We start from the raw sequence: 71,631 nt of genomic DNA, 5'->3' as shown, positions 1-71,631 counted from the left end.
GTCGCCGCCTCTTCGGAAGCGAAGGCCGCCGCGTCCCGGAACGTGGCGAGACCACGGGCCGCGGCGTCCGCCTCCTCGTTGCGGTTCGGTGCGTCTGGTGTCAGGTCTCGGCCCGTGTGGGCCGGGAACCACTTGAGCGTGACCGGCGTCGTCCCCCGGTCCTCTCTCGGGATCCTCGCTGCAGCCTCGCACACCGCTCCTCTGGCGAAGTTGCGGATTGCAGTCTTGCTGTCGCTCAGGATAGTGTGCACACCCGGGGCGCTCAGGGCCAGGGCGATTGCCACCTCTTCCGCCTGGCTCGCTCCCCGGACGCACACGCTGCACGCGGTCTTCTGCTCCCCCGTGGCGGCGGTCACCGCCACCGCCGCGAAGGTGTTCGGACGGCTCCTGCTCCTGGCGGCGTCCACGTACACCGCCCCGTCCTCGTCGCGATACTTGCGTAGCAGCGCCTTTGCCCGCGCCGCTCGCCTCTCCGCGTTGTTGGTGGGGTCCACGTTCTTGGGTAGCGGATACACCATCAGGCGTCTGGTCGTCTCGTCCCGCAGCGGCGTTGACTCGGGGTCCGGCGCTTCTGGGGCGCCCATGCCCACTCGGTCCAGGATGCGGCGCCCGACCGCGGAGCGGCCCAGGCGCGCCAGTTGGGCTGTTCTCTGGGCCTCGCTGATCTCCGGGAGTGTGTTGTGCACCCCCAGAGACAGCAAGGCCGACGTCCTGGTCCCGTTCAGCAGGCCCAGGGCTCCCGAGTACACCTTGCGGATGGCCGCGTCGATCTGCTGCCGCTCCTCTTCCGTCCAGCGGTGGAACGCTCCCGCGTACGCTGCGTGACTGACCACGAAGGCCTGCAGCATACGCAGGAGGCTCGCCTCTCGGATTCCCCTCGAACGGGACGCCACGCGCTTTATCAGGCGCGTCGCAATCCCCATCTTCGTCGTTATGTGTCGGGCAGCCGTGCCGTTGGTGCGGTGGGCGTCCACGTACATCCCCAGGATCCGCACACCCTGGACGTGCGGGACGGGTGTCCCGTCCCCGGCTCGAACTACGATGTTGCGTTCCGCCTCCTCCGTGGCCCGCTTCCTCCAGCGCCCCGGCGGGGGCAGTATCAGTAGCTGGGACTTCTGCGGCGAACACCGGAGGCCCGTGCCCTCGAGCGCGGCCTCGACGGCGTCCACCGCTGCCTGCAGTCCGGTCTCGATTTCGTTGTCGCTGCCGCCCGTCGCCCAAATGGTGACGTCGTCCGCGTACAGGCAGTACTTGATCTTCGGTCCCAGCGCTTCGAGGCGGTTCGCCACCTCGATCATGACCAGGTTGAAGAGGAGCGGAGATATGACCGAGCCTTGCGGGGTGCCCACGCTGCCCAGTTCTCTCTCCTCCAGTCGGTCTCCGCCCACTTCCTGCCTGGCCGTGCGATGGGTCAGGAAGGAGCGAATGTAGTCATAGGTTCGCTGTCCCATGTTCAGCTTCATCACCTGGGCCAGGATCGCCGAGTGCTTCACCTTGTCGAAGGCACTCTGAAGGTCCAGGCCCAGGACGGCTCGGTTGTCCTTCTTCGGTACCCTTCCGGGGGGCTCCAGAACTTCTCTTTGCAGCAGCAACATCGCGTCTTGGGTCCCCAGGCGCGACCGGAAGCCCAGCATGGCGTCCCTGTAGTGGTTACCATCCTCCAAGTAACGCTGCCACCGGGTGTTGAGGACGTGTTCCAGCACCTTGCCCACGCAAGACGTGAGCGAGATGGGACGCAGGCCCTCTATCCCCGGCGGCTTGTTTGGTTTCGGGAGCAGGATCGTCTTGGCCGTCTTCCACTGCGAAGGGAGCCGGCCACTGTTCCAGCACTTGTTGTAATATCTCGTTAGCGACGAGACGGCCGCGTCGCTGATGTTGCGCAGCGCCTTATTCGTGACTTTATCGGGTCCAGCGGCAGACCGGCAGTTCAGTGCCTGCGTCGCCTGCCTCACCTCCCGCTCTTCGATGTCGCGATCGAGGGTCGGGTTGGGAGCGCCCGCGTACTCCGGGTGTTCCTCGTGCGGGGTCAACGGAAGGTACTTGTCATTTAGTCTCCGGTGCATCTCCTCTTCGCCCAGCTGGCCGGCCGCGGCGTGGTGGATCTGCGCCATCCGATGTCTCTGGTGTTCCTTGCTTTGGGTCTCGTCCATGAGGTGACGTAGGAGTTTCCACGTCCCACCCCGATGAGGTTGGCCGTCCGCCTCGCTGCACAGCGCGAACCACTGCTGCGCGCACAGCTGGCGACTGTAGCGTTCGATCTCGCGACCGAGAGCCGCCACCCGCTTGCGCAGCGTGCGGTTGTGACGCTGGCACTTCCACCTGCGTTGTAACGATCGTCGCGCTTCTATGAGATGTGCAAGGCGCGGGTCCACCCTGTCCGCCGCCTCCGGAACCTCGACTTCGGTCGTCGCATCCTTGGCGGCGGCGACCAGGTTGGCCGCCCACCGGTCGACGTCCTCGATCTCTCCCAGATCTGTCTCTCGGAACTTGTGCCAGTCCGTGAGGTTCTGCCTGGTTTTCTTGTTGACTTCGCCGTCCGCCCGCGCGTGGCCGAGCGGGATCGTCCCCTCAATAATGTAGTGATCGCTGCCCAGGTTGCAACCCGTGTTCCGCCACCGCGCCGTCCCGCCGCGAGGCAGGAGCGCAAAGGCGAGATCGGGGTTGGTGTCCCGGGCAGTCGACGTTCCGATGCGCGTTGGTTGCGTCGGGTTGGTGAGTAGCTCGAAGTCCGCCTCGCCGGCGTCCAGGAGACAGCGCCTGCAGCCGTCACACCAATCAAGTGTACCGCCACAGCTCCTTGCCGCCAAGTATTGCCAGACGTGAGCGGGAACTCTTCTGAGTTAAGAACATTGTCTTGTCGGACGTCTAGTCATTTGATTATATTAATTTGTGTATTTTTCTAATCTCTCCCGTGAATAGAGTCTCTCCTTGTCTGACGTCACGTGCCTCGCTTCTTCTCCGCCAGTTAAACTTGACCTCCTCATCCACACAACAACCCGCATCACAACATGAAGGCCCATGTTCGCAGCAAGCGCGCCCAGCACCTCCGAGTACCCGCGGCGTCCTCCAACAAGTAACGTCCCTTCACCGTGGTGCGTGTATATCCCAGTTCTTCGTGCTGTGCATTGAAGTCCCCGCACAACACCGCCGCCGCGTTCGCCCCGTGGGCCGCGTCGCGGATCTTGTGCAGTAACGTTTTGAAGCGCTGTTTTCCGTGCTGTGGGTTACTATATACATTTGCCACAAACACCGTGGTCGAGTATTTCTTCTTATTCCGTCCCTTCTTGCCCGCGATCACCAGTTCCGTGACGCAGAGTTCGATGGCGGAGTCTCTGTTGCCCAGGAACTTTTCGTGGTTGACGCTCGTGATTCCCTTGCGGACGAACGTGCACACGCCCTGCGCCGCGCCCTTCCCACAGGTCCGGGCGCTGGGCGGACAGGCGTATGCACGGTAGCCGGGCAAAGTCGTCACTTTGGGGTCCTTGGCGTGTGTTTCCTGGACCGCTATCACGTCGGGAAGCTCCCTTGGGTCAAGCGATCGCAGGTGTTGTTGCAGCACTGCCTTGCGGCACCGGTACCCGTTTGCGTGTCAGTGCCACATCACCAATTGATCTCCTTGGGGCCCTCTATCCATGACGCGCTCGACACTGTCATAAGCTTTAGCTGCATTTAAGGTCACTAGTGCCGACACCAGTTTCCCTTTTTGTGCTAAGCGGATCCTCGCCTCTAAGTCCACATGAGCGTTCCAAATAGAACATCCCCGCCTAAAACCAATCTGAGCAGGACTGAGTACTTGCCTGTCCTGCATGAAAGAAGTCATCCGTTTAAAAAGTATTCGCTCTATTAATTTTATCATGTTGGAGGTCAGAGCAATCGGCCTTAAAGGGGCACTGACACAAAATTTTGAAGGCGAGATAACTTCGGAGATAGATTTGTGGGAACACATATACATCATCTGCAAAATATCAGCGGCGAATACAGCCTAGAACATATTTAAAATCAATTTTAAAGTGTGCGAAACGCAACCGAGCAACCAGCAGAGGACCACGCGCAATCGACATCCCGAGGATATTGTGTAGATAAACAACATACAAACACGTCACGAGTTTGTGTTTGCCGCTTCCGCACTGCCGGCGTTTTTCGCCGGCTCGCCCGGCTCGCCGCTCCAATCGGAGGGCCGGAGGGCGGAGCTTGTGCTCTCGAGAATGAACGACCCGATCGTTGGCGGCGGAGCCGCCGTGATTTCGTCAGCTAATCGGGCAGCTGGCCGCGACCAAAGTTCTACAGCGATTCCAGGCACTCTGTTTCTATTACTGTTTATTACCATTGGATGCGAAAACGCGCCAGAGGCACGAAAAGCCCGCTGAGCTAGCCGCACGGTCGCTGTGCAGGCGGCGGCCACGGCCGCGAAGTGGCCCAGGCCGGCGCAGGTAGCTCGAGTGATAGCTTGTTACCGCTGTACGAAATTGCCCCCAAGTCCCGACCATGGTGGCTTACAAGAGGAAGGAGTTAATGATGCGATGGCGGGTTGCATTGAAAATTGTCATCTGCACCGCTTACGAGAGCGGCACTCGAATATCCGCCGCAGTGCTAAGCCGAACACATCTGTAGGCGGACCTGTAGGCAGACCGGCCGTCTGCTCCCAGCGCGCGTCTTGCCACCCACCGGCTCGAGCGTCGCGCGTCGTTCTTGCACTCGCAGCGCCTGCGTCACATCCACGGTCGCTTTTAAGTGCGAATGCACTTTATAAGCGACCCCAAACCATCCACCGCCGGCGGCGGCGGCGGCGGCGTCGGCGGCGTCCGCAGTGCTCCTCTATATTTAAAAAAGAAACAGCATCCGGCGCCAGGTTTCGATCCGAGGACTTTGCGGCCGCAGCGCGACGCGCTACCGACTAAGCCACGGAAGCCCCGCTGATATCAGTGTGAGTAACGCGCCTCATATCTTTAACGCATTCAAACTACGTCGTCAGCGGCGTGCGTTGGCGACTCAGCGGCGTTATAGCGGCTTGATAACTGCGTGGTGTACACGTGATACTACAAACCCGATGGAAGAGATGGAAGAGAAGGCGGCGAGGCGGTGGGCTGCGGGGGCCGAGCGCAAGCGCCGCAAGCGGGCCGACAACCGTGCATTCGCACTTTCACATTCTCCCCCTCGGGGAAATGCGGGGGAATTTTTTTTAATTAAGCGCCTCACGAGATCAGTAGGTGGGGGCATTCGCAGAAACTGCCGTCAATGCGGATTCGACAGTGCTACGGCGGCTCTGCTCTGTGATATCCCTCCGACGGTCACGTGGTCAGCTTTGTTCACACAAAATCCACAAAATCCATCGTTTCGCGGCACTCGCTGAAACCGAAACTGCGACTGGCCGCATTGAAAATGCCTCTAATTAAACAACCGTCGCACGCTGAAGCAAATGAGGTTTCTACAGGTTATAAGTAGGTCACTAGCTACTTATCGCAACAAAAAAAACAAGATGCAAAATTTTTGTGTCAGTGCCCCTTTAAGTTGTCTAAATCGAAACCCTGACCTGGCTTTTTTGGAGCAAAATTATCTTGGACACAATTTCCAGTTGGGTGGAATCTGACAAAACCTGAGGGATGAATTTATCACATTCAATAGAACCGGTTGGAATTCCTCAGCCAAAAATTTAATAGCACCAACAGTCACGCCATCAGGCCCCGGCGCCGCAGAACGTGTGATGGACAAGGCCTCCGTCAGATCACAAGATGAGACTGGCATAAAATCATCCGTTTCTGGAGGACCGATAAGACGGAAGTTATTACAACGAGAAGAAAAGCGAACCGCAAGACCTCTAGCAGAGCGCTCAAGAATCCGGGCCTCTTCAGCAGAAGTCAAGACCTCTGATGACTGTAACTCCTTGATAGAAACCGCCCGATTGCTTGCCATGAACTTATAGAGCGCCGCTTTATTTTTTGAATTCGAAAGAAAGTCATTAAGATTTATAATGTAATCCATTTTAGCTTTAGCAACTGTATGTTTGAACACTGCTGCCATGTACTTATAGTTTATCCAATTTACAGGACAGTGATTGTGCAGAAGAGTCCTGAGAGCTGCTTTTCTACGGCGATAATCTCGGCTGCAATCAGAGTTCCACCAGTTAAAGACCTTTTGCTGTGCGCTACAATTGACTGTGAACTCAGCGTTTTTTGCTGCTGCCTGCAAAGACTCCATCGTTCGCTGAGCATCTACAATGGACTCAGTGGTCTGCATTGATGTAAAGCAATCCCGCAGTGCCCCCTGATAAATTCGAGCGTTAATAAATTTTTGTTTTCTGACCTCAATTCTAGTTAGAGGGACACCTACCGTAAACTCAATAGGAAAATGATCACTGCTTGAACCGCAGGGTAATGTACCCCAGGACGCGACTTGTACATTGCCTGAGGACAAGGTCAAGTCCAAGGCCGATCGAGATCCGCCACGCAAAAATGTAATCGCCCGGGAATTATGACAGGAAAGGTCATTCTCCTGAAGCCAGTGCCAGAGCTCTAAACCACGAGAGTCCGTTCTGAAGCCCCAAGAAACGTGGTGAGCATTGAAGTCACCGGCAACAATAACTCTCGATTTACTGGCTATAAAATTGTCCACTTTATCTACTCTACGGAAGCCTACCGGAAAATAAACATTGACGATGGAGATCGGAGGACTCCCAGGAAGAAGCAAGTCTACCGCGAGAACTTCGCCACTGGGTGACATCAGTTCCAAAGACGAAAATGCTCTGTGACAAAGTTTTGAAGAAACCAAAGTTAGTAACCCACCCCCTCTATTATTGCGGTCTAATCTAAAGGCCCGATAATTTCCCAAAGCGAAAAAATTGTCCTTAGACAGCCATGATTCTTGAAGGAGGACAACATCGGGAGAGTAATTTGCAACTAGACACTTGAGATCAACAAAAGAAGAATTAACGGAGCGGCAGTTCCACTGAACAACCTTCAGAGATGCTATACTGATTCGTGTACTGTGGACGCAACAATGGCCCCTAGTATATCAGTGCCATTAGTTGAAGTCGTAGGGGACACCTTTTTGCTTGCTGGTTTTCCACGTGCAGCCTAAGCTTCATCTATAGGGGAGATACGCCTCTTCTGTTTTGTGGGGAGAATTTTATTTGTGGAAACGTCATTCACTTCCATGACGTAGGAGTCGTCGATATCTACAGCCGGGGCGGCTTTTCCAACCTCGTCATTACTAACAACCTGAACTCCCTTCGGACCGACTGTCTCATCGCTACCCCAGTCTGGAACTGATTCTGCTGTATTCCGTGAGGAGCAGCCTGCAATAGCCTGGGCATCATGTGTTTCAGAGTGCGTTACATGCTGAGGTTCAGAAGTAGAACATTTGGCCTGGTGGTTAATAGGAACATCCGGTAGTGAGCATCCTAACTTTGCCGCCAAAAGGTTTGTGACATGCGTCAGCGTGACAAGAGTCTCAGTAAGCGGAGCGACCACTTGCTGCATTACCTGCGTGATGGACTTTTCAATTAGTGGAGTAATAGTCGCTGGAAACGCGGCATCAGCAGCGGAACTTGTTTTGTGAATTGCTGCCTCATAACCCTGGGTACGACTTTTCAACAGAGCCGAAGCCTCAAACCTAGAGCAGCGGTTTTTTGCCATTATCTCTAAGAGGGAACATTCATGAGACCTGGCCGGGCAGTTGGAATACGTCGCTTCGTGGGCTCCCTTACAGAGACAGCAGAGTTCGATGTCTGATCGACAGGATTGCGCATCATGACTGTCTCCACACTTTTTGCACCTGAGACTGGACTTGCATCCTCGAAATGTGTGGCCAAGTCTCCAACACTTCCGGCACTGCAGTGGCCTAGGCTCCAAAGGGTCTACCCTATGCACCAGCGGCCATGCCATCACCTCAGAGGGATATTTTAGTCCTGCAAAAGTCACGATAACAGACGCGGTTGGGATCCGCCGTCCATTCTCCACTCTGCTACAGCGGTAGACTGCCGTCACACCTGCCATTTTGAACTCATCTAGTACTTCTTGGGGAGACTGGGTGGGATCAACGTCCCAAACAATGCCCCTCACACAAGCGAGGTGCGCCGGAATGAAGGCGTTCACGGGAACCGAGGCAAACGATGTGCACCACAGCAGGTCCGCGACACAATCTAGGTCTTTAAATCGGCACAAAAGGCCTGCCCTGCCATATTGCCTGCCTTACTTCCGAGATAGCCATGTAATGTTGGCTCACTAGTTTCAACTGCTCTTGAAGGAGTTTTGAATTTTTTGCTCGAATCACCCCGTCCCCGGCGGGGACAAGTGCTACCGGAATGCTCTCTACGCCGTGCCGCTTGAATGCCTCTAAGGGTAAGCTGCTTGCAGCCAAGCTGGCGGACCAAGACGCCATGCTGGTCCCCGGGGAACCTAGGGCCATAGCCCTAATATCCCCCACCGCTACAGGTTTGCAACAATTTGGCCCAACTTTAAGAACTTTAGCCCTGGCCAAAACACCCACTCACGGTACCGATGTGCAGACGTGACAGCCTCAGAAGACACAGCGAGGAGTGATAACCCGCCCCCGGCGGGGAGCTTGCTTTATTAGCGCGCCTAGGGTGTGCTAAAAGTACAATGATGATGATGGTCGCCGTGGCGCCATCTAGGCGAGACCCCACTCAAAGGACCGAGCCATCTGTGTAAACCAGCATTTGTCCCGGCAGTTCCAAGTCTATGAGGGCAGCAGCTCTTGGCGAATCTCGACCTCTGGCAGTCTTGCCTGGGACTTAACTCCTGGCAGCGTGATTGTGATGTCTAGGGGTACGGCTGCCGGTGGCAGTGGGGGCAGAAGGCACGCTCTCTGGGGGACTTCAACATAGTCCTCAAATAGAGCGTCCATGCTGCCCATGCAGGATTGGCCTCTCGAGCGAAGCCGGGCCAGGAGGTGGTCACCTCCAGGTGATCGGTGCAGGCGCTCCACATGTCGCAGCGCTGTCTGCGTGGCGAGCAGCTGGATGGGCCAGCTTCTGGTTTCCGCCAGGGTGCTGGCCACTGGGGAGTCTCTTGGGAGGCCGACGCAGCATTCACCGAAGGGCCTTTCGATGAGCCAGCTCCAGGTTCTTCCATTGGGCGTCCCTGAGGTTCACCAGGGGGAGTGCGTAAAGAACACGCGAGACAGCGCAGGCTCTGTAGATCCGGAGCGCCCACTGGTGTGAGCACCCTCTACCCTGTGCCACGAGCTGGTTGGTACCCATAACGGTGCGGGTCTTTTGGTCCAGTTGCGCCCCAACGGCGGACCTCCACGAGAGGGCTTCGTCGATGGCCAGGCCGAGGTAGACAACTTTGCGTCGCCAAGGGAGGGGTCCGCCGTTGAGATGCAGTGGAGCAGTGCGTCGGGCTTGGGCTGGGTGCGGATGGATTGCAATGGCCTTTGTTTTGACCTCGGATAGTCCAAGTCCCTTTCTCGTCAGGTGGTTCACCACTGCGTCGAGGGCCGCCTGTAGGGACGCACAAACCCGCCTGCCAACTTTTGTGGGGCCTCGGGTCTAGAGTGCCACGTCGTCGGCATAAATGGCCATCTCTACCGGGTACTCCAGGGATTCCGGAAAATGGCTGGGAAGGTCCGCCATGGCAAGGTTGAAGAGAAATGGGCTTAAGACGCTGCCCTGCCGGACACAAGTCCCCACTCCGCGCGGGGCGCTCAGTCTTGCCGATGCGTACACGCAGTGTACGGCCTCTGAGAAAGCCACTTACATAATATCTGAACCTCCCCTCTGCTCCCAGGCGGTCAAGGGCACCGTGGATGGTCTGGTGCGGTAGAGCGTCAAAAGCTGACTTGACGCCCAGGAGCAGGAGGTACGCCCCCTCTTTCTCGTGTCGGGCCTGCTCTAGGAACGACACCGCATCTGCGAGGGCGTCAGCGGTGAAGCGGGACCTTCGGAAGCCACTCTGTTTTTCATCAAGGTCATTTCGTAAGCTTGTTAGCCATTCTAGTCTGCCCAGGACCACCGTCTCCTTGAGTTTCCCCACCGCTGAGGTGACAGAGATGGGGAGATACGAGGAAGGCTCGCTGGGTGGTTTGCCAGCCTTCAGCACTGCCGTCACAGTAGCCGTCCTCCAGTCCTCAGAGATGGTGCCGGTCCTCCAGACATGGTTGAAAAAGTCCAGTAGGCGCAGCTGCTGGTCGGTGTCGAGGTTTCGCAGCATGGCATAGGTGATGCCGTCGGCGCCAGGGGTGCTGTGCCCCCGGGGGCAGCGCCGCACAGCCATCAGGAGCTCAGCCAGTGTGATGTCTGCATTGCAGGCCGCTTCTACCCGAGGGTCAGCTGGTCTCCGTGGTGGCTCGGCGAGAGGGACGCTGTATGGTAGCAGGTAGCAGCCTGCCCTCGTGTGGGCCAGCCAGAAGATAGTGGCCATAGGGACCAGCGCTGGAGGTGGGTGCATCGGGTTGACGCAAGGAGCAAACTGCTCTGCAAGGAGCTCAGCTAGCTCTTTCTCCTTTATCCCTGCCCCTATGGCCACGGAGTGGACTGGGTGCAGAGCGCAGGCCGGCTGTGTGATAGACTTGAACAGCTTCCACTCCCGGGCAGGGTCCCGGCTGCTGTCAAGAGAGCTGCAAAGGCTTTGCCAGCATCTCTTGCGCTGCTGTCTGGCGTGCCGTCTAGCTGCTGCATCCAGTCGTCTGAAGGCCGTTCAAAGGGCAGGGGTGTTGTGGCGGATGGCCTGCTTCTGGGCTCTGGTCTCCGAGCCCAGCACAACATGGCCTCCGAGATTATCCCCGCGCGCGTTTTGCTCCGGCAAACGTTGGCTCCGGCCGTCCCAATCGCCGCGCGCCCCAGCCAGATTTTGTAAGCGTGCTGGTACACCTGCGCTCCGCCAGGCGGCAGTGCGCACCTATGCATCGAATGCATCGTTCAGCCGTTGGCCCGCTGTTTAATGCGACATTTCGCGGCATGTCAACGCTGCAGTTTTTCTGGTCTTGGTACGAGTGTATTTGCGAGTTTATTGGCCGCATTTCTGCTCAGCTCCTGCCGAAGATTCTGACACAGAACACCTGTAATGGATACTATTGTCCGTCATTGCAGCAGGCGAGAACTCGACCCCTTCGAGGCACAGGCTTCCGCCCTTGCAGGTCGAGCCCCCATCTTCATTACGTGTTTTCGATTGTGCTGCACTTGCTGCACTCGTTCAGGTAGTGCAGCACTCGCCTCTTCGATTTTCGAGTGCAGCGCGCGGCGCCTGCACCTTTCTCTTACATTTTCCGACGGTACAGAGAGTGCAGGATGAGTTCACTGCTTTTCCTGCACCTCCCAGGGAGGAGGTGCAGAAGAAGACGACAAAAGTGCAGGACCGGTTCTGCAGTGGCGGCGCCTGCGCTGAACTGGCTGAACTCATTGTGAACTCATGCAGAAAGTGCAGGCAAAATCGAAGGCAAATTGATTCATAGATGGACCCCACCACTGCTCCCTCGCACTCTTCCGCGGAGCGAAAGCCAACGTATAACTATAATATACGTTTTATGCCATGAAGCATACAATCGCATTTAGAAAAAGAGCAGCCTATCGCTGTTGGCTGATACTTGAGCGAACGTATACACAACCGTCGAGTACCCCACGTACGGCGCCAAATGTGCAGCCCTGCATTTCCACAGAAATGTAAATTGGCGGAGTTAATATAATTGATCGCTACAGAGCATGGATAAAGATAGTTACTCGAACGTAATTTAGAAAAAAAAATAGAGGAAGTAGAAATATTTGAACCATCAGCCTCCCCCGAGGACGTGCGGCATCCCACTCCCAAGCACGCCCGAATTTGCAGCCCGCATATACTCGCGCGCACATCCTTATAGGCCGGATTGAGCGGGGGGCCCAGTTAAAAACACCTTGTCGCAGTCTGAGCAGTGCCGACGATCCTCATCGGTGGGAGCAGCACTCAACGAACCCGCCATGCCGTAGAAAGAAACATCCCCCTCGCGAGGGGCACAATCAAATGCAGAGCATTTCCGGGGGCACACGACGTTATGTAGTTTGCGTTACGTTAATGTTGTTGCACTTGTGGCAACTGCTGACGAGAGAGCGCTCGTCAGCAGTAATTTGAATGAGTCAACGATATAAGGCGCGTTCGTAGCCTCCCATTCTGTGTCGGCATTGTGGAGCAGTGGGTAGAGCACCATGTACATTGCGTTCCGCCCGCGGGGTCGAGGGATCGAAACCGGGCGCCGGATAGTATTTTCTTTTATATAGTGTAGGGGGAGGGGTGCAGACAACGACGGTGCGGACTACGACGGGACAACGCAGGTGACATCGTGAGTTACTGAAATGCTCTGCATTTAAAATAAGAAATACAGAAGTGATATTAACAAATTCAGAAATATAAATCTTATACAGCTCCTCCACAAAACCGACAAACATAAAGGAGGAGCGAAAATAATGAAAAAAATTGGGCCCATCTCCCCGCGAGGGGGACTCGAGTAAATGCGTCGCATAGGGGGTGGGTGTATTGCGTTAACGTTTAGTGTTTGGGGAGTTGGTGGTAGTGAATGCGTTGTATCAGCAGCTTCTTGACGTAGTTTGAATGAGTCAAGGATATAAGGCGCGTTCGTAGCCTCCCATTCTGTGTCGGCTTTGTGGCGCAGTGGGGAGAGCACCATATAAATTGCGTTCCGCCCGCAGGGTCGAGGGATCGAAACCAGGCGCAGGATAGTATTTTTTTTATATAGTGTAGGGGGAGCGGTGCGGACTACGACTACGGACGTCAACGCGGGTGACACCGTGAGTTACTGAAATGCTCTACATTTAAAAAACTCCCACCTCCCCTCGCGGAAACCCCTGTGTAGATGCGACGCATAGGCGTCGAAGACCCGTCGGAGCGGCGAAGGGACCGCGTTTTAGAGCGCGCATAGCGTTGAGGGGACTGCGTAAGCCGGTCCCAGTCGATGACGACGTTGGCGTACTTGTAAAGCGGCGTGGACTCTAGGTGTTTGAGCCAAGCGCGGATGCTGCTTCGCCGGAGAAGGGCACACCGGTTATATGCGCAGCGCGCCCGAAGGAGAGGAAACCCCGGAAGAGAGAGTACTGCACATGCGCCGGCCCCAGCGCGTCTGCCGCGGCTATGACGCAACACAATCCAACACAATCCACTTTAATCCAATCCAATCCAATCCAAATCCAAGCCAAGCCAATGTAATCCAAGCCAATTCAATCGAATCCAATCCAATGCCCCTCGCGAGAGAGTGTTCGCTATCGGAGAGGAGAGGGGGTGAGTGGCGGAGAGCGCAGCTGGCACGGCGAGGAGAATGGGGGAGGGGCGGACAACGCCGCCGCCGACGACGACGACGACGGAGGGACAAGGCGAGTGAATCAGATGCTCTGCATCTAAAAAAACGTGAAAGAAAAATCGCCCGAAGAGATGAACCTTGCAACGCCCTGCGTTTGCACAGAAAGGCATAATAGTGCGAATAGAGATAATTGATCGAACGGAATCTTAAAAACAAGAAATACAAAACTTAGAAAGAAATTATAAAAGTGAAAATATGAATTCTATGCATCTCCCGCGCAAACCGAAGAAAATAATGAAAGCTCTGACAAAAATTAACGACGGAAACACGGATAAAGGAATCATGAAAACTGACCAAACTGTAACGCCCTGTATTTGTGCAAAAAATGTATAATTGGCGGAGTTAACAGGTTTAATTAATCGTTAAAATAGTGTGAACGGACACCATTGGTAGTACGGAATTTTAAAAGAGCCAAAAGCAGGAAATGTATTGTAAAAGCTAGCTTACAAAATAAAAAAAAAAAATCCGCATTCATACACCTCCTTCAAAAAAGGAAGACGAAAATAAAAAAGCACTGAAAAGAACTACGGAAACACGTACAAAAGTATCGTGAAAACGACCAACCGTGTAAACCCCTGCCTTTGCATAGAAGCGCATAATCGGCACGATAAGATGTTTAATATCTTCAAAATAGCGTAAATGGAGCTAATTAATTCAATGGAACTTGAAAACAGAGAAGACAACAAAAATAAAAAATAACAAATTTTGACAGTGATCTTACAGAATAAAAAGAAATAGCGGAGTTAGCACATTTAATCGTGGAATTTATATGGAACCACGAATCCAGATGAGCCATCTGCGTGCACAGGTATACAAGCAAAAAGCATTCTCAATTGCAAACACAGACAAATAAGAAGTCGCACATCCCGCGATAATTATGCAGCTTTATATGCTACGATGTACCGTGTAGTTTTTACAGACCATGATTACCTTTTCGATCTGCCGCGCATATGCGCTATATCAGTTCACAAAGCGCTTACTAAAACCTCTCAAATACTCTCTGGCACTGAATTTCAATGGCCGGTGGTGTCTGAATGTATCACGGTTGGTTTGTGTAGGACTTGCATGCTTACGTTTTTCTAAGCCTGCCTTAAAAAGCCGCGGCAACAAATCTATCGTGACATACATACCAATCAGAAACAATCTTAATATTGCATTTATGCGACGGATGCTTATAGAAGTCGTCCCTCTTGTAAATAATGTTGGGTTAGGACGTGAGAGTTTTTTCAAGGGCACCGCGTGTAAATAAACATCATCAAAGTTAAAAAGTAGGGGTGTGCGAATATCATTTTTTAAATTTCGAAGCGAATTCGAATATAAAAACAAAGTTCGAATCGAATCGAACATTTTTCGAATATTTTTCGAATACGAATACTTATTGTTTTTTGTAAAATTAATGTTTTCACCATCTAGAGACACAAAAACTGCAACTTTATTGCACAACAAATCACACAAAGTAAAATTAGGAATTACACAATACCATTGCAATCAACAGATTAAGGTCTGCACTCGCTTAAATGTTAACATGGAGAAAGGTTAACTGCTCGACATGTTCGGGGAGCAGGGACAACCTCCTGCTCGTCACCACTTTACCAGATATCGAAAACAGCCGCTCACTTGAGACACTAGTAGCTGGCATGCCCGAGCCCGTGCACATTGCCGCGCGCTGATACAGTAAAATCTTGATGATACTAATCTCGCGGGACTGCGAAAAATATTCGTATCATCCGAAATTCGTATGAACCAACACAGACCAAAAAATTTAGCGCTGAAAAAAGTTTTCGTTTATTTCTTTTCCTACTTTCGCCTGAAGAAATTTGTGATTTTTTCTGTTTTTAACCCCCGTGTCGCAAAGCAGTCCTTTCTGGAGCACGTAAAGCTTCGCGCTCGTCTCCTCACTCGCTGTGCCCAAGCTCGCTACACGCCGCAACAGCCAAGCGTGAACCGCATGGTGCGTTTTTGCACGCGATTCGCTCGCCTCGGCTCTGCGAGCGCTGTATTTTCACGCCCACATCGACGATTTCGCGCCCGCGGTAGCGCCTGCCTCGGTCAGAAAATGATGCACGACGCGCGCGGCAGAATGGAGGAGCCTGACTACTTTGCGATGAGATCGAGACAGCCGGCTTGGCTCCGCCGGAGATGGTTAGGCTTAGCACCCCGGCAAATATTTTATGGGCGCTTTCACTAGCGGCGCGGATGATGTTCTATAGTACCGTTTTCGCATGCATTTGGTCTCTTTTTTTTGCCTGCTCAAAGCAGCTCTGAGCAGCTCCAAGCAGCTCCGTATTTTATTTGCCCATAGAACATCTATGACGGGAGCAGCTTTGGGCTGCTTGGAACTGCTCAGAGCTGCTCTGAGCAGGCAAAAAAAAAAAAAGAGACCTATTATCAGCTCCTTTACCGCACAAGCAACTTCGTGTCTCCCTTGAGCCGCATTTTAAAGAGCGGTTAGAAGCGGTTTCTCGAGCGCCCGCGCCACTTGCACCCCTAGAGGCAGAACCGTGCACTCCTGCACGGTTCATGCACCCCAGAGGCAGAACCGTGCTGGACGCACTCTCCTCCTACCACATCCTAAACTCCGGGGCACCCACCTTTGTTCGCCGCAACGGAGTTAAAACTGCTACTGACATCTCCTACGTTAACTTCAGTGGCACATACAATTGGTCTGCTACCCCCGACACTTGGGGATCAGACCATTATCCAATCATCCTAACCCCAACTGGGGGAAAAACGACACCACAAAACAAACTCACCATGTCACCAAATGGCCCCACTTTAGACATCTCACCCAAGCCATCCTTGAAGATGCGGATTTTGTCTCAGAAATCAGCAACTGCCTCAAGAGGGCAACCCTCCAATGTGAGACCCAACCACATCAACCCGTCCCGGATATAAAACAATTAGCACTACGAGCCGCCAAACAGAGAGCACAGCGTAAAGCAATAAGAACTGGCAGACCCCTTGACTGGAACACATAAAACCGGCTTGGCGCTGCCTGCCGTCGACACGCCATCCAACGTCACAGACGAGGATGGGAATCCCTCTGCTCAGCGCTTGACGAACTGTCAAACTCTTCACGGGCCTGGCGAGTAGTTCGCTCCTTTCTGGATCCCCGCAATACACGCCAACCAGCCCTAAGCAGAGCAGTTGCAAAGGGAATCTCTACGGAGGGACGGGTCGAACTACTTGCCGACCAATTTACGCCCGTCGGATGCAGCACTCAAGCAACAGACACTCCACGCCCTTAAAGAGACAGATACGGCTTCGCCATCACCCCAGCTGCCCACGCCCTCCAAAAGCGCCTCGCCTCCCTTTCACCGTGTCTCAGCAGCCGAAACAGTCCCCTCATATCGGTGGCCTGCAATGCCTCAATAACCATCACTGAACTCCACTCAGCACTAAGAAACACAAAACGCCGTAGCGCCCCGGGACACGGTGGAGTAACTTACCAAGCAATAAAAAAACCTTGTCGACCCCGAAAATCATCGACTTCTCAATGCCTATAACAGAGCATGGTTCTCCGGAGAGCTCCTCACTAACACCCACCTGGCAGTAACCACCCCAGTCCTAAAGAGAGGCAAACCCAGCTCGTCCACAACGTCCTATCGACCCATAGCCCTAACCTCTACCATAGGGAAAGTCATGGAAGCCATCGCCCTACAGCGTCTAACATGGATTACTGAAATTGCTGGGACCTTCCGGGAGCAACAGACCGGCTTTAGACGATACCGCTGTACAGCCGACTCCCTGGATGATGTAGTCTCTCTCATCGAAGAAGCCAAGTATGCCAATGAAGCTGCCTTCCTTGTCCTCCTCGACATTGAAGCACCTTTCGACAATCTACCACACTCTCAAATCGAAAACGCGCTTGACGAACTTGGAATCGTGGGCCACTTACGAAATTACCTCCACGCCTTCCTTTCCAACAGGACCTTCACAGCCAAGATTCGACACATAAGCAGCACAGAACGGCGGGCCACAGTTGGGGTACCCCAGGGAAGCAAACTATCCCCCTTTCTCTTAAACCTCGTTCTCGCCCGACTCCCTTATGCCATCTCCCAGACCCAAACATACAAGGTGAATATTACTATTTATGCAGGTGATATTGCCCTCTTCGTCCGCGGACCTCGAACTGAGACAAATCTCATCCGAACTTGTCTCAAAGAAAACTTGGACAGTGTCACCAACACACTTTCAAGCTTCGGCCTCAAAGCCTCGCCAAATAAAACATAAACCCGCTTCCTCTGTCCCCGAGGAGCCAAGAAACCACGACACCTCACGATTGGAAGCCAAAAAATACCATGGGCACCAAAGGTACGATACTTAGGACTCCTCATCGACCCCAAACTCACCTGAAGACCTGCCCTCAATGCCCTGGAAAAATAGGCTAACGCTGCCAAAAAAATCGATCGCAAACTCCTCGCCCACGGCAAGGGCTGTTCACACACCTTGGCACTCCGCATCTACGAAGCCCTTGCAGGTTCCCGGATCCTCTATGCGCTACCCCTCATCAACCTCACTGCCATTCAATGGCAACGCCTCGATGCCCACCAACGCGCAACAATTCGTTTATGTCTAGGACTTCCGCGCAGCTCTCAAGTAGGCAAGACCCTCTTTGAAGCTCAGGCATGGCCCTTTTCCCTGCAAGCCAAACAAAGAGGTCTCCAACACATCGCCCGCCTACATAAAACACAACACGGAATGGCACTCTTGGACCGCCTCCAGTCGCGACCTCACTCACAAATGGGAGCACTGGCCACATTATACCAAGAAATCCTCCCCTCCACACATAAACACCACTCAACCTCAAAACCTGGCCTTCCGCCTCATAAAAGACCCCCACTGCGCATCAGCACCACCTTACCAGGTACCGCGTCAAAACGTACCACCCCCACATGCGCCCTGTACCAAGAGGCAATGGCACGTATACACGAAACCTTCGCTAACAGCACACACCTTTACACGGATGGATCCATCCTCCAAAGCACCGGAACAGGCGTAGCTGCTTGTATTCTCCCATCCCCCATCCCATCTCCCATTGAGTGGGATAGGCAGCGGCAGCGCCGGCAGTATGCTTAACCGCTTCGCCTTTATTCTGCAGGTTTTCGGATTCCTGACGACCCTGAATCAACACTCCTGTGTATCAACCTGCTTCGAGCATGTGCCGACCACCGCTGCGTTATCGTTCTTTGGGAACGCCACGCTCAGCATCAACCGTTACCACACGGACTGCTCTGTCACGCGCGCGTGTGCCTACCATGGTGTGCCCTGCAGCTGCTTGACCGGAGTGTTACATGCGCAAGACCACCTCGACCAGCCAATCATCGACAGTCACCATTCTGTTACGTCATCAAGAAAAAGTATAAAACCCCCGGACCTGGTCTCCGTCGTCAGTGGGCTAGGCAGCGGCAGCGCCGGCAGTATGCTTAACCGCTTCGCCTTTATTCTGCAGGTATGTTATCTTGATCATGCCAAGTGTTTTCGTTTTGACAACAGGTGTTTGCTGCTGCTGCCCTGCCCGCACAATTTTGTCAGTGTTTGCTCTCATGCCATGTATAGTTTACGTCGCCTCCTCTTGAGCGGCGATGTTGAACTAAATCCTGGCCCCTCTAAACCTGCTGCCGCTAAAGCAAGCAGTAATGATGGGAATGCTCAGGGACCCACGACGCGTTCTAAGAATGAAGCAAGCGCTGTTTTGATGGATGGTAACGCCTCTGTGGAGCAACTCCTTTCTAAACTCCTCGACGGTCACAGTCAAATGGCCAAAGATATCCTCGATATTAAACATTTTCACCATACTGTCAACGCTAGATTGGATTCTCTGGATTCACGTGTTTCGGTCCTTGAATCTTCCCATGCCATCTCTGCACCGGTTGCTTCATCGGTACCATTTAGCAGTGAGTTTGCAGCTTTGACACAGGCGGTTAATGAACTAATATAAAAAAATAATGACCTTGAAAATCGCATGAGACGCAACAGCTTAATCCTGCATGGCTTGAATGAGCAGGACGACGAAAATAGTGAGTCTACGGGCTAGGGTATCACAAGTACTTAGTGATACCTTGCACATAGACTGTCCTCCCATTGAACGTTGCCAAAGGCTAGGTCGGTCGCGAGTCAATCATGTTCGGCCCGTCATTACGAAGCTTCTAGACATCCGCGATAAAATGAAAGTGAAGAACGTCTCAAAGTTCAAAGGATCCGACTGGTACGTTACGGAAGATTACTCCCAAAGTGTGCGCTCTGTCCGAAAAAAGCTCTGGGATGCTTCTGCTTCATTTCGTAACAGCGGGTCCGAAGTACGTTTCCGCTTCGATAAACTTTTTATTGATGACATTCAGTATACCCTAGACGCAACTTCTAACACGCTTGTTCAAGTACCCTCCCGTCAATCTTCACGTCACCCTGCACCCACTTCTGGATCTCCGTCCCCTCCCTGACTACCCCACTGTCCATGTAATGACCTAATAATGTTGAATATCAACGCAAGAAGTCTACTCAATAAATTTCCTAGCTTTGTCTCTCTGGTATCCACGTTTTCCCCGCACATAGTAGGTGTAACTGAATCTTGGCTGCATGAAGGCGTTTACGACTCTCAGGCGTTCATGACTCTGAAGGCGTTTACGACTCTCCACCCGGGTACGTTCTAGTTTGTAATGATCGACAGAACGGCAAAGGCGGGGGTGTGGCTTTACTCTTTCGGTCGGACTTGAAGTTCTCTGTTTTGCCTGTGCCTTTAGAAGTTGAATCGGTGTGGTGCAAGCTTTACAAGCATCATCTCCTGGTTGGTGTCTGCTACCGCCAACCTGGCACCTCCGTCGATCATTTACGCAATCTTAATAGTTATATTTATAACCACAATATCGATTTATCTAATATTATCTGTATGGGAGATTTCAATGCACCCGGAATTCATTGGCCTTCTCTGACGCCTTCCGGTCGAGAACCTGGCCTTGGCCGAGAGCTAATCAATTTTTCGTCGTCACATGACTTGGTGCAGTTGGTTAGTGATGCAGCTCGACTGGACGCACTTCTCGACCTAAAGTTTGTAAGCTCTAACATTGCGGAAGCTGAATTTATATGTGAAACTACCGAAGGTATATCGGATCATAAGGCGGTTATCGTGACCCTGTCTTATCCTGTGCTCAAAACCTTGTATTCATTCACAACATTCCCGGATTTTAATCGTGCTAACGATACTTCGATCTTGGATGCCCTTGCAGAAGCTTTTTCTCTGATGGAATCCATGAGCACCAACTGTGACGTTGATAATCTTGTGACGTACTTTGAAAACGTTGTAAAATCTTGTATTCATCATTTTGTTCCAATAAAAACTAAAAAAAACGAATAAGAAACTTTTTTGGATGAACAGAAATATTCTTCACCTATCTCGCCGTGTACGCAGGCTGAGGCGTAGAAAGAACCTTGATAAGCCTGATAGTGTGAACGAGTTCCAGAAGGCTAAAAACAACTTGCCGCAATGATGGCTTCTGCAAAAGTTTTTTTGTTTGGCACACAATTACACGCTTTACTCAAAAGTAATCCTCGTAAATTCTGGACATCAGTTCTGCCTAGTAGCTGCTCTTCCTCCTCATTCTTGATTAACGGTGAAACTATTACTGACGAACCGAAAATCTCCCATGCGTTTAATACTTACTTCCACTCTGTATTTTCCGTTGATAATCATGTTACCCCTGCCTTTAACTCTCCTTCCGATATCGGCCCAATTTCTGATGTAACTATCAGTCATGCTGGTGTGTTGAATCTCATTCTGAATTAAGACGCAAAAAACAGAGACGGTCCCGATGGTATTCCAAATTCCTTTTTAATTCGGTATGCGTTATAGACACCTCGTTACTTTACCATTATATTTCAGAAGTGTTTGTCCTCGGGTATTTTTCCCGGTGCCTGGAAATTGGCCAAGGTTAGGCCGATTTATAAGTCTGGTGATAAGCAGCTTTTGCCAAACTATCGTCCCATCTCGCTGACACCACATGCCGGCAAGTTGTTGGAGCACATCATTTATAAACATATAATCGACTTTCTTGAGACTAAGAATGTTTTATCCAATCTGAAGCATGGCTTCCGAAGGGGATTCAGCACTTTAACTCAATTGACAGAATTTACCCATGACATTTCTTCAAGTCTTGTTCATATTAACAGCACTACCGACACAGACAGAAAGAAGAGGGCACAAACACGGCGCTGTTTTTTTTTACCGTGACGAGGAAAGTTGGTTGAACAGAGGAACAATTAAAGGTGCCCATTGTACTAAAAATGAATGAAGCTGTGCCCTCTTCTTTCTGTCTGTGTCGGTAGCGCTGTTAATATGAACAAGTACCAACTCGCCCAGTCTTCCGTTTTAGCTTCAAGTCTTGACTGCGGCCACCAGGTCGACGTAATATTCATTGACTTCGCAAAAGCTTTCGACACTGTCCCGCATTCTCAGTTGCTTAATAAACTCGGTGCCATCCTAAAAAAATTCCAGTCTAGCAGACCTAATTGCCAATTTTCTGTTTAATCGCTCCCAAAACGTTAGCTTTAATTCTGGCAATTCACCTCTAATTAAAGACACATCAGGGGTACCACAAGGGTCCGTTCTTGGTCCTTTGTTATTTTTTATTTTTATTAATGACTTGCCACAATCCATTACCTGTAAATTACGCCTCTACGCCGATGACTGTGTTTTGTATAACACCATTAACTCTGTTCAAGATCACTATCCTCTTAATGATTCCTTTAGTGCCTTTTGCTCTTGGTGTGATACATGGCAAATGAATATCAATTTCCGTAAAACTGTCTCAATGTCCTTCACCACCAGAACGCAGACTTCGGTTTTCAACTACTCTTTCAATGACCTAATGCTCCAAAGGGTTTCGTATTATAAATACCTTGGCGTGATTTTCACTACTAACCTCTCCTGGTCTAAACATATCAATTCAGTCTGCACCAAATCTCTTAAAAAACTTGGTTACCTAAGACGTAATCTCAGAACATCCCCACAGGAAACTAAATTACTAATGTACAAAACCCTAATTCGTCCAGTTCTTGATTATGCCTCTATCGTTTGGTGTCCGCATAAAAAAGGAGAAATAAAACAAATTGAATCCGTGCAAAAAAAAAGCAATCTGTTTCATTTGTCGCCGCTATGACCGCAATTTTTCGCCTACATCCGCCCTTACAACTTTAAATCTTGCCTCACTCTCTACGCGACGCGATATCGATTCGCTCAAATTCTTGCATGGTATCGTTCACTCACTTAACCGCCTTTCCGATAACAGCTATCTTACGTATGCTATGCCAACCGTAACTCGAAATAATCATGCCCTAAACCTCGCCCCATTTCATGCACACACCAATGTATTCAAATTTTGTTTTTTTTTAAGAACGACAGAACAGTAGAATTTACTGCCGGGTGAGATTAGGAGCGCACCGATAAATCAATTTCTGCCTTTTCTTGAAAGTCGTGTCTATCAATAGTTCCTTGCTTTGTTGTGTAGGTATGTGCGGGGCCCCGTCTTGCAGTGCCCATTTACTGGATGTATAACGATTTTTCTGTGTACATTGGCATCGGGATTTTGTTCTGAATGAAATTGCGGTGCGAGTAGGTGTGTATAGTTTATTTTTTTGTTCCCTGAAGTGTTGCATTTGTAATCACTGCTCTGTATTTCAACCACTCCTGCTATAGCGTTTAAAGGGCTGCAGTATGTGAAAATAAATAAATAAATACATCCCTAGACGACAATCGTACCTGCCATCTCAACTTTACTGTTAGCTCCACGACAGGAGAGAGAGAGAGAGAGAGAGAGAGAGAGAGACAACTTTATTACGCAATAATGCGAGAGTGGTTCCTCAGTCCAGGAGCCCATGTGCTGTCCAGGCTGCCGTAGCCCTGGTCACAAGCAGTAGCTGGTCCTCAGGTCGACAGCTGGACAGCAGTATCTCCCACTGCTCAGGGGAAGGGGACGGGTTCAGAGGCGGAAGGTCCGAGTTTTTTGTGCAGTCGAATAATATGTGTGCCAGAGTTCCTGGTTCGTGGCAGAATTTACACTTATCAGAGTACTGTGTAGGGAAGAGTAAATGCATACGGATAGGGTGGGGAAAAGTACCTCCTTGAATTTGTCTGAGTGTGGTTTCTTGGCTTTTGGTCAAAGATGTGTGAGGACTAGGGAAGGTCTGTCTCGTGGTTCGGTAGTATTGGGTGATTTCTTGGTAGGTGAGGAGAGGTGCGGAAACATCCCCGGTCTCAGCGGCTCGGTGAGTGAGGTCTCGAGCCTGTTGATGAGCAAAATTGTTGCCCGTCAGTGCAGAGTGGGCGGGAGTCCACACAATGTCCACCCGATGGGCAGGCGGATGTTCATTCAAAAGTCGGTTTGTGGCGGGGGCCACCCGTCCCGACAAGAGCCTGCGGCAGGCGGCTTGCGAGTCCGTCAATATAATCTTGGAGGTGGTTTGGGTAAGGGCGAGCGCAATAGCTAATTCTTCAGCGTCCAGGGAGGAAGTTGTCCGGATTGAAGCGGTGGTGATGAGGGCGTTCTTAGATGTTACCACGGCCACCATAGTTTGGTTATCTGAGTAACTGGCCGCATCTGTGTACATTACGTCGGATCGGCTGCTGTAAAGTTTTTCGTGGGCTTTGCTTCGGGCTTCTCTACGACCAGGGTGGAGGTCCGGGTGCATATTTCTGGGAATGGGGCGCACAAAAATGGACTGGCGCCAAGTGTCGGGGACGGTGACCAGGTGAGTCTTGTCAGGGCATGACCATTGAATATTTCGAAGGACCGCGCGGCCTGCTTTGGTTTGGGCAAGTCGAAGGCGTTGACTAGAAAGGTGTCCTTCGATGAGCTCCTCTATGGTATTGTGGAGCCCCATGCTAAGTAGTGTGGCCGTAGACGTGCTCATCGGGAGACCCAAAGCTTGTTTTGTTGCTTTGCGAATGAGACGACAGGAGAAATCGCAGCTCTACATCTGGCCTGTAACATGGCAAAAGACCACCTCCCACTTGACACCATAACCATCTTCTCTGACTCAAAGGCTGCATTGCAAAAGATACTCAACCCCAACCGTGCTGCCCCATGCATTCACAACCTAATTGGAAAGATTCACCAACTTGAAGAAGAAGGGTGCAAGGTCCACTTCCAATGGATCCCAGGCCATATAGGTCTCCAAGGAAATGAGAAAGCGGACGCCCTGGCCCGCGCTGCCCACAACTCTCACCGACAGTCCTTCGACGTCTTCCCAATCGACGAGGCCCGCAACATTATTAAACGACACCTCAGTACATCCCACCCCAACCCCTGAGTCTGCCACACAAGTCATCCGCGCCCCATCCCAGCCCACGGCCTGTCCCGGAAAGACCGCTCTCTCCTTCTCCGCCTCAGGACAGGCTACTCCTGGACCGCCGAACGCAGACATCGACTGCAAAAGACAGGTTCCCCCTTGTTCTACCTATGCCAAGACGCAAATGAGACAATTCAACACATCCTCTGCGAATGCCCCCACCGTGACGCCCCTAGCACCTCTGTCATCAACGCACTGAGAAGACTCAGACTACCACACTCCACACTTCAAGATGTGCTCTTAATTCAAATGGACCGGACTCCACCCGCCTCAAAGTAGCATCCCTCATTGTCAAATTCGTCGAAGCCTCCAGCCTCTCTTAAATCCTCTAAGCTCAACCCTATACCTACCCTCCCTTTACCTCCTACCACCTTCCACCCCCTACACTCCTTCCCCTACCCCCACCTAACCAAAACCCAGTTAAAGGGGCACTGACACAAAAATTTTGCATCTTGTTTTTTTTTGTTGCGATAAGTAGCTAGTGACCTACTTATAACCTGTAGAAACCTCATTTGCTTCAGCGTGCGACGGTTGTTTAATTAGAGGCATTTTCAATGCGGCCAGTCGCAGTTTCAGTTTCTGCGAGTGCCGCAAAACGACGGATTTTGTGTGAACAAAGCTGACCACGTGACCGTCGGAGGGATATCACAGAGCAGAGCCGCCGTAGCACTGTCGAATCCGCATCGACGGCAGTTTCTGCGAATGCCCCCACGTACTGATCTAGTGAGGCGCTTAATTAAAAAGCGACCGTGGATGTAACGCAGGCGCTGCGAGTGCAAATGCTACCGCGGCTAAAGAACGAGGCGCGACGCTTGAGACGGTGGGTGGCAAGACGCGCGCTGGGAGCATCCGGCCGGTCTGCCTACAGGTCCGCCTACAGATGTGTTCGGTTTAGCACTGCGGCGGATATTCGAGTTCCGCTCTCGTAAGCGGTGCAGATGACAATTTTTAATGCAACCCGCCATCGCATCATTAACTCCTGAGTCCTTTCTCATGTAAGCCACCATGGTCGGGACTTGGGGACAATTTCGTGCAGCGGTAACAAGCTATCACTCGAGCTACCTGCGCCGGCCTGGGCCACTTCGCGGCCGTGGCCGCCGCCTGCACAGCGACTGTGCGGCAAGCTCAATGGGCTTTTCGTGCCTCCGGCGCGTTTCCGCATCCAATGGCAATAAACAGTAATAGAAACAGAGTGCCTGGAATCGTTGTAGAACTTTGATCGCGGCCAGCTGCCCGATGAGCTGACGAAATCACGGCGCCTCCGCCGCCAACGATCGGGTCGTTCGTTCTCGAGAGCAGAAGCTCCGCCCTCTGGAGCGGCGAGCCGGGCGAGCCGGCGAAAAACGCCGGCAGTGCGGAAGCGGCAAACACAAACTCGTGACGTGTTTGGATGTTTATTTACACGATATCCTCGGGATGTCGATTGCGCGTGGTCCTCTGCTGGCTGCTCGGTTGCGTTTCGCACACTTTAAAATTGATTTTAAATATGCTCTAGGCTGTATTCGCCGCTGATATTTTGCAGATGATGTATGTGTTCCCACCAATCTATCTCCGAAGTTATCTCGCCTTCAAAATTTTGTGTCAGTGCCCCTTTAAGGTGTCTTCTCTGAGAGACAGTTACCGGGTTTTTCCTCACTCCCTTTCCTTTCTAATAACCACAAACAACAACAACAACCTCACGTCGTCTGCTCTCCGCCGTTTTTGCTGGGGCCCCTGCGTCACCCCCCGCGCGCGCCGCCTTGGCGGCGTAGCTCGGCCTCCTACCTTCCGTCTGGGTGGTGAGGCGCGCATTTTCCGGGGGTGACGGTTTCTGGCGCCGTGTGAGGGGCTTTCTTCCTCGGGGGTGCTGTCCGTCGCCATACCGGTTTCCGGGCCGGTTTTTCCTTCTTTGTCGCCCGCGGCAACTTCCTCGCTGGGTCGGTTGGGATCGTGGTTTGGTCTCACGTACGAGGCCATGTTGGGAAGCGTGTACCCCACGCTCCGTGAATCTCAACACGGCAACCCCACGCCCCGTGAATGAATCCCAACACGGTAACAACACACCGCCGGCAGGTTCTCCGACGTCAACAACGGCGTGAATCTCCCATTCTGTAGACCTCGCAGGACCACAGACCGGATCAGCTCCCAGTTCCTCCCCTTCTCTCTTGGACCCCAATGTGCTCTCCCATGAAACGCAAAAAGGGCTATTGTAAATCTAAAAGACATCTACACAAGACGATTCGAACTGCTTAGAGACATCTTGGCGAAGAAGTTATTTATAAAAGCCGTCCTGAAGAAGTCTTGTAGCTGTGCTAACGCGACGCTTATAGCTGTCTATCTGGGTGCTTGCAAGACATCTACAGGACTTCTTGTAGGATGTCTCAGCACCTTCTTGTTGACATCTATACAACTTCTTTTCAAGGAGTTTTAAGACCTTTTCAAGAGGTTTCAGGAATTACGTTCGTGGCACCACGTTCCACCAGGAATCACGTTCGGCTCCTTCGTGGCACCCACTAAATTCTTCCTCTGTACACACAGGCTAGCCTGAAATATCGCTACGAGCTGTCCCCACAATTGACGCACCCAGCAGCTGCTTTTGGAACACCGACTCGACTGCCTGCTGTTCTCCGAATAAATATCTTTGCTTAAACTGGCACGCAGTTTAAAAGATACTTAATCGGAGAAGGGCTGGTCATTGCCGAGTGTTCTGGAAGCAACCACTGGGTGTGTTAATTGTTGACAGCTGGCAGCAACATCCACAACCGGCCTGTGCGAACAGAGAAAGCATCAAGCGGGCAGCACAACTGAAGGTGATGTTAGCACAACATAAATAGGGGGTATTCGCATAAACTCTTAAGAATAGAGTTGCTTCATGCCAGCTAGGTCTCATTTCACATGTTTTGTGTCCTGTGTACAAAATGATAAAATCAACCTGTAATCTCTTGAAAACCAAGCTTTATTTGTAGTGCAACATTAAAGCAATATATGCATTAAAGTAGAAGGAATTACAGGAGAAAGCTCTCACAAAAAAAGGTAACCGTCAACCCGCTATATACTTGTAAACAGGGATGATAGCTTCATGTGGCAGTCATCAGCAGTCTGGCTTGTTCCCATGAAGCTGAGTGTCCTTGCTTCTTGCCTCCAGCCGTGTTGCCTGTGCCAGCAGGATGCCTGGGTAGAACACAAGGCACTGTGTCACTTACAATGTGTACCAGTAGTGAGCAGTGAAAGGTATCAGACAGACAGCTACTTATTAAATTTCGTTGATGCGAAAGCAAGCTAGACAAATGGTTCGTTGGGGCGAGGACTGTGTTGCACTGACTTCTCTGGCTAACTGATGGGGAATTGGAAATTTTTCGTCGAAACGGAAATTTCGTTGAAGTGGAGTTCGTTGTAGTGGGGTTCGACTGTATTATTGATGGGTATAGGTGCCAGAAAGCAAGTATAAGAATTAAGGCTGCAGTAATTTTTATCCTTTACCAAAATAAATGAATTTCCAGGAAGGCAGAAAGGAATGTGCACCAGCAGCTGTAAATTGTCACACCTAGGGATGGACACCAGTATGTCCACTCGTGTGGAGAGTGGGGGAGGGCATGACAGGCAGATAGAGAGGAGACAAAGGCACGAGGGGGTATTATGTTTTACGCGCCGATGCTACACAGGCGATGAGGTGCGCCATAGTGGAGGGCCCCAGATTAACATTTTGACCACCTGCACGGGATCTCGAGCACAAGGGCGTTTTTGCTTTCGACCTCCATCAGAAAAGCGGCCGCCACAATTGAGAAGCGAACCTGCGACCTCAGGCTCAGCTGAACGCCTTAGCCACTGATGGCGGGTTGTAGGGTATTAAAAGGACACCGAAGTAAATTTGTCAAGCTCCTGTCTTTTTGTTTGAACTGCGTATAATGGCTCAAATAAACACACTTTTCATCGTTTATCCTGTCGATAAGGCGGTATTTATTTTATGAGGCCTGAAAGGGGAAAAACTGCCATGCGCGGTCTTAGGCAGCCACAGCAACTAAAGCAGTGACGTTCATACAAGTTACTACGTAATTGGACAATGTCCAAGATTAGAATTCAAACCAGTTTGTTTCAGTTCTGTAAAATACCGCATTTACTCGCATAATTTGCACACCCTTAAGTTTTGCTAGGTTTACAGAAACGACAAAGTATTGCCAGATTTACAGAAACAGCGCCAAAATTGTGAATTTAGTATAGAAAATACCGCCCAAAAACAAATAAACCACTTAGTGCTATGGGATTTGAGCTTGCGAATTGCATAACAATATACCTAGTGCTCCAGATCACTCCGCCATAAGCCAGTGTTGGCAAGTGCATAAGTATAATGTATATAATGTATACCCAGTTTACATTTTTATCTAGGTTCGGCATTCCAAGCAGCCCAGACGACTATTTCTTGAATAGCGCTTCTGCAGTAAGCATCCCTCAAATTTTCACAAATACCTCACCTTTAGTGACTGCATTCCTTTAGCAGAAAAGCGTTCATAGATGTGTGATCGTGCTGGTGACTGCTCTGCTAGTTCACCCAGCACAAAAAAGCGCTTCATGCACCCTGATTTTTCCCTCTATGGTAAGTTTCAGTTGACCTTATTTCCTTAGTACCTATATTAAGTAGAATAGAATGCAAGCTTGGGCTAGTTGGTACATTCCGAAAAAGAAAACTGCGATTAAAACAAGGACACAAGAGAAGACGACTAGACACACAGGGCGCAGACTAGCAAGTGATTTTTTTATTTGAGTGAAAAACACATCATGAAGGAAACTGCAATCTACACATGTGCGATAACCTAGGGCACAGGACTAAGACGAACAACCAAATCGCACCCAAAAGTCCAGTCACGAAACGCAATCTTCGCCTTTTTTTCAGAATCGCGTACTGCAAAATCTCCCTCCTGCGCGCACCTCTGTAATGCTTTGTAAATTCGCGTGCTTCGAGGCGTGGCACACAGCCTTTGCAGTTCTTTACAGTGGGTGGCCAGGTTGCTGCCAGTAAAAGTGCGGAGGCTGTCGGCATGTACCCTCAGTCGATCATCCACTGGACAAGGGGGTTTTGTAGACGACGCATGCTTGACAGTTAAAAAAGCACTTCTCATGTCTTTTCCAGCCCCCTGCATGTCTATTTTCTTCGGTGTTTACATGCTTACACAACTTGTGTAGCTTGTTAGGTGCCGAAAAAACAACACTAACCCCCACCTTTCCCCTAGCTTTTTTGATCCTGTGCCCAACATTATGAACATAAGGTAAAACGGCCATCTTGTCGCCCTTGCCCCGTTCACACGTCGTCTGCTTGGTGCGTGACTCGACAAGAAGCTTCTTGCTAACTGCCAAGATAAGGTCGCAAGGAAACCCTGCTTCCTTCAGTCGCTCCACCTGTGAACAGAAACTCGCCTCAGCTTGGTGTGTGCACGAGCGTTGCAGCGCATTCCCGAGAGCTGACGTTAAGTGAAGCAGTCCTTTTTGGAATGAGGGGAATAGATCCAACACACATGGTCACAGTTCACCTTGGGCTCCATATCCAAAAACTGCATCAATCCCCCGACCGGTGCTTCTATTGTTTACGAAAAGACATTGAGGGTGGAGCGAAAGAGTTCAAAACACTTCTTCAACTTGATGTGTAGTGCCCTCTGGATTGAGCTGCTACAGCACTAGGAAGTCGTCAACGAAGCGGAAAATCTTAATGACGTTAGTGCAGAGCAACGGAAGCAACTGACGAAGTTGTCGAAACGTGCGAGTACGAGGTCACTGAATATTGGGGCAAGACACGACCCTATACGTACGCTGTCCTTAGGAACATAGGAACGACTGCACACCCCTTGAATTGGCTCAGCTGGTTGGGCCGCTGGCACTGTCGCAGAGTCACAACCGCCGGTTGTGCCAAATCCTTCGGGCCTCCGCATGAAAGATTCGGCACAACCGGCGGTTGTGACTCTGCGACGGTGCCAGCGGCCCAACCAACTGAGCCAATTCAAGGGGTGTGTAGTCGTCCCTATGTTCCTAAGGACGGCGTATGTATAGGGTCGTGTCTTGCCCCAATATTCAGTCACCTCCTACTCGCACGTTTCGACAACTTCATCAGTTGCTTCCATTGCTCCGCACTAACATCATTAAGATTTTCCGCTTCGTTGACGACTTCCTAGTGCTGTAGCAGCTCAATCCGGCACTACACATCAAGTTGAAGTGTTTTGAACTCTTTCGCTCCACCCTCAATGTCTTTTCGTAAACAATAGAAGCACCAGTCGGGGGATTGATGCAGTTTTTGGATATGGAGCCCAAGGTGAACTGTGACCCTGTGTGTTGGATCTATTCCCCTCGATCCAAAAAGGACTGCTTCACTTCACGTCAGCTCTCGGGAATGCGCTGCAGCGCTCGTGCACACACCAAGCTGAGGCAAGTTTCTGTTCACAGGTGGAGCGACTGAAGGAAGCAGGGTTTCCTTGCGACCTTATCTTGGCAGTTGGCAAGAAGCTTCTTGTCGAGTCACGCCCCAAGAAGACGAGGTGCGAACGGGACAAGGGCGACAAGATGGCCGTTTTATCTTACGTCCACAATGTTGGGTACAGGATCAAGAAAACTAAGGAAAAGGTGGGGGTTCGTGTTGTTTTTTCGGCACCTAACAAGCTACACAAGTTGTGTAAGTGTGTAAACTCTGAAGAAAATAGACATGCGAGGTGCCGGAAAAGACACGAGAAGCGCTTTGTTAACTCTTCTTGAACCGCGCGGTTTTAAAACTTAGACAAGGGAAGAGCACACAAGGACGGGACTCGCGCTTTGCCCCGTCCTTGTGTGCTCTTCCCTTGTATAAGTTTTAGAACAGCGCGGTTTAAGAAGATCTTCCCTTGTCTAAGTTTTAGAACAGCGCGGTTTAAGAAGATGTATAACCAACTAGCCCCCGTTTTAGCCTTGCTTTTTTAACTGTCAAGCTGCGTCGTCTACAAAACACCCTTGTCTTGTGGGTGATCGTACATTGGCCAAATGGGCCGATGCATTAATGATTTACTGAAGGTACACGCCGACAGCCTCCGCACTTTTACCGGCAGCAACCTGGCCACCAACTGTAAAGACTGCAAAGGCTGTGCGCCACGCCTCAAAGCATGCAAAGTGACAAAGCGTTACAGGGGTGCGTGCAGCAAGGAGATTTTTGAAGCGTACACGATTCTGAAAATCAAGGCGAAGATTGCGTCAGTTCACCGTCAGTGTCCCTACTAAGCACCGAGATCGCGTATCGTAACGGGACTCTTGGGGGTGATTTTTAGTGTCCTTGGACTACCCCGGCCCTCACCTTGTTTGTTTATGTGCGAAGCGATTGCACATGCCTAGTGTAGGGTTCTTTGCCCCCCGTGTTGCGCTCAGTCTTTTGGCTGTGGTTTTGGTTGTTTACCTTTGTTCTGTGCCCTAGGTTACCGCAGTTTCCTTCATGATGTGTTTTTCACTAAAATAAAAAATCACTTGCTAGTCTGCACCCTATGTGTCTATTTGTCTTCTCTTGTGTCCTTGTTTTATGTGCAGTTTTCTTTTTTGTACATTTATTAACTTTGATAACGCTTCTCCCACCTTCAACTGGCCTTTGATTTTTTTCACTAGCGTACCAGTCAGCGGAGCATCGCATGTGTGGAGTGAGTTAAAACAGAATAGTCTACAAACTAACAAACTAAAGGCAGATATTTCCAGGCACAAACGGGTCATGGCTTAGTTTCAACTGAGCAAACAAATTAAGACGACCCGCTGGCGGCCAGAAGAAGAAGTCGCTGGACCGACTGACTCTGTCGGAGGGTCGGCGAGCCGCACAGTAGTGCAGCCAAACCATCTTGTTTTGATGTCACACAAAATGTCAGGAAATCAGCAAGCAGGATGCGGAGGAAGGCCGCATTTTTGAATTGATTATTTCTACCGAATAAATTCACGTAAATGCCGCGAGTGGTGAAAATATGGCCTAGAGACTCCAGACTACAATTCGCACTAGTATTCCTGCAATATTTACAAATCACTTCAGCGACGCTTAAAAAGGGGTATTAAAAAAGACGCACACACACATGCACAAGAGAAGATAAACAAACAAACCCTCAGTTCCTCAATGTTGCTCCAAATCAACCGGGCTGGGAGGCGAGGCGTGGGGATGACTCCTGAGGCATCCCAGGACCTTGTGGACTTTGTCCCGCTCCCTGGCACAGCCCGGCAGCAACAGCAGCTGGTCCAGCAGCCGAAGATTCCGCCGTGCGGCCAGCAGGCAGGGCTGTCAGCCACCTCCAGGTGGTGTTTCTCTGCTTGGAACCCACATGGGGCACAGGACGGCTGAGAGCTGCTGGAAGGGGAGGAAAACAACTAAGAGGAGCCCCAAAAGCAGCATCCTGGGCACACAGAAATGTTTAAACAAGTAAAATGCCTTCGGTACAGACGAGTTTCTGCCACACAGACGTCTTTTAGCAGTGACTATGAAATGCCTCAGGACAAGCACCAAGAGTTCATGCGATGTGTACATACACCACATGAGCCAACAGATCATGAAGGAACTTGACTTTCATTTAAAAAACGACTATCGGGGTAGCATTCAATTCGGTAGGCTACAGAACTTTTCATGAAACCAGAATGAACGAAACACAGTCACTTAGTGGACAGTTTGATGTACACGACAACAACATCCTGAAGCTAAAACGACTACATGGCAATAAAACACAATATGACAAGATTCCCTGAAAACAACTTTGAAACTTGTTTAAGTAAGCAGAAAATGTAACGAAACAAAACAGACACTTGCGCTAAACCCACGTTTCTCTGGTTAAACATGCATGAAAGTAGAACTATCGTGACAGGTCCAAAGTTGTTTTTTGTGCCATTTTGTCCAGTGCTGCCACCATTCTAGCTTTACCCTCAGGTAAAAGAGACTGCCCACTTTCGACATACCTGAAGCTCTTGGACTTTATGTCGAGGCTAATTAGATGCTCCGTATTCGCTACCATGTTATTTTTGTGGTCTCCACTTCTTGCTGGAGCCTGTCTTGGGCATCATGACTAGGACCAGCCTTGGCTGGGTCAAGACACCACTGCTTAGCTACCTGAGCTTTTCAGCCGCAATGCGCTCTTGGCAGTCTTTGCTCAATGTTTGTACTGCTCTCAAAACCTCTGGTGTCACATTGAAGTGACTTGCATCTCCGTCAAAGCACTTGAAGAACGAAACACTCTGCTGCCAATACTCGTTAATTCGTGTAGACGGATCTGATCAACATGTTCAAGCTGGACGAGCATGTATTCATCCATCAAAGTCAATTCATCGGTTAGATCACTTGCAGCACCCTAAAATGAGCTCTAGAGGACTTTTCTTTCCTCAGCTGTGGGCTTAAGAAGCGCAGGCTCTGCAAAATGAAAGGCAGTAGTTGAAAGGCAGTCGTGCAGAAGGCACTCAGCACATTTTATGTAAAAACTTCCTTCCACTTCATTTTACGTAAAAGATGCCTTCAACGCCCGTGGCGTAAAGGACTCCTCCCACCAGAGCCAACACATTGCGGAAACCCGGCGAAATGAAGCTTCAGCACAAGATTGGCGCAGATTGCTTGAAATGAAGAAGGATGTAGCAGGATTTACCTTTCGGCACGGTTCGGCGCAGATATCACATCACTGGTTCGTTGCCCTTGAGCTCCCTGTGCCTGGGCTCCCACTGCAGCCGCAGCCAGGCGCCCCGATACAGCACTCCATGCACCACGAGTGAGCACAAGTCGCCCTCCGGATGCGCAGCAGGGCCACCCGGGAGTAGCATTGCAGGGCACAGCGCTGGGGTCAGGTCCAGGCTGACACCCACCAGCTCGGCTGTGGCTGAGGATACAGCACACTACAGCAGCGCCTGCCGGGTGACCTCCCCTAGCATGGCGCCTGCTGAGGCCGAGCCCTGTCGCTGCCGCACAGAGCCGCCCGAATAGGCCAGGGTGTGGCCCTTCAGGTCATCTCAGACGATGGTCCAGGCCAGCTGAGCTGCCCACAGTGGGGCCGTCCGTTGTTTGCTGCGCTTGCCCAGAATTTCCAGTTGCACCTCGGCCACCAGAGCAGGAGACCAACCAGGGCCCTCCCATCCAGAGGCCACCACCTGGGACATTTTATGATTACTGGACCAATAGGTGCAAATAGCAGTTCGGAAGGGGAAAACACGCATTTACCTTAGGAAATAGGATATAACGGTGTGATAAACATTGCTAAGCCACAAGTGACAAAGCTCTGAGGTTTGCAAGCCCGTCGAATTGCCCTGCAGCTGGCTAAACAGCAACCACTTGATCTCCCAGGTACGACACTGAAATTGAAGCCTTTGTCATCTCCTGCCCTAACATCATTTTGACGCCACTTTAAGCCACTCTAGAGTACATATAACAACCTAGGACAACCCAATGAACGTAGTTATAAATATTCCTAGGTGAAACCTGAAGACAAGAAAACTAGACACAAGGGCAGCTCTATGCAAAGCGGTAACATGAAGGGCAGTGAGCACAAATTGCACAGCTTCTCTCTCATTTAGTGCACACAAATTGCATACCACATCCTGCCAAAACCTGATGCACCCAGCATAACCGGTTAATTGCACTGTAAACACATCATGGGTCTGCAAGGAAAATTCCAATTGCAACATCAGCTATACACAAAAAGTGGTTACCTTCTGTAAATGAGAAACGTCCTAATTGACTCTGTGCAAGCGCGGCTTGGCCTACTCACACATGGACAGGTTGATCAGCGACACCTCCTCGGCAGCTTTGTTGACATCCAGGGCTTGAAAAGGCGCCCTGAACGCACCGACCAGATGCCGGCAAAAATGCGAGATAATAAAGTGTACACAACTAAAGCACTGAGAATTAAAGCAGTTTGAAACTTAAGGTAAGCAAAACTTATCTCGAGGTAAACAAGGATGCAGAGAGGTTTTACTACTCTAACATGAAAATATCCTACTGCACAAGGACAAAAAAGAAGTCAAAAGCTCATTCACCGGCCTTTGCCTGTGAATGAGCTTATCTTATTCAAAAATCTCAAACCTGCTACAGTAAAAGGCTTGGAATGAATAAAACTCTAGGGCAGTGCCTTGAACATGCACACAATATTTTGGGAAGGTCTGGTACTACTCATAACTCAAATGTGAGTTAGCAGAAGAAAACTAAAATATGTCAGACACTAGCAATACCATTGCAAACTTTCTCCATAAACACACGTTTGCAGCTAAATAATATGCCATTCTCCTTTTGTCATACTGTTTTATGTGACAGGAGACAACTAAAATGGAACAAGTAGTAAGGCAAATGTGCAGTCTATTAGCTTCATTTTTAGCTCAGACAGAAATTTACTAAATATGCCCATCATGAATATCTCAAGACAACTGATCACATCAAAATGCAGCATGGAGATATGGTAACGGTCAGTGACAATGCAAATTGTCTTAAATTGGCCCCACTCCAGTTTTATTTTTGGTCCAGATTACAAAATCGCACAACATGCATTTCATACGGGTTTTTGGAAACAGATGGTGTATTAACTCCAACAATTTGTGTTCAGAATAACGAATATTCCTCCGTCATTTCCATTGTTTTCTTTGGAGTTATGAGTAGGATTATTGTATTGTTGAGTTTTAGTTTGCGGACGCACCATAATGCGCAACAACTGTCTAGTATTTGTAATGTCCATACGCTAAACTGTGCTCTTAAACGCACTGACCTATGTAGGATTTTATCACATCAAAGGGACATTACAAACGATTTCTGATTCAGTCTCTGTAGTCACATGCGTTATCTACTGGCTATTTTCCGGAATCTGTGAGAAACATTGCGTACATGCGGACTTACTACAAACTTCTTGCTTTTTTTTTGTTAGTGTCATCTTGGTAGCAGTGACAACAGACAATGAGTGGAGCCTGGAAGAAACTACAACTCTGTCTGGTCAACGTGTTCTCAGACGCTTTCTTTTACTATTATTTCTTCTCGGCCAGTGCGTCATATATAATCTGAGAATGTGAGCGAAAAACAAGAAAAACGGGGTTACAGCATGAAAGGCGCCAACTATAAAAAAAAAGTACAGTTGCTCCCCCCCCATTTTGCCTTAATAGGGTATTTACATTGCACTCCATCGTTGTGCTGTGACATCACCGAAATTTATGAAAGTTTTGTGCATCACTAGTCCATAAAGGCTCAGCGCGAGCTCGGCTGATAGCCTGTGCATTCGTTGTACTGCTTGTACCATTTCAACAGTTTTCTTTAACGAGAAAGGTAATGCCAAAAGTTTGCAAGCCCAAGCGTGTACTTCTTCACAAATTGTGGTGCTGGGCACCGGCGTGTGCTGCGCACAGAATTCGCTAAACTACGGTACTGTGCAGTGATAGCTCATTAACGACGACCGCAAGAAACTCTGCTACTACTTATCACGCTAGTAGTGCTAGTAGCTACTCACCTTTGTTCGTGCCGAGTCGTTTCCTGACGCTTGGGGAACCGTGGCAGTCTTCACGCATACAAAGGCTTGAGCAAGGTATTTTGGAGATGCATTTAAAACACCATTTACCTATTTACTCTCTTAAAAGCATTTTTTTTTTTTGCGCAAACAACCTTACAAACGCAAGAGCAACTTTTAGGAACGACAAACGCGACCAACGGTTGTTATGTTTGAAATTTGAATTGAAGCGACAGAGGAACCCCTGGTGGTGCTGAAAACTACTACCACAAATGCATAAACTAAAAAGTAAATTATTTTCGCTTAATAAAAAGCAAAAAACGTTTTATAAGCCAAATTTTTTTAAATGCAACAAATTACTCCTTTATTGCAATGTTTAACGGCTTTTTATCTTTTTTTTTTTGAGTGAGCACTCAGCGCGTGCTTTTTGAAGTTTGCTGCGGTTCGGTTCTACAATTTTGGATTGAATCAATTGGAGTTGCGCCTGTCAAAATGCTTCTTTAAGTCTTCGGTACTTTGCCCATGCGTTATCGGGCACTCTGCCTATCTTCGGCACCGTGTGGAGCAAGGAAGCAACGAGTTATTTTCCAGAAAGGTGGAATAGGGTAGTCTGCTTCGCTGAACGCTAGCGAGCCTTTTTGGTAGAAAATAACTTTCGCTATCCCAAATGTTCCCAGTTGGGTGCATAGCTGTTCATTTTTTTAGCTCCGGAAGATGCTGCTTGATGTGTGAATCGTGAACGCCAGCCTAGGCCATAATCACTAGCTAATCACTAGCGCCACCTTTAGTGCTATTACGCCGACGCAGCGCAGCTCCAGCCCAAGCGAGGTCTGGGACGCGCTCGTTAGTGCGCGTGGTTCAACCAGGTTCAACTCCACAGTTGCACAAAACATTGCAGTCCGATTCGCCTCGCCATGCCTCTTCAATGCTCCAGCCTTCACGCCAGCCCTCACATCTTGCGCAGTCGATGCCCGAGCCTATGTGCAACCACGCAGCCACGCAAGTACGCCAACGCTGTAACTAAGCCGGCCTTCGCCGTTGGACCAGTGCGCCATTTTGTCTTCCTCGCCCAAGCGTTTTGCACCGTTCACTCGCTTGCCTCCTTGTGCGCGTCTGCGCTTGCTTGCTGGCGGACGCTCCAGCAAGATTGTGTTTTGTGTGTGACCGCCTGCGTGTATCCGGCTCGGCGGCATATCATGCCGGGCATTGTGTGGGAGCGGCTCGTCTCAGTGACAATGTCGCGCCTATTCATCGACCTCATACGGAAAGGCGCCTATTCATCGACCTCATACGGAAAGAATTGGCACGGCGACAGCTGGACACTGCCGGTTTCAAAGAAGAGATAATTCGGCGACTGGAAGCCGACATTCGGCAGCAGCATGAAGCTAGCCCCCCGGTTGAACCGAAGGCTTCTGCCTCGTCCGCCGCGGTGCCTTTGACGCTAGACCCAGCCACGGTACTTAACCTTGCCAGACACAGTGCCAAAGACTGCCTGCAACATGATCCGTTGCCTTTGCCAGAGCAGCCGCCATGGCAAGTGTTAGTAGCCCAAACATTGCCCTCACGAAGTGCCCCTGTCGCATGACACCGTCGCATCCGACGCGGTGTTCGCGCGCCATCATCCCAATATTCCATCGTCCCGCTTCGCAGCCAGCCCACTCCCAGCCAGCACGCAGTTATAAAAGGTACATTGGCCGAACACAGAGCTGTTTTTGCTTGCCACAGCGATGATCTTGACCATATCATTGATAGGAATTTACCTGCTAGCGTGTTGCCCTACAGTCGGCGCTCATACCGGTACGATGGAGAAGGCAAGCAGTTCCTGAAAACTCAGGGGCCCTAATGAACCATGGCTTTAAAGGGGAATGTAATGAGCTACAATCAAAGCCATCATCCGTGCCTTGCTCATCGCAGCCAAGCAGCCGCTAACTCTACAGCTTCTGTGCGAATTCAAAACGAGTAAAGGCTAGGAGCTTCCATTCAAACAGTACGGCGTCTGTGGCCCCTCCGCTTCCTTCTGGGCCTCCCGGATGCCGTATGCTCGACACGGGTGGGTGGCGAAACCAAGTTCTGTCAGGCCAGTTCTCACAAAGGAAGTCAAGCACATACAGAATTCCTTCAACAGCCAGAAAGAGGTCATACCGTCGGTGAACCACCTGCCAACTACTTTCAGCCCAGCCAACAGCAAGCCCAGCGTGCCGAAAACTTTGTCCATGGACAGAAAAAGGGAAGAACGCTCGTGAGCCAGCCACCTACAGGTTCCAAGCCCGTCAACAGCGCCAACCAGGCGCGAGCTGTGCAGCAGCCAACGCCCAACTCGAGCCATCTGTGGTACCATAAGAGATTAAGGACAACTTGTGCTGCACCTGGCTGACCACTTCGTGAGTGGCATCGATGTACTTCAGCTGGACAAAAGCCCATGCCTGAAAGTTTTTGCAGCAGCACCGACCATTCAGCATTTGGCTACAAGACGAGCAAGGACTTCCTGCGTAGCAATTGTGGCATACTGTGTGCCACATGCAGCTCCATGAGACTGTTTGAGAGGGTGTCGGCAACCTCCTGTCCAAGGACAACTGGCACGCCTTTCATGAACCTCGAAGCCAAGGCTAAGGCCCTTACCATGCTTCAGTGTGGATGAAACTGCCAGTGCAAGGAAGCAGGCATTGTAGACTCACCTCTGCAGTCAGTACAGCCACAGCTTAAACGGTACAATGCGCTTATTGGCTGTCTAGCCACCTAGATGACTTGGTGCATGAGTGAAGCGTGCGGCAGTGTTTCCCCCGCGTGTATGAGTGTTGTGCCTGTTGTGGTCAATGTGCGGATATTACTGTCCACGAGACGTGGTCAACCAAACTGGTGGGGCGGGGTGCGAGCAGCCAGCCACATGTGCTGTAGTCATTGGGGGATCACTAGCATCACCTTCAGTGCCATCACGCCACGCAGCTCCAGGCCCATTCGAGGTCTGGGACATGCTTGCTTGTTTGTGCTTCATTTGTGCCCGCCTCCGGTGTGGTCAATCGTGTTGTATAATGTTCAAATAAATGCGTTCCTTTAAATAACTCCCATTCGCCTCGCCATGCCACCTGAATGCCCCAGCCTCCACGCCCAGCCCTCGCAGTACTGCATACGGTGCAATTCATGAATTGCGAGGAGGACCAGAGATAGCGCATATAAAAGTAATGTGGTTTTAGCAGCACAATATTTACAACAATCGAGGCCTAAACCTAAAAAATAGCCGCAGTGATTTCATTGAATCGGCAGATTTGAAGATCCACGGCGGGTAAAATGGATCACAAAAAGAATCTGGCTTGGATGTTTTTAAAAAAGCATAGTAGAGATAAAAAATGGAGGTGATTTCTTGCTGAATGGATGTCGGGATTTTTTACCATAGAAGTGTAGAGCATGTGTGTGCTTAAATTTGTTTTGAGATGGGGCGTGTTCAGACGTATTTAAGCGCAAATGTCAAGGAAAGCATTTCTAGTAAATTTATCATGAGTGGTTTTCAAAGTGTCAAGACGCGTAACAAACAAATAGGCTCGGGTAACACTTCTTTACCGTGTCTCCAGATAAACCTCTCTCAAGCGACGTTTTTAAAACCTCTTGGTGTAGCATATGCTTGTGTTGTTCTCAGCAAGACATCTTTTACACATTTACAAGTAAACTTCTCGAAACTGCTAGCGGTAAACGTTTGCAAGATGTCTTCACGTAGAGGTAGACGATTGTAGCTGTTTCAGGCTGTTTCAAGACGCCTTCAAGACAACTTGTGTTTCATGGGCTGCTACGCATGCCATATCACAACGAAGCCTGACCTTCCGCACCTCGTCTGGTCTTGCCCGGGCCTTGCCGTGCTTCGCGCCCAACACCGCCCGGCGTGGGTTCACTCCTACGAAGAGTGGATTCGGCCCTCTTGGCGTGTCAAGGACACCTTGACAGCACTCTGGAGCTTTGTCTGTGCGGCGTCGATGGCTGGACATTACTAGCGTCCTTCTTGCCCTCCCCCTTCCCCTGCGGCTTCGGGCCATCCTTTCTTAAAGGGAAACTGAGGCAGTTTTCAATTTGCTGAATACACAGAAATTCGGAAACGTTGACCTTAAACACCTAACCTACGAGGTCTTTTTCTTTTTTTGTTGAAATAGCGGCGTAATAGGCGAATAAACAAGCGCCATCGTCACGCCCCCACGACGCGCGGAGCGCAGGGGAGGAGGACGGCACGAGAGTGAAAGGGGTCGTGGTGACGACGTCGTGAGGAGCGATCGGCCGCCGCGGCAAGTGTTCGGCCCCTGCTGCTGCCTTTCTCAGCGTGCCGTCCGCCAGCGTTAGCTTTCCTGGGCCCCGTGCTGTGTTTTGTTTTAATTTAGCAACTAGTAGTGGAAACTTTTTCAGTGCTGCGTTGTACTGCTTCACAATCGTGCCGAGGAAGCGGAGTAACCATGCCGAGGTTCTGCTCGGCATTCGGTTGCAACAGCACCTATGGCCGCGATAAAGTGGTCTTTCACAGCTTCCCGCGGGAGCCGAAACTCGCTGCTCAGTGGGTTGCTACTGTAAAGAGGGAACACTTCAAGCCAACAAAGGCGAGTGTGTTGTGTTCCAGACATTCCCAGACAGGCTGCTTCTAGGCAGTATCGGGATGCCATTCTGTCGAAGTGCAACCTCCAGCACAGCCCTGTTGAGGCACACATTTGTTTTAGTTTTCTGGTGGTTGTGGCGCACCTGGGGTGCCTTTGCCTCTCTCGAACCTCCCGTATCTCCTGGCAACAGCAGCAATCTTCTTCGTCGGTCATTGTAACGCAGTGCGCGCATGAACACCTGTTATGAAAACATGCTTATCGTGATATGAGTGCCTCAGAAGGGACCACTACTGACCAAAGCGTTTCAATATAGCTCATGCTGAACTAAGTGACGACGCCACTGCAGTTACAAAAGCCCCAGCGGCAAGATATCGGCTCTAAAATCTGGAACAGCAGTGGTGACGTCGCAAAAAACATGTGAGGAGCGGCTCTCTGTAATCAAAATTGGAGTATCGTGTCGCCGCTGCACGACTGAAGCCGTTGGTGCGTACTGGCGTGTGCGCTGCTTGTACTGTATGTACTCCTGAACTTCTGGTTGGATCACGGACAAAGAAAAAAGAGCTGTGCGCTGGTGCCGCGACAGTAATAATATGGATGTTATGGATGAACCCCCCGTGAAAAGACCTCTGTAGCACTTAAAATTTGCATATAAATTAGTGCGTACGTCAGCAGAAATTTAACCTCCTCTAATAAAGAAGGATATATACTTTGCACCATGGTACCGCATTTTCGAGAAGCACGGTGCGAGAAAAGGGAAATTAATTGTTGTGGCTCAAGACGCCACTTGCATGTTTCGAAGAAAATTTTCCATTGAAAAGGTGGTTGCTTCTCAAAATCAGCGCAGAAAATGATTCACAAAATGCATACGCAAACCATACCCCCTTAAAAAAAAAAAAAAGACTTCGACGGGAATTGAACCCGCGAAGTTGAGCGCACGGGCGCGACGCGCGAGAGCACTGCGCCACCGCACAAATGGCGACACGGTGCAAAATAGCCTAGGTAATAGATGGAGGCCCATCCTTCCGTGTCATACGTCGGTGTTTACTAGCTGGTTTACAGAATTCCTGGCTGGTAAATTGAAATTTCTTAAATAGCGCTTGCACAGCAAGGTTCCCCGAAGCCCCCACAATAGCTTATCGCCATCAACTACGCTGCTTCGCGAAAACGCTCGCAAAAATGTGTGTGCGCGGCTGCGACTGCGATTTCCCACTGCGGGGATAGAGCTTGTCGTACTTTGGTTTTACGTTTCACATGAAAAACTGTGGCCGATATTGATGCCTTATTACCCAAATTACCCTACGTAACTCTTCTTCTGCACGAAACTGACCTTACATTTTCTACAGGCGAGCCGTTCGCACACCATTTACAGCTTGCAGCTCCGGGGTAGCGGCGGCGCCGAAGAGCACAGCCGAAGCGTCGAAAGCCAAAATACGGATTGCATTAGCGCTAGAGTTGAGTTGCATGGGCTTCGTGGACCTTACTGAGTTTATTACACTCCAGAAACTATCAAAATAGAGCCGCATTCATTGCGGCACAGATGTTGTCGGGGAGCAGTTTTCGCTTCTCGGTCGATTCCCGACGACGCGTCGGGCGACCGGTCGGGTGACCGATTTTGTTGGCTTCTTCGGTCGGCGAACCAGTCACACTACGGCGACTTTCCATCGGCCGACGTGTTTGTTTCGCCGTCGGCGTAGTATGACAGCGCGGTCGGGCAACTCGGCAGTTGGCCGATGGCTTGGCGACTCGGCTGTTTCCCAGGCGGGTGAACGTTGCCGGTTGGGACACGTATTCCTCGGAAGTGTTGTTCGTCGCCGGCACTTGTCGCCGTCGCCGCTCGTGCACGGGCGAGAGGCTCGAACAGTACGGGTGTACGATAAACTCACTACTCGGACTGGCCATCGTGGGATCAATTACACAAATGCAAATACAGCGTTTTCTACCGCGACGACCCGCTGGGAACGCGTTTCATGCTCCGCCTCCTCCGAGGGTCCTCACGACGACGTCACGAAGACTTGACCAATCACGAACGGCGGTGAGGTTCGCTACATGCCCCTAGGCATCCGTTGTTCATTTTTGCCAAAATTAAGTGCTTTTTAATAGTTTATGCCAAGTTTTGACATGATTTTCGAGTTCGCCGTATGAATAATGATAAAATGGGAGCAAAAGCTCTTTTTTTGTAAAAACTGCTTCAGTATCCCTTTAATAAAGTTTTCTTCCTACCTCCCTTCCACGCTCCGTGCCGCGTCGCGTCGGAGATCATCTCGTGCCTCTGCCGCGAGGTCAGCAAGGGAATCTCGGACTCCCTGTCGAAGGTCGCTCGCTGCCGCGCCCCTCCGTGACCTCAGGAATCCACGAAGCGTCGTCAACGCAAGTACGGCCGCATGGGACTGCTGCAGCTCCTTGGCGGGGAAACGGTGGGGGCTGCGACTGCTGAGTAGGCCAGTCATCACGCGCCCGAATGGAGAGGAACCGTCGCACATGACGATGGTCCAGTGCCCCGGCTAGGGCTAGCCGAGCGTGCGATGCGGAACTAGCACGGCACAGGGACGGGCTCGCGGGCAGCTCCGAAAAACACGTCCGCTCCGTTCCGCGGCCAAAACCGGACTCCGAACTGTGCGGGCCATGGAGAAAAGAAGAAGTGCAGCAAGCGCTGGGAACTTCAACGACGCCAGTAGCACCTCGCGAGCCGCAAGCCATGGCCTATGCGGATGCTGTCCGTCGCCCTCGCCCACCTGCGCCCTATCGTAACGAGGCTCCGTACCGTCGGCCCCTGTCGCCGGCCCGACCACCTGCGGTGCAACCCCCCGCCTCAAGGAAGACCGACGTGTGGCGAACGTCCGACAATCGTCCGCTGTGCTACCACTGCGGAGAGGCCGACCACATCTACCGTCGCTGCCCCTACAAGAGGCTCGATTTGCGAGGGTTCTCCGTCGACGCACCCCGCCCCAGAACCAGTCAGCGCCCATCGGAGATCGAAGAATACCTGTCCAACACCAGCCGTGGACCAGCCCGTTTCAACTGTTCGCCGTCGCCCTACCCATACCAGTCGCCGAACCGCCGTATCAATGCTGAGTTCTCACGTGGAAGGTCCGCCAGCCCACGCGGGGGAAACTAAAGGCAGCAACTTCTGGAGGTGAAGTTGCACAACGGCGGAAAAATGAAAACCCTCCAACGACGCAAGGGCGCGCCAAAGACCGTGATTCACGACATGCCCTCATCCCGACGACCCGACGGAACCCTGACCAGACTCCCGAACACGACGACAGCTACGCGGCGCGGCGCGTACCCAACATGACCGAGACGGCCGCTGAGAAGACGACGACAACGACGACGCACAGTGCCCGACCGTCAACACGCACAAGCCGAGATGCGACGCCCCGACGCACCCGGAACTCGAGGAAGGCGGCGTCCCACGTCCAGTTGTCCATCGACCGCTTTGACGTAGTCGCCCTCATCGACACGGGAGCCGACTACTCGTAATGAGCGGGTCATCGCGTCTAAGCTGAAGAAAGTTACGACAAGATGGGATGGTCCGCATACACTCACAGCAGGAGGCCATCTCGTAACGCCAAGTGGAACGTGCACATCACGCGACACCATATATATATATATATATATATATATATATATATCGCACCAGACCGGTATTCTGGAGGTCGTGGCTTTGGGTCCCACCCGGTATTTTTTCACCACTTTCTTTCTGACTCAAAAAATTCTTCATCTTTTTCTATGACCTAACGCATTCCCCCCTTTCTTTCCGTGGTTTTCTTGACTGCCAACCCTTATTCTGTCTTAATTAACTGAGCCCCTCATTTCCCATTTCTGATTCCCTATATATATATATGTATATGTATATATATATATATATATGTATATGTATATATATATATATATATATATATATATATATATATATATATATATATATATATATATATATATATATATAGAAAATAAGGGTTGGCAGTCAAGAAAACCTCGGAAAGCAAAGGGGAGGTTGTGGTGAGTCATAGAAAGAGATGAAGAATTTTTTGAGTCGAAAAGAAAGTGGTGAAAAAATGCCCGCCGGGTGGGATCCGAACCCACGACCTCCAGAATACCGGTCTGGTGCGATAACCACTACGCTACCGGCGGGGCTGTTTCCCCAGCACTTTCTCGGGTATTTATGTTAAGGTATTTTTGTTTCCTGCACTTGGGGGTGGTAGCCAGCGCCACTCGGACTACTCGGGGTGAAGGGGACCTTCTTTTTTAACCCCCGGGCCGTGACTCGAGTGTCTACGACATGTCGAGAGTGGTCGACCAGCGTTGAACCCTCTTAAGCTCCCTTTGGCACCAAGACTGCCAGAACAGAGGCCCTCGCTAAGCATATAGCGAATCAGAAAATGGGAAATGAGGGGCTCCGTGAAATAAGACAGAAAATAAGGGTTGGCAGTCAAGAAAACCTCGGAAAGCAAAGGGGAGGTTGTGGTGAGTCATAGAAAGAGATGAAGAATTTTTTGAGTCGAAAAGAAAGTGGTGAAAAAATGCCCGCCGGGTGGGATCCGAACCCACGACCTCCAGAATACCGGTCTGGTGCGATAACCACTACGCTACCGGCGGGGCTGTTTCCCCAGCACTTTCTCGGGTATTTATGTTAAGGTATTTTTGTTTCCTGCACTTGGGGGTGGTAGCCAGCGCCACTCGGACTACTCGGGGTGAAGGGGACCTTCTTTTTTAACCCCCGGGCCGTGACTCGAGTGTCTACGACATGTCGAGAGTGGTCGACCAGCGTTGAACCCTCTTAAGCTCCCTTTGGCACCAAGACTGCCAGAACAGAGGCCCTCGCTAAGCATATAGCGAATCAGAAAATGGGAAATGAGGGGCTCCGTGAAATAAGACAGAAAATAAGGGTTGGCAGTCAAGAAAACCTCGGAAAGCAAAGGGGAGGTTGTGGTGAGTCATAGAAAGAGATGAAGAATTTTTTGAGTCGAAAAGAAAGTGGTGAAAAAATGCCCGCCGGGTGGGATCCGAACCCACGACCTCCAGAATACCGGTCTGGTGCGATAACCACTACGCTACCGGCGGGGCTGTTTCCCCAGCACTTTCTCGGGTATTTATGTTAAGGTATTTTTGTTTCCTGCACTTGGGGGTGGTAGCCAGCGCCACTCGGACTACTCGGGGTGAAGGGGACCTTCTTTTTTAACCCCCGGGCCGTGACTCGAGTGTGTACGACATGTCGAGAGTGGTCGACCAGAGTTGAACCCTCTTAAGCTCCCTTTGGCACCAAGACTGCCAGAACAGAGGCCCTCGCTATGCATGTAGCGAATCAGAATAGGAAATGAGGGGCTCGTTGAAAATAACACAGAATATATATATATATATATATATATATATATATATATATATATATATATATATATATATATATATATATATATATATATATATATATATATATATATATATATATATATATATATGTGGGTGTGTGTGTGTGTGTGTGTGTGTGTGTGTGTGTACTATAGGCGGCACCACGTACCCTGCTGGGTTCGTCATTTTGCCTAACTTCTCCCGCGACGTAATTCTCGGAATGGACTTTTTGACGGCAAACGGCGCAATAATTGATCTGCAGACCAAGTCGATAACTTTTTCCTCCGATAACTCCACGACGCCGCAACCGAACCCCGCTCACGGTGCTGCTGCAAGGATCGCCGACGATCACGTCACCCTGCCACCCCGCGCAAGCTTGATGATCGCCGTCTACTGTGAGGATGCTGCTAATGACATCGACGCTATCATAGAGAGTGACCAAAGGTTGCTTCTCAACCGCGGTGTCTCCGTCGCAAGAGGCATTACTCGCTGAATGCGGATCCAACGTTTTAGTCACCAATTTCACCGAGGAGTACCAGCATATAAACAAGGGCGCTGCAATTGCGTTCCTCGAAGAAATGCAAGAAGCAAGGCAAGTGATGGCACTCGCTAACTTTGAACGCGCCCGCGCAGATACATCCAAGCTGCCGCATCCTTTCGACATGAACCCGGCGCTGCCGCAAGAACATCGGGACAGATTACTGGATTTGCTTGTCGGTACTGCGAGTATTTTTCGTCAAGTTCGAAATTACGTGAGACACCCCTGAATAATAAGCACCGAATAATAACCGAAGATGGAGCACGACCTACCCGACAGTCACCGTACCGCGTCTCTTCACACGAGCGGGTACCCATCCGGACTCAAGTCGACGACATGGTCAGCGACGGCATTACACAGCCACCGAAAAACCCCTGGGCTGCGCCGGTCGTACTGCTGAAGAAAAAAGACGGCACACTGAGGTTCTGCGTTGACTACCGGCGACTGAACAAGATCAACAAAAAGGACGTGTACCCCCTGCCACGAATCGACGACGCCTTCGACCACCTCTGCCACGCGAAGTACTTCTCATCGATGGATCTGAAGACCGGCTACTGGCAAATTGAAGTGGACGAGAGAGAGAGAGAAGACTGCATTTATAAACCCAGACGGCCTAAACGAGTTCAAGGTGATGCCTTTTGGGCTGTGCACGGCGCCAGCAACGTTTCAAAGAGTCATGGACACTGTGCAAGCTGGCCTGAAGTGGCACACTTGCCTCGTATACATCGACGACGTTGTGGTATTCTCCCGGACTTTCGACGAACACCTTGCAAGGTTGGAGTCTGTACTCGAGGCCATTCGTACGTCGGGGTTAACGCTAAAGCCTGAAAAGTGCCGTTTCGCATACGGGGAACTCAAGTTCTTGGGCCACGTCGTCAACGCCGCGGGAGTCCGGCCTGACCCGGCACGAACTTCAGCCATTGCGAACTTCCCAAGGCCGAAAGACAAGAAGGGCTTGCGGAAATTTCTCTGACTGTGCGCTTAATACCGGCGCTTCGTCGCAAACTTCGCACGCATTGCAGAGCCACTCACACGCTTGACGAAAGACAGCACGCCTTTTAGCTGGGAAAACGACCAAGAAAAAGCATTCTGCGAGCTGCAAAAAACACCTGCAAAGCCCGCCCGTGCTCGCTCATTTCGACGAAAACGCCGAAACGGAAATGCACACGGATGCCAGTGATATAGGTTTTGGTTCCGTCCTCGTCCAAAAGCAAAGCGGTTGCGAAAAGGTAATCGCCTATGCCAGCCGTGGTCGGTCGAAGGAGGATTATTCATAGTGGTCAAACAGCGCGCAAAAAACCAGGACAGAAAGAAGAGGACAACAACACGAGCGCTCGTGTTGTTGTCCTCTTCTTTCTGTCCTGGTTTTTTGCGCGCTGTTTCACCACTATGAATCTGTACCAACTGGCCCAGTTCGCGACACTTTTGAAGGAGGAGAAAAACTATGCCCCCGAAAAAGAGTGCCTGGCTATCATATGGGCCATTTCAAAATTTGGCCCATACGTGTATGGTAGACCGTTCAAGGTTGTGACAGACCACCATCCGCTGTGTTGGCTCGCCAATTTGAAGGACCCATCTGGCCGCCTTGGGCGATGGAGCTTGCTCCTGCAGGAATTCGACGTTACAATCGTCTACAAATCCGGCAAGAAACACTCCGACGCCGACTGCCTGTCCCGCGCCCCCGTCGACCCACCACCACAAGACTCCGATGAATACAGCGCGTTCTTCGGAGTCGTTACGGAGAGTGACCTAGCCGCCCAGCAGCGTGCCGACCCCGACTTGCGCGTCATGATCGATTACCTCGAAGGACGCTACGTCGCCGCGCCCAGGGCGTTCAAGAGGAACTTACCAGCAATCACCCACAAGAACTCCGTCTCGTGAAGAAGAATTTCCGCCCCGGAACGAGAAGGAATTACCTTCTTGTCATCCCGGCAGATCTTCGCGACGAAATTTTGGAAGTGTGCCACGACGACCAGTCTTCCGGACATCTCGGCACAGCTCGCACAATTGGAAAAATCAAGGCGAGGTACTACAGGCCGCGCCTTACATCCGACGTCACCCACTACGTCCGGAGCTGCCGTGACTGCCAGCGACGAAAAACGCCGCCGAGGAGACACGCCGGACTTCTGCAGCCGATCGCCGTCCCATCGAGGCCTTTCCAGCAGATTGGAATGGACCTTTTGGGCCCGTTCCCTACGTCACGATCCGAAAACAAGTGGATTGTCTAAGCGACAGACTACATGACACGCTACGCAGAGACCGCCGCTCTTCCGAGGGGGACTGCCCAAGAAGTCGCAAGATTAAGTTGTGCTGCGACATGGAGCCCCTGAAGTTGTAATCAGGGAACGCGGAACGGCCTTTACTGCGGAGCTCATGCAAGGAATATTACGCTACAGCAACACGGAACACCGAAGAACGACGGCCTACCACCCCCAAACGGACAGACTAACGGAACGTTTGAACAAGACGATTGCGGATATGCTGTCCATGTACGTCGATGTTGAACATAAAACCTGGGACGAAGTGCTCCCATATGTCACGTTCGCGTACAACACGGCTACGCAAGAAACTACGCAGATGACACCGTTCGAGCTTGTCTACGGAAGGCGGCCGACTACGATGCTTGACACCATGCTTCCGCACGTAGAAGACGACGACCTCAACGCCGACGTCCAAGGATACCTTCAGCGTGCGGAGGAGGCCCGCCAGCTCGCTCGAGTTCGCACAACGGATCAGCAGCTGGTGGATGCGAGACGCTACAACCTCCGACGCCGAGACGCCGAGTACCACCCAGGGGATCGTGTGTGGGTTTGGACTCCCATCCGACGACGCGGACTGAGTGAGAAGCTTCTACGACGGTATTTCGGACCCTACCAGATTCTACGACGTGCAGGCCAACTTACCTACGAAGTGATCCACTATGGTGATTCCCGCACATCACGACGACGCACGCGACCCAAAGTCGTCCACGTGGTTCGCTTAAGACCTTTCTACGCACGATGACGGATTTTTATTTTTTATTGAGAAGGCTATGATTTTTAAGAACTGTGCTAAACTAAAGGGCAGCGATATTTCCATCGCAAACGATCTGTCGCAGACCACGCTGCAAAAACAACGCAAATTGTGGAAAAGTGCTAAAGAGGAAAGGGCAAGGGGCCTGAAAGTAAAGCTAGTGCGAGACAAAATTACGAATGAAAAAGAAACATTCGTGTGGGATGACGCAAAGGATTGTAGGGTAAAGTTAGACAAGAAAAATTCGCAAAAAGATGATTCAGATTGACGTTGTAACAACGTAGTAGGGCACCTGGTATTAGTCAACATCAATGCGCGCAGTCTAGCAAACAAAACAGAGGACCTCGAGCGCCTTCTTTTTGAATACAACCCTGATATAGTCATCGTAACGGAAACCTAGCTGCGACCAGAAATTAAAGACTGCGAAATCATTCCCCCAGCATATAACATCATACGTAAAGACCGCGATACACGGGGCGGTGGCGTCGCAATCATTTTTAAAGAAAAAGAAAAAGCCGCCCGCCCGCATCTTCCAACGGAGGGAACTCGAGTAAATGCGTCGCATAGGGGTGGTTGTATTGCGTGAAAGTTGCGTAATTGGGTAGTTTGTGGTTACCGTTTGGATGTGGGGAGGGTTTGGAATGCTTAACTTGTTGACGGTACTGTTGCTTCCATCGCTTATACTTCATCTGGAGCCAAACGAAAGGCAAGCAAAGACGCACTTGACTGAAGTTCGAACGCGCGCTCCGCCGCTTATATACACTGCGCGCGCTGTCGAGGGAGAGGAGTATGGGGGAGAGACGCGCATGCGCGCACTTCCGTACACAAGCGCGCGACCTTTGCACGCCCCCCCCCCCCACGCTGTTGTCACGCAGCTGTAACGCCGCTAGCACGCCGCTATCACGTGTACACCTGCTGCTGTTGCTGCTGAGCGCGACGGAGCGCACGGGGTAACTACTGTGCATGCGCGCGCAGACGCGTTCCCCCCGCACCGCCGCAGCTGTTGTTGAGAGTGACGAGGCGCACGGGGCAGCTACGGCGCATGCGCGCGCAGACGCGCTCCTGCCGCACCGCCGCAGCTGTTGTTGAGAGCGAGGAGGGTACGGGGGAGAGACGTGCACCTGCGCCTCGACGTGACGTCATGAGCTGCGGACGCCTATGGACGGAGGAGTTGGCGAGCCTAAGAAATGCTCCGTATTTAAAAGGCTTGTACCAATGCCTAATAGTCCTGATTGTGAAAGTGTCTGGTGTAAAACAGAACTGAGCGGCATGTCTTGTGTTATCGGGGCAGTCTACCGCCCACCGAATGCTCCTCTTTCCTTTCTAAAATCGATCCAAGATTTTTTGTGCGCAAATACCTCTGATAAAAAATTCCCCGCATTGTGAAAGTGGGAATGCACGAATTTGCGCGGTTCGGTAATGTTCGCGGAAGAGAGATCACACACACACACACTACAAAGAAAGAAAGATGCATTTATTCACAGACACCTATTTGTGTTGTCGTTGTACTTGATTGCTAGAGCGGATCTCAGCTTTGAAATTTCGTGTCACTACTCCTTTAAGCGGGTGCATTAGCCCTTCTCACGCCCGATTCCTGGCCAATCCCCCACGTGGGTATGTGCCATGTCAGCGGCCAGGCAGCGCGCGCCCATCTCCCCCCGTTGCCAAGGAAGACGAGGAGATTCCTGGCCAATCCCCCACGTGGGTATGCTATGCGGACATCGCCGGTGGACGCAGGTTCAGGGTCGCTTAAGAAGTGCATTCGCACTTAAAACTCGGTTAATTATCGCAGGTGTTTTCAATCTTCCCGGGATACTTGAAATAAACTCGGCACATTTCAAACACTGCGAAATTTTGTTTGACATAGCATTTACTTATGACCTTACGCAGTGTGTTCAAGGTGTAACTAGGGTAGGGCCTGCTTCAGAATCCACCCTTGATCTTGTATTTTTAGATAGCCGGCTGTCCGAATACGATGTCTCAATTAAAGGAGGTATTTCCGATCATAAGCTGGTTTTGGTTTCTATGAAAAAATTGTTGTCAACCAAACATGGTAAGAGACCAACTATAACTTGCAAAAATTTTTCCAGTGCTGACGATGTTAGTATTCTTGATTATTTAGAATTGTCACTGTACTCCTTCCAAGAGGCGTCTGATGTTAGTATGTTATGGAACCAATTCAAAGATATTATAAACCATTGTTTGCATCACTTTGTTCCTGAACGAGTAAAACCGATTAGAAAATACAATCCCTGGATTAATAGAGACATTATTCATTTAAAACGTAAAATAAAACGAATGAGGAAAAACAAGGCGAGCAATAGGTCTGATCTTAGGGATCTTTCACGTACCCTCAAGCATAAATTGTCAGCCGCTAAGGCAAAATATTACTCAGAAACTCTGACCCAGTTTATGATTAACTGCCCACAGCGATTTTGGCGTCACCTTTCCCCGTCGCAAAGAACGGTCCAATATATTTCAGTCGATGGACATATTACAACTGACGAATCGGAAATAACTCGAAGATTTAACGAATACTTCCACTCTGTTTTTATTCGTTCCGAAAAATCCTCCGTACACGCTTCTCCCACACCCAGCACTTACGAACCGCCTGACACGCCGGAAATTGTCTTATCAGAACAAGGAATATTTTCGCTTTAATTGGCCCTCGATGTAAAGAAGTCAGCCGGACCAGATGGTATTCCGAACGAATTTTTGAAACGGTATGCAGAGTGGGTGGCTAAGTACTTAGAGATAATTTTCACCGCGTCATTAAATCAAAGCCAACTGCCTGATGACTGGCTAACTGCAAGAGTTACACCTGTATACAAAAGTGGGAACAAATATGATATTGAAAACTACAGACGTATTTCATATACCTGCACCTGTTGTAAAATATTGGAACATATACTATCTAGAAGTCTTTTTACCTACCTCGAAAGTTCTAAGTTAATTTTTCCTAACCAGCATGGATGGCTTCAGACGCAAACTGTCAGAGGCAAACTGTCAGACGCAAACTGTCAGACGCAAACTGTCAGACGCAAACTTCAGACGCAAACTGTCAACAGTAACGCAGCTTTTCCAGACAATTCATGATTTCGCTAGCGCATTAAACGATTCAGGTCAAATAGACGCAGTTTGTTTGGATTTATTGAAGGCATTTGATCTCGTACCGCACGCTAAACTTGTAATTAGACTTACTCACTTTGTAGTTAATAAGAACCTTGTTAACTGGATTAAATCATATCTCACGAACAGATCGCAATATGTCGAGATTAAGGGAGTGAAATCAACTCATTTAGAGGTCAAGTCCGGGATACCACAGGGGAGTGTCCTCGGCCCGGTTTTATTTTTGTGCTATATTAATGATCTTACAGATAGTATTGACAAAAAGCTCACAGTTCGTCTGTTTGCGGACGATTGCTTAATTTATTCTAAAATATCCAGTCACAGTGATCAAGTAACTTTGAATTCAGCATTGAAAACAATCCATGAATGGCGCACGAAATGGATATTAAAATTAATTATGACAAAACAGTATTTGTCAGAATAACAAACAAAACTAAAAATGTCCTCTCCTTCAATTACGAGCTCGTTGGAAAGGATTTAAAACGTGTCACTCATTTCAAGTATCTGGGGATCACAATCTCTGAAGATTTTAATTGGAAAACGCATATAAACAAATTATGTTGTTCAGCTGAACAGAAATTGTGGTTCTTGAGAAGGAACCTCAAACTAGCAACTACGCAAGCCAAATTGACTACCTATACAACCACTGTAGAATACGCCTGCATCGTATGGGACCCTTCGCAGAAATACTAAAGTGAAAAAATTGAAAAAATTCAAAGGAGGGCCGCAAGGTTTATTCGATCCAACAACAGGTCAACAGATTCGGTTACTGCCATGCTAAATAAACTACACCTGCCACCTCTCGCAACACGGCGCGGAGTAGCGAGATTAAAGTTTCTTACTTAACGCACCATAACTACTTTAACTTTAACACAGAGCAATATTTGAAACCTCGACTGTCTCGTACACTTAGAAGTAGTCACCCTAACCAATTAATGCCTATAATGACTCGTTTAAATACATTTAAACAATCTTTCCTTCCCAATACAATTGAATACTGGAACAATTTGCCGCCAGAAATTACTAAATCAGATTCCTTAGCGCACTTTGAAAAATTTTTGTTACACTACATAGAAGCCGATAGTGCTGTCTCTTGATGATTTGGCCCTATGGGGTCCGTGCCCATACGGAAGCTATGTGTCGTATCCAGTTTGGCTGAATTGCGCTTGTGTAAGAGTTGCTTATTGTTGTGTACCCTTGTACTTTGTACCTTTGCATTTTGAACCCGTGCACAATGCAGCTGAATACTATACTTGTGCCGCATACTGTTCCGCATACTGTGTCGCACACATTCTGCGTTGCACTCGTGTCTGAGGCCGCAGTTACTGCCTCCATGTTCTCTGTTGTACGTCCACCCTGTACCGGCCCCTGGGCTAACAGTATGAATAAATAAATAAATGAACAAATAAATAAATAAATAAATAAATAAATAAATAAATAAATAAATAAATAAATTCGGACTGTCTCTTATGTTAGCATCGGGTCGATGCACTCGTAGAGGAGGGGTAATGCCGCTAACCATGCATTGGGTTTGTTTATTTATGTATTGCTTTTACCGCCCGGCTGCGCCGGTCTGTGTTATCTGTGTGCCAAGGGAAGCAGGTTGGCGAGTTGGGCGAGTTGGTGTACTTGCATCTTGGGGAACAACTGAGTGTGTGGACACGCTGGTCAGGACCATAGGTACGCATTGTAGGCTTTCAAGTTTGCGTGGCGTGATTGAAGACCTTGTGGCTGAGAACTTGAGGGTTGTTGTCTCTGACAAAGAAGGCTGTTTCGTCGTGATGCCTCGTGAAATGTTTGCACATAAGGCTAGTGAAGCGCTAGATAAGAATTTTGTTCCAGTATCAGAGAATGCGGTAAAAGCAAAGCAGAAGGCATTGGCCCTGCTTGACAGGGTGAATTTAGTGTCGCTAGCTGGTCAAGTGAAGAAAGAACAAATGTTGCTACTTGAAGCCTTTTTTTTCCGCAAAAACCCACAAAATAGGAATACCGTTCCGCACTATTGTCTCCGAGGCTGGGGCGTGGCAGGGGGCTGTTGCCTCGTTCCTTCAAAAGCACTTGTCGTCGCTGTGTTTCCACGACCCCTTTTTGGTGCGCAACTCTGAGGCAATTGCCCGGTTCCTGAAGGAACGACGGATGGGAGGTTTCAAGGCTATTAGCCTCGACGTGGTCGTTCTTTATTACTCCTTAACGCATGATAGGTTGCCTAAAGCAGTTAAGTCATGCATACAGGATGATAATGATGAAATTCGGTTTAGGAATGACTGCGGGGTTTCTGTCGAATCCTTTTTAGAACTCCTGTCGATGTACTTGAAGGCCACTGTTGTAGCCTGGGGAGATAAACAACTAATCCAGCGTAACGGTGTTTGTATTGGTTCCAAGATAGCTCCTGTCTTAAGTAACATTTTTCTTGCCGCTGTAGACAGAGAAGTTCAAAGTGCCTTACGGTGGGTGGTTGAAGTGGTCTTTCGTTTTGTTGATGACTATTTGGTGTTTCTGCCGGGGACCATGGTTAGCCAACGTGGTATGGATGTGTTCAAGGTTTTCACTGAAAACGGAGGAGGCCTACAGTTCACCCTGGAATTATCTAGCAATGATGAACTCCAGTTTCTTGACTTACGGCTTCGCTTTAAGTCAGATCATGTGTGTTTCCTGTGTAAGCCAAGGTAAAAAAAAAACCACTGTTGAATTACAATTCGGGACACTCGAAGCTCATAAAGAACGGAATAGCCGTATCCTGCTTACGTGCGTCATTGACACGTTCCTGTTCTGATTCAGTCTGTGAGGCTTTTCATGGTCAGGTTTCTAGGCTTAAAGAGGCAGGTTTTCCTGGCAACACTCAGGATGACGGCAGATAAACTGGTAAGGCTGCTAAAAAAGCAGGGAGGCGCTGGAGAGGCTGGGTCCTGAAGGGAAAGGAGCAAAACGTTTGCGGTTTTGCCCTACGTACACAGGATGTCGCATGGGCTGAAAAAGGTAGCAGCACGGTTTGGGGTGGACGTAGTGTTTTCTTCCCCAGTTAAATTAAATAGCGTTTGTCCGGCCGTCCAGCGGCGTGCTGAAAATGAGCTGGGAAAGAAGAAAAGTGCGTGTGCAGTAAATCATGTATCACCCTTTGTACCGTGCTCTGTGGCTGTTGTTTGCAAGATTCCTTTATCTTGCGGAAAAGTGTATGTTGGTCAGACAGGTCGCTGCTTAAACGTTCGATTATTGGAGCATCGCAACAAGCTTAAAAATATGATTACGCACGTCTGGCCGAACATTGCCGCACGTGTAAGCACCATTGCTATCCGCTTTTCCGCGAGACTGATATCCTGTTTAAGCATAAAGACAGGCGTACTAGAGAGTTGATGGAATCATACTACATCAGAAAGTGGGGGAGTGATTGTATAAGTGAAACATCAGTTGTCCTGCACGAAAAAGAATTTGGTTATTTGGAGCGGTCGTCGCGATAAGGTGTTCTAGTGTTAAGAAAGATGCATTGTCAACAGTGGAGTGTTTTGGTCGTGACATTATGTCATTGGCTGGTGTGGGCACGTGGCGTGGTGGGGGAGGAGGATTCTGTGTATGTATAAGTAGTTACGTCTTTTCCAATAAATCGAGTTGAAAGTCAGCGCTAGTCCTGTCCACTTCTTTCTTATTGTGTCCCTGTAAGTTCGCGCTGTTCCCCAAGATGCCAAGGGAAGCGCGTGTTCCATTCTTTCTTTCTATGCCGCATGTGTCATCTCTTCTGATAGGGAGAGCATTCCGAACTAATGTGAACAGCCTAGAATGATCTTCTTTGTTCTGGATGTAAATCGACGGTTCGAGAAACACTCGCGCCGAAAGGTAAAAGCCTGCAAAGCAGACGCCGCAGCTTTAATTCGACTCCTCGACGCTCGCCGACGCACGTCACTTTGTTGATTGCTGCTTCGCCGCCTGTGTACCTTTTGAGTGGTTAGGGGAGCACAAGTTCGCTCCCATAAACTTTTTTTGCTTGAGGACAACTGCGTCGTCTTCGGCCACGTGAGAATACGCGCAATTACGTGCGGCACTGACCTGGTTATATACGCATGAAAAGAAGCTTCGCCAAGTTCGCTAATCACGTGCGGCTTTAGGAGCCACCGAACTGCCCTAACGGCTGCCCGCGCTTTCTTCGCGTTCTGTCGTTCAGGAGAGGGAAACAATAAGAGAAGCGACCTCCGGCATCTTTGTGTGTTTGTGTTGATTCCGACAGTCCAATAAGCGCAGAGTTCTGGGGAAAGAAAAGGGAGGGCGGGGGGTGGAGGCGGCGGCCAGCTCTTCCCTCCGTATCGTTCCCTGCCTCAACCTCAACTTGTCGTTCTTTGTATGCATTTATTTTGGAACACGTAGTCGTGACGTTTATTCAGGATTTCGCTACTAAAAACAATATTTTATCCCCCCATCAGCACGGCTTTCGAAGGGGCCTATCTACAACCACGCAGCTTATTTCGACGGTACACAAGATATCGAGTGTACTTGATCAGTCCGGTCAAATTGACGTTCTGTTTTTAGACTTATCGAAAGCCTTCGATAGAGTGCCTCATAGAAAACTATTGTATAGAGTGTATAGGGTTGCCTTTGTACATAATTCGGTGGATTGCCTCGTATTTAGCCGATAGGAAACAGTTTGTAGAAATTGATCATTGTTCCTCTATTACGTCGGGCGTTCCACAGGGGAGTGTTTTAGGCCCGCTGCTGTTTCTTCTTTATGTAAATGATTTGATGGATGTAGTGCCTCATGATGTATCCATAAGTATGTTTGCGGATGATTGTGCTGTTTTAAAGAATATCTTTCACAAATGATCATTTCCTGTTGCAAAAAACTCTCTTGGCAATTGATGATTGGTGTATGCGTTGGGGTATGGCGCTGAATTCAGAGAAAACTGTACTTTTACGGGTCACAAGGAAAAAAATGTCCTAGTTCTTTTTCTTATATACTACATCAACAGCCTGTATTAGAAGTTTCCCAATATAAGTACCTAGGTGTGACCCTTATGGGGGAGCTTACTTGGTCAGAGCATATATTGGATATTTCTTCATCAGCCCTGCGCAAGCTATGGTTCCTTAAAAGAATACTTAAAAATGCTCCAGTTAGTACTAAGATGTTAGCCTACAATAAATGCGTTCGGTCAAAACTGAAGTATGCTGCTGAAGTATGGGATCCCCATTTTAAGAAGGATGTTATGCAGCTTGAAAGAGTTCAACGAAAGGCAGTGACATTTATTTTTGGTAAATATAGAAGGCATGATTCGCCATCCTTGTTGATGCCGAAGTACAACGTATTGACTCTCGAGGCTCGCCGCAAAGTTAGTCGCCTTGGGTTTCTTCATAACTGTCTTGTAGGGAAAACTAAATTATTACTTCCTAATTGTATAAAACCTTTAACTTCAAGGACAACTAGACAACCATGAATACGCATTATCGCCAATTTTCGCCAGAACTGACACGCACAAGTACCCATTTTCCCCCCGAACTGTGTCTGAATGGAATTCTTTGCCACGAGGGGTTTTGGAATCTGCTGATTTTATGAAAGAGCTTGGGTCCCACATTGTAAATTTTGATGGTTGAACGTTGCTATAGTCTTCGTGTTGTCTTGATTGTTGTAACTAACCTTCATTATATTGTATGTATACTGTGTAGCCCCTCGTGCCAGGGCCAAAATACTGGCCTACAGTATCGTTAAATAAATAAAATAAAAAATTTGCAGACAGAGCCATGGTCGCGTGATTGTTTAGATCAGTGGTTTAGACCAATGAGCATAGGTGCCGCGGCGACAGCTTCTGTTTGAAACGTACTGGTTTTCTCGACGTGCTAAGGCAGCGCAGAAGGTGTGGGTTTATCGCCCGTTGAGTTAGCTGGTTTGTGTCGGTGTGCAGAGAGAGAAAGTGTTTATTAAAATGAAAATATTTACAAGGCGAAGGTTTGCCTCTCGACAGAGGGCACAGGTCTCGCCGGGGGAAGAAGTGGTTTGAAAAAAAAAAGTGAAAGGGTAATGGAAAATTAAATATGATAACAGGCTATAAAAGGCTATGCACAGACTATATACATACACACTCAGGTTACCTACCGAATATTTACATACAGACGCACTCGTACATACACACCCACGCACACAAGAGAGTTAACAGGGGGTGGAAAGCCGGTGGGGTCTGGCTTCTACAGTTCATGGGCGGGTGTTGAGGCCTGACTCGTCGAGTTACGAGAGGAGCAGCCTGAAGGCCTCTCGGTGCAGCATGAAAGGTCCCTGAGGACGCAGGATGAGAGTTATGAAACTGTATGGTGTGTCCATCTCACGGTTTGCCTTCAGTTCCCTGTGCTTGGTCCATCACTGTCTGCGTGTCAGCTCGCCCGTCTTATATGCGCTGCTGGCTCTCCGTGCGACGGCGTCGTGAACATGTTCCGCACTTTTTGGGACCAACTTCTGGACCCTGCGACCATCGGACTGCAAAATATCGCCTTCTTTTGGTGACCACCACGCAGCCGCCTCGCTAAGCCTAAGCGAGGCAGCGCCGACGCCGAGTCGCTCACCGGCATGGAGACGCAGCTGGGTGCTGAGACTGCTGGTGCAGCTGGCGCCGCGGCTACCGTCGCCTCTTCCGCGAAGAACCGCGCGGCCGGCGTTTCCACTCAACGGGTCGGTGCCACGGTGAAGTTGGTCACCGTCGTTGAAGGTGAAGCCATCTCTCCTCACGTTTTTGGCCCGCATTCACGTTTATGTTTTTGGCCCGCATTGATCAATTTCTGGAGCACGCCCTTGAAGGAAAGGTACTGAAGGTTTTTAGATACGTAGACGACTTCTTGATTATTTTAAAAGCATCATTGTTAACCTTACCTGTTTCTAAATACATTGTCACTGCTAACGAGATTTTAGAAGTGTTTCAACGAGTGGGCAAAGGCCTCTCTTTTACCAATGAAATGCCGCGCGATAACTGTCTCCAGTTTTTAGACCTGAACCTCACGTTTTTACCGGATCATGTATGCTGGATTTACAAGCCAAGGGTACGTAAAGGGTTGTTGCCTTATGAGTCTGCGCACTCAAAGACTGTGAAAAGGGCGGTTGCTATGGCATGTCTCCAAGGAGCGCTTGTTAATTCTTGCCACCACAGGGTGCGTGAAAGTTTTGTTGCCCAGGCGTCCAGGTTGCTAACTGCTGGTTTCCCTCTGATGGTGTTGATAGTGGTGGCTGAGTCACTGCTGAAAAAGATCAAGTGTAACCGGACCTGTGAGGCTGACGCTCCTAAGCGAAAAACCCCTGTAGTTTTGCCATATGTCCACAAAGTAGCGCACAACCTGAAAAATGTGGCCAACAGGCACGGAGTGCCGGTAGTCTTTTCTGCCCCTCGTAAGTTGGCTGGCTTATGCCCCAAGATTCTAAAAGGATCCGACAAGGCCGCAGCATGCGAAACGAAGCATGCTACACCGTTTGTGCGTTGCGCAACGGGGGTTGTGTATTCTATACCGCTCACTTGCGGGAAGGTATATATTGCAAACTAGCCGGAAATGGAGTTTTAATCAAGTAATGTGCCCTGAAAAGTACCTATAGCAAAAAATGTACTCCCTAGGCATGATCTAAAGAAGTGGACGAACCTCCACGGTAGTACCGTTGCCCATCCGGGTAGCAAAAGGGAGGATTTAGAACGACTTAACACCATTTGTGAGATGGCGTTCGGTTCCTTGTATACTACCACGTCCACAATAAACGCCCTATCTGAGGTAATCATCTCAAGCGGGCGGTCGCCATGTTAGTCTTCTGTTGCCTCCGTGCACCAGCACTTCAACCGTGGCCTAATGCTAATTAGAACGAGTAAGCAGGACGCGACGGCTGCACGCAGCTACAAAACCAACACCGTACGTATACCCGTATAGATGCTTCAACCAGCGCGATCACAGGCAGAGAGCGCGGCCGTGTGTCTCAATCTGTTTATTTTGGCGATAGGTGGTGTCAAACTCTGCTGCTAACGAAGAGGCAGTTCTCGCCGTTGCAAACAATTGCAACGTTCATCTGCTTCGCTTGCTTGCGCATACATAGACGATTTAAATTCCCGTGCCAGCGCGCCAACGCACCCGACTGCAGCGACTCAACTTGCCCTGGCGGCACGTCTGGCTGTCCGGATGTATACAACCTCTGTGCTATCAACGCAGCGCGGCCAGTGACTCGGCGCGGCCGGAGCTTCAAGCCTCGCCTTGGGCCGTCGTTTTTTCTTATTTGTGAAGGACTAGTAGTGCCATTTGGTGGAAAGATTTTCATGTGCCCCTGTCACACGAGGAACGGCCGCAAACAGCATTTGGATACGGCGACAGGTGTGGACAGCTCGCTGGTAAGTGGTCTTTCATCAGTCGATGCGTTTGTCAAACGTTTGAATAGGGTTAACAGCGAAGTACCCGGGTACCCGTGCCGCTCACCGCTCGTACGCGCACGGGCAAAGAAAAAAGCGCACACTCGTATTATTTTACTTGTTTGTGGGTTTTGGGGTATGCGTTCGCATTCTTTTGTAGGCTGGTTTGTAACAGGGCATTCGAGGTAAAATCGTTTGTCGCGCGCGGCGTCGTTTCAAAGCAACGTGACGGTTACTTCGTGCTGGCGAAAATCAGCGCAGTCAGACGGAAGCGGTAAGGAAGGTAGAGAGGTCGGGGAAGAGGGCGCTAATATATAAAAGAAAGCGTAATGCAAGACGAGAAATATAACACAACCCGCCTGCATTTCTCCGAACTTCAGGACAGAGCCGCACACGGGTACGTTGTCACAAACTCGAACGTACGACGTCTAAAAGTACCGTATATTTTTTTTTTCATTTTTCAACGTTACCTGAGCCACTTATCTTCTCATTGCCGCGCATGCAGACCTGATTGTGTCCCTGTGTTTGAGCGCACAGCCATCCTTTTGCGACATAAGAACCAGCAAACGCGAGAAATTGTAGAAGCCAGCCACATCAGAAAAGCTGGTTCCGAATGTGTCAGTCATCCCTCTGTCGCCCTGCTTAATCGAGAAGTCGCATATTTAGACGCACATTGAGCGCTATTTCGGTGCTTCTGGGAATGCGTGTTGGGGGTGGGAGGGGGGTCTTAATCCATGTATGATGCGGTTATCTTTGCTGATTTTTCGCCTTTCCTGCGCCTCAAAGTTCGTTTTGTGGTTTTGTTGTTACGGTTTTTTAGTATTTTCGGCTGAGTGCGCCGAGAACTGTGACGCATTGGGGGCGCGGCAATTGGGCGCTTGGGCATATAAAGCTTTGAATTGTGCAATAATAAACTAGTTGCGAGTGTGCGCTTGTGCCGTCTTCATGTGTTCTTGTCCTCGTTAATTTGCGTGCAGTTTATTTTTCGCAATGCATAATTACCAACTCGCCCAACTCGCAACCCTTTTACAGATCCTATACTCCGTAAAAATGAGTTGCCTGTCCTTTTAGGTACGGCAAAATCTCGCGCAGCGCATCATTCTGCCAGGGGGCCATATCCTAATGTCAATGCACACACTATGAAAGCAGCTTGCACTTAATGCGTCACATTGTCTGCTGATAAGCATTTTAGATTCGCCCCTCTCATCATCATTCACTTCGTGGAGATGGCGGGATTTTCTTTCATAGCTTGTTGTCACTGCAGTAATTAATAGCAGAATCAGTCCCACAAATCACAGAAACGGTTCGTTTCACGTTACACACTAACACACTTTGCACCACACGGAGGAACAATCGGTTGCAGTGATGAGGCATAAGGGTAACTTGTTGTTAAAGGGTCATTGAAGACAACTAGCAAGTTGATTTCAAACGGAAGTCGGACCTCCGCATAGCCATTTCAGCATTCATTTAGTGCCAAGATGCCTTAAGTGCTGAGAAATCGCTGTTCAACTGCTCATCAAGCGTGACGCAAACACGACCGCAGTCGCTGTTTGCATCAGGATAAACCGGAAGCAAGTGAAGCAGCGGTGATTAATAGCAGTATACAAGGGCGTCCGCAGAACTTTTTGCAAGGGGGGCATCCATTAGCGGAGGGGGGGGGGCAGGGGGTACGGTTGGATAGCACCAACAAGGCGTTATTTGTGGTTACAAAAAGTACGAACAGCGGATTAGAACCAGACTCGGAGGATATACATTGGATTTTATTACCGAACAAAGAAATAAAGTTAATAAAGAAAATGTGAAAAGTTACTGTCACTTTGTAAAGAGTGGCCAGTCTCGCTGCTTGAGGGTTCTCAACTCACGCCAACTCATCACCAGCACACTGTACAATTCATTCACATACATAGAACTGCACTCCGTCAATCTTCCTTGAATAGCAGCTGCAGACGCCTCGGGTTTTTCTGGGCAAATTGCGAGATGACATGTGTGATGAAGTCTGTTGAAATGGCTGACGCAATAAAGTTACTACTCGCCTCCCTGGCTTTCAATGCAGTACAGGCGTACAAGAGTTTTGAGGGACTGATTTATAGGTTTTGTTTTGGGACTTGGGTGAATGGAAAGGGTATACAAGGTGATCGGACGGCACGGGAGGATGTTACACTCTCCCTACTAGGTGTAGCGGTGAAGATTTTTTGCTAGATATAGCTGCAACTTTGTCTGAAAACTGAAGTTCTTGCGGTACGACTGCATAAATGTAGAGTTTAGAAGAAAAAAACACAAAAAAAACGTCAAAACTTTCAGAATTGTTCGCTATCTTTAACAGCCAGCACAGGCAGTCTGTTTCACTGCCGACATATGTCCGGCAATGTTAGTCAGTGTCTAAAGTGTAATGTTGACCGCAGTCATGGATACGCAGCACCTGAGTGTGCTAATCATTTGAGTAGCGTGGATTGTTGCGCTAGTTGGTTCACGTACATAATTAAAAAAACTTTTCTCTAAACGACGGGACAAAGGAGAGAACTTCGGTGTCGTTCTCTCCTCTTTTCCGTCCTTCAGGGCAAAGTTATTTTAATGGGCCAGGCAAGCTGTGCAGCCTTTTTCTAGTGCATAAAAATATCCGAATTTCCAAGGGGGGGCAGTTGCCCCCCCTTGCCCCCCCTTCCGGACGCCCATGGCAGTATACAAGCAACTGAATACAACATTACCACGTACCAAGCAGTTTGGTCAGTTCCGGTCAAATCGCTCATGCTTCCCCAAATTCCCCTGTCATTTGCCGTTCGAGACCACTAAGCAAAATGTTTCTCCATTGGACCTGTGATCAGTATTTACGCTTCACTGAAGAAGAACATTGGCCTTTTGAGGCCTCGCAAGTTTTGGCGTCGAACGATTTTCTCATGCGTAGCTCGCATGCTCCCTTGGAAAGCGGTACTGCCACCGCAAGTATGGACGAGTAGCACCATCCAGCGGCAGCCAAGAAAGAAGTTGTGCCCGTCAGGCCACTTAAGCCCTTCCGGTGAAAACGTGTTTTTGCTAGTTTCAACCTTATTTAAAAAAAATGCCAGGTGTAAGAGGGGTATAATAGTGTTCCCCGTGAGCTAATCTATCAACCTAGAGAGACTTGCATTTTAACTTCACTGTCATTTAAAGTTGTGCTCGAGTATATTGTGCGGAAGTAATATCTTTTTTATTGCTGCAAAAGCCACGATGGTTAATACACTGGCACTTGGTTTTATGAAGCCTTTGCATTCCTAATTTAAGTACTGAAATTCGCAGGGAACCTGGCATAACAATTTTATTACTGTGCCGAATTAAGTTCGTTTAACCATAGTGTCTGTTTTGAATTTTACATGTGGGGCATTTTTTTTTCTTTTTTGCTTTTTCAGGTAGATGTTCCTTTGACTCCCTGCCTGCATTCCGCGAAAGGGGAAATTAGCCTCCGCATCGATGGCCAGAGTGTCTTGACTGCATCATCTTTACTGGGAGGACTGTGTAGTCTGTTTGCATCGTTCTGGGTTTTCAACATTCAGTATCCCAAGAAGGCACACAGAGCTCTAACGTTTGTGGAACATGCCTTTTTGGACCTTGCCAGCACCAAACCACGTGTGAAGGATTTAGAACTAATTAATTTTCATCGCATCAATATCCCTCACCAATATTTTATTTGTTTTCAATCCTGTAATCATTGGATAGTAGTTTAAAGAATTTCGTATTATGTTTCTGACGTTTTCTTTTTTTTTTACTGAACAGGGGATATTTGATGGGCCCTTCTGTATGCTGATAATACAGCTATCTTTTAGTGAAGCAATAATATTAACCAACTAATAAAACTTGAAACAATTATCTAAATAATGTTGGCAACTGGTGCCAAAAGAATCAACTCAAAATTATCGGAAAAACACGAATTACATGGCTTTTTCTTCTCACTCTGAAGAAGCTGTCGCGATACCACCCATTCTATTCTATATCCTTGCGATTAACCCCTCAGACTGGGTCACTTTTCTTGGCGCATTTGTGTCTTTATCAAAACGCACTGGTATTTTCCGCAGCATATTTCTCGTTCTTTATATTACTCATTTATCCATAGCCATCTCATTGCTGTCTGTCTCCTACATCATTTATCTCTTGTGCCTTTACCATCTACAAAATGCTCGTTACCTTTCAATATCAAATCGTTACACAGCTCTCGCACATTTCACCACCAATTGAAAAAAAAATTTGTTGTTGTAAACCACTGCAACCATTTTTTCTTCACTTTGTGTACTTAGTACTAATGCGTACTGATAAGTTCTAAAAAATACTTACGCGTTCTCAATCCTCTAGTATTATATAATGATGTCACTTACCATGCCGTTGTGTTTGTGCCTGTATGTTTTTCGCGTATTTCCAGTTCTTGTAGTAATATTGTTTCTACAGTTTGTTCAACTAGCACACAGATCGCTCATTTCACCACCAACTGAAATTTTTTTGTTGTTGTAAACCACTGCAACCATTTTTTTTCACTTTGTGTACTGAGTGCTGATGCGTTCTGATAAGTACTGATAAGTCCTGACGCGTTCTTAATCCGCTATTATTATATAATGATTTCACTTACCATGCATTCGCGTATTTCCAGTTCTTGTAGTAATATTAATTCTACGGTTTGTTCAACTGGCATTCTATTGCTGTCTTCCATTCCTAACTGGCGTGTTTTTAGCAATTTACCATTTTTGCTTTCTTATAGGAGGTCGCCCTAAGTTTTTATTTCGGAGCCTCCTTGTGTACACCATGTACCATGTAAACTTGTATGCGAAAGTTCGTTTGAAATAAACCTGAAACCGAGCAAAACCGTGTGAAATCAGTACTCCCGCAGGGAACTAGAAACTCCCTTGTGGCCTTGAAAAAACTCCTTTCGGAAGGCCTACAAAACCGCCCCAACTTTGCAAAACTCCATTCAAAAGAAATATATGCTTCCCTTGAACCTCCTAAAAACTCCCCTCGCGAGGCCTACAAAACGTAAAACTCCATGCAAAAGAAGTAAATGCTTCCCTTGAACCTCCTCAAAACGCCCCTAAAATAACATAAGTACTTCCGAAGGGAGCCATAATAAGCTCCTATTCAACCGCCTAAAAAGTCCATAAACATCACTTAGAAGCGCCTTGAGGAAGTAAAGAATACTCCATTTTGATCTCCTTAAATTCTCCCTAACATTTCTTAACACTCCCTAACTACCTCCTTTCTATCACCTAAAAACACCCTGTTTTGAGGAGGTAAACAAAACCTCCCTGTTCCATGTAGTAAAAAAACTCATACAAGGAGGATCACTAGAGGACAGGCGAAAAAGAACCTCTAGGGAGTATATGGGTGGAAAAAAAGTTTAGAGTGTGGGCAGACGGGGCGCTGCATCAATGACCGCCTGAGGGAACACCAGCTTTCAATAAAAAACAAAACAGGGTCCCACCTTCCGCACCATGGTCTTGCCTGTGAAGATAAACCATGTCGGCCGTTGATAAATGAAACTACAGTGCTGGGCAAAGGCCGTGATCGAATCGCCCGAGAGTTGATGGAGGCGTTTTTTATAGGCAGGAATGACAAAAATTGTGTTAGCGTGCCATCCGTTGCTTTGTACGGCAATGAATTTGAATTTTTAAAGAGGATGGTGCACTGACAGGAAAAGATAAACGAACTGGCTTCTGTGTGCGCATGTGCCAGAAATGACATATATTCTTCTTCATTGTTTCAATAAAGTTAGTTGTGAGTGATGCTGCACCAACTAGCCCAACAACATGCTGTACTATACTCCTCACGAACATGCCGACTCGACGGGATGGCTGCCCTACTACCGCCGAGCCTTAGGCCGCGCCCAGCAGAGCCAGTGTGCCACGCTCCCCGCTACCAGTGCACCACCCCAAGGTACGACATCCTCATCGCCTTCCACCGTGCCTCCCCTCTCCGCAACAAGTTCCGCGACTTCGCCACCCCAAAGAAGTGTGCCGAAGTATCGACCGGCCCCACCTCCCAAGGACGACATAAAAATCGTCATCCGCCCTCGCGATGGGCTCAACGTCGCCAGCTATACGGGGACTACCCTGTTCAATGCCCTACGCCAGGCTGCTGGTCTTGCGCTTCAGGAGACGCGGGGGGACCACCTCAGCGTGAACACGGTGCAGAACCTACTCGTCTTGAGTTCTCCAGACCCTGACAGAGCGGAAAAGTACGCTCGCATCTCCTCCATCACTTTGGGAGGCGCAATGTTCTCCGCTCGTGGATACATCGCTTGCCCCGAAAACACGGTCAAGGGAGTTGTTCACGGGATCCCGCCTGACCACTCCGCTGCAGACATTCACGATGCAGTGGTGCAGCCGTGCAACCCCACAGCTCTGCACGCTCGTCGCATGGGCCAGACCAGCACGGTGCTCGTCTCTTTTTCGGGCAGCCGGGTGCTTCACTACATCGATTACCAGGGCACCATCACTCGGTGCTACATCCACAAGCGCAAGGACGAAGTTTGCTCCGCCTGTGGCAAGCTAGGCCATCGAGCCGATGTGTGTCCGTACCCTGACCAAGCCTACTGCGTCGCCTGCGGCCTGGCCAACCCCATGGACGAGCACCAGTGCATCATCAAGTGTGCACTCCGCGGCCTAGCTCATCCAACTGGAGATGCAGTCTGCCAGCAGAGGTACCGCACCCCCTTCGTTCTCCGACAGCGACAGCAACGGAGCGCCCGCAGCCGAAACCGCCAGCGCAAGGACGAAGACCCCCAGCGCAACCGTGATCGGACTGGCTCCTTCCCAAGGCTCCCAAGTAACTCCAACGCGCCTGACATCAAGCCTGCCACCCCATCGACTGTGCAGCGGCGTCTATCCCGGTCGAAGTCGAAGCGCCGTGGTTCTCAGTCACCCCCTCCGGCTAAAAATGCACCCAGTGACCAGCGACCATCATCTCAGGTGAGTTGGGCAGCAGTAGCCTCCCCTAACCATGAGCAGCCTTCCCGTTGCCCTGCTTTGCCCGTCCGTCATACCTTGTCTAACCCACCCCCTCCTAGCTCGGAACTTGACTACCTTCTCACCTTGCTTGAGAGTGTGGTCGCCACTCAGCGTCAGCTTCAGGCCGATGTAAAACAACTGCAACAGGCCATCCGTACTCCTCCCCCCTGCCAATGCTCCTCTCAACTCGCTGCTCCCGGTGTAATTAGCGCATCCCAACCTACCCTCCCACCCCCCCAAACGTCGATCTGGTGACACCACCACTGAAACCTACTCAACGGTTTCCGATCTTCGGGCTCTGGAGGAAAAATTTGTTGCTGCCAACACTGCCCGTTGTAAGGAGCTTACAGCGCTCGCGAGTCAATTCGCGGACAATAAAGCATCTGTTGCCACCACCCAAAATATGATTGCCACCCTGAACACGCAGTTCGACAATGTCCTTCCCAAAGACGCACCTGTCCGCACCAAAACTGCAGCCCCAGGCCCCACGCGTCGCACTCCGTACACCCGCATTCCAGTCACCTTAGTTTCCGTTAATAATGGCGACTCTTCTACAGTCTCATCCTCCCCGGCTATCCCTTCGCCCTCCAAGCCCGTTAGGGTCTGGCAGTGGAATTGTCGCGGTTTTCGGCCGGCAATCTCCAACAGCATCTTAATCACCTACGCCACCGATCTCTCCCAACCCCTGACGTGATTGCCCTGCAAGAGACAGAGGTCCCTGCAAAGTTACCCGGTTATCGAGCTTTTCACTGCCAAGTTACAGAAACAGATGCCCCAGCATGGAGAGGTGTGACCACCCTGGTGCGACGTAACATCCCGGCGTGCCAAGAAATCCTCATCGCTTTGGGCCCGGAGTATGTTTTTGTGAAAATCTTACCTGCCCCCAAGAAGAAAAAACAGCAATGCCTACACATACTGAGCATTTATAGTGCCGTCAAGCAGTCACAGAATCTTACATTACTTCTGCAAAAGGCCTGGTCCTACGCCCAGGGCCAGCCGCTGCTTATTGTCGGCGATTTCAATGCCCCGCACCCTGAATGGGGGTATCCGCATGTGTCACGCAAAGGCAGTGGAGTGCTCTCTACGATCCTCTCGCATCAGATGCGCCTCCTTACAGACCCGGCACACCCCACTCGACAAGGTAACAGCATCCAGAGAGATACCACTCCTGATCTGACCATCACACATAACATTGCTAACTCAGTCTGGCGCAACACTGGTCATGATTTGGGAAGTGGCCACTATGTTGTTGAAACCCTCGTTCACGATGGACGCCCACAGCCGAGCACCCGTTCCCACAAGCTGGTTGACTGGGACGTCTTCCGATCCCTCTGTGATGCCAACTTACCTGACCACTTTGATGATTTGGATGACTGGACTGTCCAACTCCTCAAGCAACGTGATGGTGCAACCAAAACTGTCCCTGAGCAGGCTCACCTTGATGTGGTTGATTCTCGTCTCCTACACTTATGGGAAGCCAAGGAGGGCCTATTGCGTCGACTCCAAAGGCAGAAGCACAACCGCCCTCTCCGTCGCCGCCTGGCTAAGCTCAACCAGGACATTGGCAAGCATGCGACCAACTTGACTACCCAGCATTGGAATGCCCTTTGCGACCGCATGGAGGGCAACATGAATGTTCCGCAGACCTGGAATATTCTCCGCGGCCTGCTAAATCCAGAGAAAAAAAGAGAGCACATCAAGAATGAGATGGTCACCCTCCTCCACAAGTCATCGGGTTCAGAGCATGAGCTTCTTCGACAGCTTCAGGAGCTCTATATTCCGTCCGCTACCTCCATTCTTCCTCCGGATAACACCGGCGGCCCCAATGAGGCCTTAGATTGCCCCATCACGGTTGCCGAAATAAGGGCTGCTCTCACTCGTGTCAACGTTCGGTCAGCCCCGGGTCCTGACGGCATCACCAACAAGCTTCTTCGGAACCTCACTGGAGCCGTAGAACAGGCGCTCACAGACTACATAAACACAGTGTGGACGACGGGCTGTCTGCCCGCCTCCTGGAAAACGGCAAAAAGCTCACTTATTCCCAAACCAGGCAAGGAATCGGCTATAACAAATCTCAGACCCATTTCTCTAACCTCTTGTCTGGGCAAGTTACTCGAACACGTCATCCTGGCCCGTCTTCAAGCCTATATGGATGATCAGGGTCTGTTCCCTCACACCATGCTGGGCTTTCGTCCTAAACTCTCTGCCCAGGACATATGCTGCAGCTTCAGCATCAAATTTTTGGTAACCCCCTTATCTCCCGGCAAGACACCAAAGTCATCATGAGCATCGATTTGACCAAGGCATTTGATAATGTCACTCATCAGAGCATAGTGACCGGGCTTAACCAACTGCGCGTGGGACCCCGCACCTACCAGTATATCGCCAACTTTCTTACTGGTCGCACAGCATCTCTCTCGGTCCAAGGCCTTGAATCGGATCCCATGCCCTTAGGCAGTAAAGGCACACCTCAGGGGTCAGTCATTTCCCATTTTCTGTTCAATGTGGCTATGCTCCAGCTCCCTCCCCTCTTGGAACGCATCCCGGACCTGCACCACAGCATCTACGCGGATGACATCACCGTTTGGACAGCTGGGGGCAGCGATGGTGACATTCAAGACCGCCTTCAACAAGCTGCCAACATCATCGCTACTTACGCCCACGAACGGGGACTCAGCTGCTCACCACAAAAGT

The 71,631-nt window shown here is 49.8% G+C and overlaps 1 protein-coding gene and 3 non-coding genes across 4 annotated transcripts; all 4 read right to left on the bottom strand.

Annotated features, from left to right (window-relative positions):
* Nucleotides 1-27,168: 27,168 nt before the first annotated feature.
* Nucleotides 27,169-44,055, bottom strand: LOC144153552 (uncharacterized). Its single transcript, XM_077685175.1, has 5 exons — nucleotides 43,829-44,055; nucleotides 35,328-35,395; nucleotides 34,215-34,560; nucleotides 32,698-32,938; nucleotides 27,169-27,789 (listed from the first exon to the last, which is right to left on the bottom strand). The coding sequence occupies exons 1-5, from the start codon at nucleotides 44,053-44,055 to the stop codon at nucleotides 27,667-27,669; spliced, it is 1,005 nt and encodes a 334-aa protein (XP_077541301.1). The 3' UTR covers nucleotides 27,169-27,666.
* Nucleotides 44,056-45,669: 1,614 nt separating this feature from the next.
* On the bottom strand, nucleotides 45,670-45,742 carry Trnat-ggu (transfer RNA threonine (anticodon GGU)). The gene has a single exon. It is a non-coding gene; the product is annotated as a tRNA-Thr (tRNA).
* Nucleotides 45,743-46,134: 392 nt separating this feature from the next.
* On the bottom strand, nucleotides 46,135-46,207 carry Trnat-ggu (transfer RNA threonine (anticodon GGU)). The gene has a single exon. It is a non-coding gene; the product is annotated as a tRNA-Thr (tRNA).
* A 392-nt stretch (nucleotides 46,208-46,599) lies between these two features.
* Trnat-ggu (transfer RNA threonine (anticodon GGU)) lies at nucleotides 46,600-46,672 on the bottom strand. Its single transcript has one exon. It is a non-coding gene; the product is annotated as a tRNA-Thr (tRNA).
* Between the last annotated feature and the right edge of the window lie 24,959 nt (nucleotides 46,673-71,631).

The sequence above is a fragment of the Haemaphysalis longicornis genome, unplaced genomic scaffold (assembly GCF_048455015.1).
Source record: "Haemaphysalis longicornis isolate Haplotype H1 unplaced genomic scaffold, Haemaphysalis longicornis Haplotype H1 scaffold_9, whole genome shotgun sequence".
NCBI lineage: Eukaryota > Metazoa > Arthropoda > Arachnida > Ixodida > Ixodidae > Haemaphysalis > Haemaphysalis longicornis.
The sequence above is the reverse complement of the archived record's forward strand: the minus strand, read 5'-3'. Positions and strand labels throughout refer to the sequence as shown.

Bases quoted from the DNA above. Each gene is read 5' to 3' on its own strand.
- LOC144153552 (XM_077685175.1), bottom strand. From the start codon at position 44,055: ATGACTGGCCTACTCAGCAGTCGCAGCCCCCACCGTTTCCCCGCCAAG. The intron at 32,939-34,214 runs GTAAATCCTGCT...CTCCCCTTCCAG, and splicing joins GCGCCGAACCGTGCCGAAAG to CAGCTCTCAGCCGTCCTGTG. The intron at 27,790-32,697 runs GTTTGTTTGTTT...TGTTCTACCCAG, and splicing joins GCAACATTGAGGAACTGAGG to GCATCCTGCTGGCACAGGCA.